Below are 72,089 nucleotides of genomic sequence, written 5' to 3'. Positions count from 1 at the left end.
TTCAACACCTGGCTAAAAAGTCCAACACTATCAGGGCTCATTCCTCTATATAACAAGAAGTCCCCAGGTTACAACATCCAGGGGCTCTTCATAGGCCAACTCTGTGTCAGAACTTTGGGTCTATGTCCACAAGATTTTTTTTTAATTATTTTTTATTAAGCTTCAAGTGAACATTTACCATTCCAATCAGTCTGTCACATGTAGGTTTACATACATCTTACTCCCTTCTCCCACTTGCTCTCCCCCTATTGAGTCAGCCCTTTCAGTCTCTCGTTTCGTGCCAATTTTGCCATCTTCCCTCTCTCTCTATCTTCCCATCCCCCCTCCAGTCAAGAGTTGCCAACACTCTCTCCAGTGTCCACCTGATTTAATTAGCTCACTCTTCATCAGCATCTCTCTCCCCCCCACTGACCAGTCCTTTTCATGCCTGATGATTTGTCTTCGGGGATGGTTCCTGTCCTGTGCCATCAGAAGTTCTGGGGAGCATTGTCTCTGGGATTCCTTTAGTCGCAGTCATACCATTAGGTATGGTCTTTTAGTGAGAATTTGGAGTCTGTATCCCATTGGTCTCCTGCTCCCTCAGGAGTTGTCTGTTGTGCTCCCTGACAGGGCAGACATCGATTGTGGCCGGGCACCAACTAGTTCTTCTGGTCTCAGGATAATGTAGGTCTCTGGTTCATGTGGCCCTTTCTGTCTCTTGGGTTCTTAGTTGTCGTGTGACCTTGGTGTTCTTCCTTTGCCTTTGCTCCAGGTGGGTTGAGACCAATAGATGTATCTTAGATGGCCGCTTGTTGGGATTTAGGACCCCAGGCGCCACAATTCAAAGTGGGATGCAGAATGTTTTCATAATAGAATTATTTTGCCCGTTGACTTAGAAGTCCCCTCAAACCAAGTTCCCCAGATCCCAGCCCCTGCTCCGCTGACATTTGAAGCTTTCATTTTATCCCGGAAACCTCTTTGCTTTTAGTCCAGTCCAATTAGGCTGACCTTCCTTGTTGAGTGTTGTCTTTCCCTTCACCCAAAGCAGTTCTTATCTACAGATTGATCAATAAAAAGCCCTCTCCCTCCCTCCCTCCCTCCCCCCTTTGTAACCACAAAAGTATGTGTTCTTCTCCGTTTTTTCTATTTCTCAAGATCTTATAATAGTGGTCTTATACAATATTCGTCCTTTTGCAACTGACTCATTTCGCTCAGCATAATGCCTTCCAGATTCCTCCATGTTATGAAATGTTTCACAGATTCGTCACTGTTCTTTATCGATGCGTAGTATTCCATTGTGTGAATATACCACAATTTATTTACCCATTCATCCGTTGACGGACATCTTGGTTGCTTCCAGCTTTTTGCTATTGTAAACAGAGCTGCAATAAACATGGGTGTGCATATATCTGTTTGTGTGAAGGCTCTTGTATCTCTAGGGTATATTCCGAGGAGTGGGATTTCTGGGTTGTATAGTAGTTCTATTTCTAACTGTTTAAGATAACCCCAGATGGATTTCCAAAGTGGTTGTACCATTTTACAATCCCACCAGCAGTGTATGAGAGTTCCAATCTCTCCGCAGCCTCTCCAACATTTATTATTTTGTGTTTTTTGAATTAATGCCAGTCTAGTTGGTGTGAGATGGAATCTCATCGTAGTTTTAATTTGCATTTCTCTAATGGCTAGTGATTGAGAGCATTTTCTCATGTATCTGTTGGCTGCCTGAATATCTTCTTTAGTGAAATGTGTGTTCATCTCCTTTGCCCACTTCTTGATTGGGTTGTTTGTCTTTTTGTGGTAGAGTTTTGACAGAATCATGTAGATTTTAGAGATCAGGCTCTGGTCTGAGATGTCATAGCTGAATATTCTTTCCCAGTCTGTAGGTGGTCTTTTTACTCTTTTGGTGAAGTCTTTAGATGAGCATAGGTGTTTGATTTTTAGGAGCTCCCAGTTATCTGGTTTCTCTTCATCATTTTTGGTAATGTTTTGTATTCTGTTTATGCCCTGTATTAGGGCTCCTAGGGTTGATCTTATTTCTTCTTCCATGATCTTTATCGTTTTAGTCTTTATGTTTAGGTCTTTGACCACTTGGAGTTAGTTTTTGTGCATGGTGTGAGGTATGGGTCCTGTTTCATTCTTTTGCAAATGGATATCCAGTTATGCCAGCACCACTTGTTAAAAAGACTATCTTTTCCCCAATTGACTGACACTGGTCCTTTGTCAAATATCAGCTGCTCATACGTGGATGGATTTATATCTGGGTTCTCAATTCTGTTCCATTGGTCTATGTGCCTGTTGTTGTACCAGTACCAGGCTGTTTTGACTACTGTAGCTGTATAATAGGTTCTGAAATCAGGTAGAGTGAGACCTCCCACTTTCTTCTTCTTTTTCAGTAATGCTTTGCTTATCCGGGGGTTCTTTCCCTTGCATATGAAATTAGTGATTTGTTTCTCTATCCCCTTAAAATATGACATTGGTATTTGGATTGGAAGTGCGTTATATGTATAGATGGCTTTTGGTAGAATAGACATTTTTACTATGTTAAGTCTTCCTATCCATGAGCAGGATATGTTTTTTCACTTAAGTATGTCCTTTTGAATTTCTTGTAGCAGAGTTTTATAGTTTTCTTTGTATAGGTCTTTTACATCCTTGGTAAGATTTATTCCTAAGTATTTTATCTTCTTGGGGGCTACTGTGAATGGTATTGATTTGGTTATTTCCTCTTCGGTGTTCTTTTTGTTGATGTAGAGGAATCCAAGTGATTTTTGTATGTTTATTTTATAACCTGAGACTCTTCCAAACTCTTCTATTAGTTTCAGTAGTTTTCTGGAGGATTCCTTAGGGTTTTCTACGTATACGATCATGTCATCTGCAAATAGTGATAGCTTTACTTCCTCCTTACCAATCTGGATACGCTTTATTTCCTTGTCTAGCCTAATTGCCCTGGCTAGGACTTCAAGTACGATGTTGAATAAGAGCGGTGATAAAGGGCATCCTTGTCTGGTTCCCGTTCTCAAGGGAAATGCTTTCAGGTTCTCTCCATTTAGAGTGATATTGGCCGTTGGCTTTGCATATATGCCCTTTATTATGTTGAGGAATTTTCCTTCAATTCCTATTTTGGTTAGAGTTTTTATCATAAATGGGTGTTGAACTTTGTCAAATGCCTTTTCTGCATCTATTGATAAGATCATGTGGTTTTTATCTTTTGTTTTATTTATGTGATGGATTACATTAATGGTTTTTCTGATATTAAACCAGCCTTGCATAAAAATGGTATAAATCCCACTTGATCAGGGTGAATTATTTTTTTGATGTGTTGTTGTATTCTATTGGCTAGAATTTTGTTGAGGATTTTTGCATCTATGTTCATGAGGGATATACGTCTAAAATTTTCTTTTTTTGTAATGTCTTTACCTGGTTTTGGTATCAGGGAGATGGTAGCTTCATAGAATGAGTTGGGTAGTATTCCGTCTTTTTCTATGCTTTGAAATACCTTCAATAGTAATGGTGTTAAGTCTTCTCTGAAGGTTTGGTAGAACTCTGCAGTGAAGCCGTGTGGGCCAGGACATTTTTTTGTTGGGAGTTTTTTGATTACCGTTTCAATCTCTTTTTTTGTTATGGGTCTATTTAGTTGTTCTACTTCTGAATGTGTTAGTTTAGGTAGGTAGTATTGTTCCAAGAATTTATCCATTTCTTCTAGGTTTTCAAATTTGTTAGAGTACAATTTTTCGTAGTAATCTGAAATGATTCTTTTAATTTCATTTGGCTCTGTTGTGATGTGGTCCTTCTCGTTTCTTATTCGGGTTATTTGTTTCCTTTCCTGTATTTCTTTAGTCAGTCTAGGCAATGGTTTATCAATTTTGTTAATTTTTTCAAAGAACCAGCTTTTGGCTTCGTTAATTTTTTGAATTGTTTTTCTGTTCTCTAATTCATTTAGTTCAGCTCTAATTTTTATTATTTGTTTTCTTCTGGTGCCTGATGGGTTCTTTTGTTGCTCACTTTCTATTTGTTCAAGTTGTCGGGACAGTTCTCTGATTTTGACTCTTTCTTCTTTTTGTATGCGTGCATTTATCGATATAAATTGGCCTCTGAGCACTGCTTTTGCTGTGTCCCAGAGGTTTTGATAGGAAGTATTTTCATTCTCGTTGCTTTCTAAGAATTTCCTTATTCCCTCCTTGATGTCTTCTATAACCCAGTCTTTTTTCAGGAGGGTATTGTTCATTTTCCAAGTATTTGATTTCTTTTCCCTAGTTTTTCTGTTATTGATTTCTACTTTTATTGCCTTGAGGTCTGAGAAGATGCTTTGTAATATTTCGATGTTTTGGATTCTGCAAAGGTTTGTTTTATGACCTAATATGTGGTCTATTCTAGAGAATGTTCCATGTGCGCTAGAAAAAAAAGTATACTTTGCAGCAGTTGGGTGGAGAGTTCTGTATAAGTCAATGAGATCAAGTTGGTTGATTGTTGTAAGTAGGTCTTCCGTGTCTCTATTGAGCTTCTTACTGGATGTTCTGTCCTTCTCCGAAAGTGGTGTGTTGAAGTCTCCTACTATAAATGTGGAGGTGTCTATCTCACTTTTCAATTCTGTTAAAATTTGATTTATGTATCTTGCAGCCCTGTCATTGGGTGCGTAAATATTTAGTATGGTTATGTCTTCCTGATCAATTGTCCCTTTCATCATTATATAGTGTCCTTCTTTATCCTTTGTGGTGGATTTAAGACTAAAGTCTATGTTGTCAGAAATTAATATTGCTACTCCTCTTCTTTTTTGCTTATTGTTTGCTTGATTTATTTTTTTCCATCCTTTGAGTTTTAGTTTGTTTGTGTCTCTAAGTCTAAGGTGTGTCTCTTGTAGGCAGCATATAGATGGATCGTGTTTCTTTATCCAGTCTGTGACTCTCTGTCTCTTTATTGGTGCATTTAGTCCATTTACATTCAGCTTAATTATAGATAAATAAGTTTTTAGTGCTGTCATTCTGATGCCTTTTCATGTGTGTTGTTGGCCCTTTCATTTTTCCACATGCTTTTTTGTGCTGAGATGTTTTTCTTAGTAGCTTGTGAGATCCTCATTTTCATGATGTTTAACTTTGTGTTTGTTGAGTCACGTTTTTCTTGAGTTATGGAATTGATATTCCTTTTTGTGGTTACCTTATTATTTACCCCTATTTTTCTAAGCAAAAGCCTAACTTGTATCCTTCTATATCGCCTTGTATCACTCTCCATCTGGCAGTTCAATGCCTCCTATATTTAGTCCCTCTTTTTCATTATTGTGATCGTTTATCTATTGATTTCCATGATTTCCTGTTATGTGTATTATTTTGTTTATTTATTTATTGTTAGAATTAGTCTTAATTTGTTTGTTTTTGTGCTTTCCCTATTTGAGTTGCGTTGATATCAGGGCGTTCTGTTTTGTGACCTTGTAGTGTGCTGGTACCTGATATTATTGGTCATCAGGCCAAACAATGTCCTTTAGCATTTCTTGCAGTCTTCGTTTAGTTTTTGCAAATTCTCTAAACTTGTGTTTATCTGTAAATATCTTAATTTCTCCTTCATATTTCAGAGAGAGTTTTGCTGGATATATGATCCTTGGTTGGCAGATTTTCTCCTTCAGTGCTCCGTATACGTCGTCCCATTCCCTTCTTGCCTGCATGGTTTCTGCTGAGTAGTCTGAACTTATTCTTACTGATTCTCCCTTGAAGGAAACCTTTCTTTTCTCCCTCGCTGCTTTTAAAATTTTCTGTTTATCTTTGGTTTTGGCAAGTTTGATGATAATATGTCTTGGTGTTTTTCTTTTTGGATCAATCTTAAATGGGGTTCGATGAGCATCTTGGATGGATATCCTTTCATTTTTCATGATGTCTAGGAAGTTTTGTGTCAGGAGTTCTTCAACTATTTTCTCTGTGTTTTCTGTCCCCCCTCCCTGTTCTGGGACTCCAATCACACGCAAGTTATCCTTCTTGATAGAGTCCCACATGATTCTTAGGGTTTCTTCATTTTTTTTTAATTCTTTTCTCTGATTTTTTTTCAGCTATGTTGGTGTTGATTCCCTGGTCCTCCTGAAGTCCCAGTCTACCTTCTAATTGCTCGAGTCTGCTCCTCTGACTTTCTATTGCATTGTCTAATTCTGTAATTTTATTGTTAATCTTTTGGATTTCTACATGCTGTCTCTCTATGGATTCTTGCAACTTATTAATTTTTCCACTATGTTCTTTAATAATCTTTTTGAGTTCTTCAACAGTTTTATCGGTGTGTTCCTTGGCTTTTTCTGCATTTATCCTAATTTCATTTGTGATATTTTTAAGCATTCTGTAAATTAGTTTTTTATATTCTGTATCTGATAATTCCAGGATTGTATCTTCATTTGGGAAAGATTTTGATTCTTTTGTTTGGGGGGTTGGAGAAGCTGTCATGGTCTGTTTCTTTATGTGGTTTGATATGGAGTGCTGTCTCCGAGCCATCACTGGGAAACTAGATTTTCCAGGTAATCAGCTAAAAAAAAATGCAGTCAAATTCCTATCTGAATTCTCCCTCTAGCTCCAGGTATTCGGATGTTAATGGAGCCTCCTGGGGAGGGTGGGGGATGGATCAGAGAGCTAGGAGAGTAGCACCACAGAATATAGAGCTGATCACCGCGTTCACGCTCTGCCCCTGTCCACCAAAATCTGGGCGGGGTGGCTCCCTGGTTGGGACGCTACTCTCCCCACTCCGAGACCTCTCACTTCCTCCCGGGGACTTCTCCCTCCGGTGCGGGGCACCGCTCGCGCGAACTGGGTGGGAGTCACCCGCACGACCAGGTGGGCCCGCCCCCAGGGTCAATTCAGAGGAATATAATTGGACCCCACGCTCACGCCCCGCCTGCTTCCCGCCAAACTCCCTGCGGGACGGCTCCCCGGCTAGGACGCTGCTCTCCTCACTCCAAGATCTGTCACTGCCTCCCGGGTGCTTCTCCCTCCGGCTGCACCGCTATGCCGCTCACGCCAACCAGCTAGACTCTCTCCCGGGATGGGTTCGGGGGGGTAGGGCTGGGCCCCTTGTCTGTTCCGTCTGCTCCGCTGGGCTCTGCCCCAGATCGGGCTTCGAAGGTCTCCTGCCTGGTACGCTGGCTCCTAGTTCTGAAAATGGTCGCTGTCTGCCTGTATTTGTTCGTTTTCCGTCTCTAAGTCTGTGCTTGTTGTTCAGAGTTCATACATTGTTATGTATGTGATCGATTCCCTTGTTTTTCCGAGTCTTTGTTGCAAGAGGGATCCGCGGTAGCGTCCACCTAGTCCGCCATCTTGGCCCCGCCTCTCCACAAGATTTTATAGTCCTTCCAGTCCTGCCTGCCAAGTGACTGCAGCAATGCCAGGTGATGTACTATATTTATAAGTTCCCTTTGGAGTGGAACACAGAAGAGACAATATTCTAATGGTGTGGTCAACAGGTGTTTGTGACTCACAAGATAAACAGGACAGGGATGAGCAGAACAGCAAACATCATCATCAGCCAAGGCTCCCACAGTTTCGGCCCCCATCCTAGAGCATGATGTTACAATTGCATCCAGGCATGCCTCTTTTTGTATCATGGGAGAAGAACACTGAAGCCCCTAACTTCCTGGGTTAATATGCTAATAAGCTACAATGACTACCTGCCCAAATACCATGTACAGAAAGAAAGTAGGGGAAAGAAGTGATAAAACAAAAAGGGTAATAATAAGGGAAGCCCCCCTAAAGGCCCTAGTTTGTCCTTCAGACCCTTGCTTGCATGTCACCCTATCAGATACCTCATAAGCATCCTAATTTCAAATAGCAACCCTTTGTTCCTTCACATTCTATTCTCCCACTCTGCATTTTTTTTCTTTGATGAACTTAACATTGCTTAAAAAGTTATTTTTTTTCATTTTTTTCCCCCAATAGTACTTAATTTCAAGTAACTGTTTGCCATCAAGTCAATGCCAACTCATGGTGGTCCCGTGTGTGTCAAAGTAGAACTGTGCTCTATACGGTTTTTGATGGCTGGTTTTTCACAAATAGATAGTCAGGACTTTCTTCTGAGGTATCGCCATGTAGAAGTGAACCACCCAGGGACTCCTAAGGGAATTATTTGCTGCTGAAATGGCACCTGACTACTAAGTGCTATTTAAGTTTTAAAACTCTTTAAGTTAGTGGCCCGAATGTTGGAGGTGAGATATGTGGGGAAGGTTAATGCTATAACTGCAAGGAAGTCAAAATAGATAGATAGGATAGATAGATAGATAGACAGACAGATAGATAGATGATAGATAGATAAAAATAGATAGACAATATTATTTATTTATTTGTTTAATCTCAGGCCTTTTATTTTCCAGTTGTGTTTCTCCTACATATTTTTCTTTTGAGATAAAAATAGAGCTACAGGAGTCCAGTTTAATTTTAATATAATGACAAAGATAGTGAATGAACGAGAAGAAATGATTGATGTTTTCTACTTCCAATGGCTGGAAGGCCAGCAAATGTTTAAACTTAATGTTTTAAAAAACTATTCCAAGATACGTCTCATGACAAAATAAGACAGCCACAAAAGATTTACTCATAGTTTGAGTCATTCCAATAACAACTTTGCTATTCCATTTTGCATTATATTGCAAATATAAAATAAATCTTTTAACAAATATTATTGTTATACTTCAACGTGATATTTATTTACAATTAGAGATCCTCTATGCTCTGTCAGATTACATTACTATCATCTACTGAAAAGACAACTTGCCTTTTATGTTGTCTTGATTAATAGAACCCAATAATAATGTTATACTGACAAAGAAGAAAATAAAAAATAAATAGCCTACTAACATTTATAATATGAAAGGAAACATGGTAAATAAAATGCTAGGAAACAGAATGGTACTTTTTTAAGACAATAATAGAACAGGATAGAGTGGCTTTGTTCCTTGAAAACAAAGATGGTTTGCAATGACAAGATTCATTAATATAATACATACGAAAATGGTAAAGGAAAAAATTATTAGCTTATGATCCCTGAAATAGGATTTGAAATAACTGAAATTTGTTTTTAATAAAACCTCATAGCAAAAAAAAAAAGGAAATTTAATTAACAGAATAAATGCAATATTTTAAAACAGCCACCATCATCATTCATAGCAGTGAAATCATCATAGGAGTTATATTTCAAATAATGTGAATGTCAGCTAAAAAAAAAACAATAGAATTACTACACCCACTTCCAACAACAGCAAGGAAAAGAGCAAGTGTTAAGAGGAGAGTATTTAAAACATTGATTTTGAGCATATGCACCATATGGTTCCAGGGAAGAGGCCAGGGAGGAAGTCACCTGGAGAAGTAGAAAGAATATTACGTGGGAAGCTTCTATTAGAGAAGTAGGCAAGGTAATGTTCTACCTTTCTACTTCAGAGGATGGTGGCAAGAAGAAGGTAGGTCAGTAGAGGGATGCAAGTGTTTAGATCTTGGGTTCTAATCTCCCTCCCGATGGTGCGATTGGTAGTGAGGAAGAAGGGGGAACCAATAATGTGAGGAGAAATCTGAAGGAAGAGGAAAGAATTTTGTCTCAGTTACCAAAAACCCATTGCCCTGGAGTTGATTTTGACTCATAGAGGCCCTGTAAGACAAAGTAGAACTGCTCTGTAGGGTTTCTAAGGAACGGCTGGTAGATTCGAACTGCCAACCTTTTAGTTAGCAGCCAAACACTTAACCACTGCAACACAAGGGCTCAATTGCCATTTGCAATTCTAGGAAAAGATAATTTCACTTAAAAATAAAAAATAAAAAGAAGAATTTTAGCTCGTCTTCAATATAACTTTAACTCTTTATTAGAAAAAATAAAAACAAAGCATCAAAATGTGTTCTGTATCAGTAGTTCTGAACAGCCACGGTGGGGAAATGAGGCCGCTTACATTTTAAGGAAATACAGCCCATCACATTCCAGTGGATTTGTGCTCTGGCAGTTTGAAAGCAATGGCAAAATTTATTTTGAGAAAAGTATATTTACTTTACCAGAAAGCAATTTTATTCTCTTTTGCTTATTGGGCTTTTTTTTTTTTCAATGCATCTTTATTGAGATATAAGGATTCCTTCACATCTTGCTTCCAGTCCTCCTACTTCTCCCACCTGCGAAACTGCACTGGAGCAAGGGAGGTGGGAACACTAGCGTTAGGTAGTTTGGCAATATGATTATTTAGAATGTTTCTCAGTTTTTTCCTACTATCATACCCCTTTAGAATGCATGACGAAGAGAGAGAGTCTGTGCATGGTGCACTCTCAGTGGAAATTCCTTTAACTATTATTTGGTGCAAAAAGAATCCAGAAGTTTGCATACATTCAACTAAGAAATGGGGAAAATGGTTAAGGAGTACATGGGGCAGGGTAGGGGGTGGCAGGTGCAAAGTGGAAGAGATTCAGCCAGGTACCCAAGAATTTCCTAGACTCCTTGGAAATCAAGTCAGACCTCATAACTCTAAGCTCCCCAGTGCTCATAAAAAGTAGTGGAACCAATCACCAAGAGTAATTGACTTTGGTCACATTAGTTTCCAATTGAGCTCTGATTAACCTATTCAACCATTTATCTACCACCACAAGATATAGGACATTTTCATGGCCTCAGAAAATCCCACTGATCGGGCAAAGGATATGAACAGATGGTTCACTAAAAAAAGACATTCAGGTAGCTAACAGATACATGAGGAAATGCTCACGATCATCAGCCATTAGAGAAATGGAAATCAAAACTACAACGAGATTCCATCTCACTCCAACAACAACAACAAAAAAAACCAGTGCGTCAACAACAAGGCTGGCATTAATCCAAAAAATACAAAATAATAAATGTTGAAGACGTTGTGGAAAGACTGGAATACTTACACACTGCTGGTCGGAATGTAAAATGGTACAACCACTTCGGAAATCAATTTGGCGCTTCCTGAGAAAACTAGAAATGGAACCATCATATGATCCAGCATTCCCACTCTTTGGAATATATTCTAGGGAAATAAGAGCCTTTACACGAACAGATATATGCACACCCATGTTCACTGCAGCACTGTTTACAATAGCGAAAAGATAGAAACAACCAAGGTGTCCATCAATGGATGAATAGATAAATAAATTATGGTATATTCACACAATGGAATATTATGCATCGATAAAGAACAATGATGAATCTGCAAAACATTTCATAACATGGAGGAATCTGGAAGGCATTACACTGAGTGAAATTAGTCAGTTGCAAAAGGACAAATATTGTGTAAGACCACTATTATAAGAACTCAAGAAGTAGTTTAAACAGAGAAGAGAGTATTCTTTGATGGTTAGGAGAGGGGGGAGGGAGGGAAGAAGGGAGTGGGTTTTTCACTAATTAGATAGCAGATAAGAACTATTTTAGGTAAGGGAAAGACAACACACAATACAAGAGAGGTCAGCACAACTGAACTAAACCAAAAGCAACAAGTTTCTTGAATAAACTGAACACTTTGAATGCCAGCGTAGCAGGGGCAGGGGTTTGGGGACCATGGTTTCAGGGGACATCTACGTCAATTGGCATAATAATATCTATTAAGAAAACATTCTGCATCCCACTTTGGAGAGTGGCTTCTGGGGTCTTAAATGCTAGCAAGTGGCCATCTAAGATGCATCAATGGGTCTCAAATGACTTGGAGCAAAGGAGAATGAAGAACACCAAAGACACAAGGTAATCATGAGCCCAAGAGACAAAGGGCCACATAAACTAGAGACTACATCAGCCTGAGACCAGATGATCTAGATGGTGCCTGGCTACAATTGATGACTCTCCTGACAGGGAACACAATGAAGAACCCCTGAGGGAGCAGGAGAGCAGTGAGATGCAGACCCCAAATTCTCGTAAAAAGACCAGACTTAATGGTCTGACTGAGACTAGAATGACCCTGGAGGTCATGGTCCCCATACCTTCATTCGCCCAAGACAGGTATTATTCCCAAAGCCAACTCTTCAGACAGGGATTGGACTGGGCTATGGGACAGACAATAATACTGGTGAAGAATGAGCTTCTTGGATCAAGTAGGTACATGAGACTATGTTGGCATCTCCTGTCTGAAGGGTAGATGAGAGTGTAGAGGGGGTCAGAAGCTGGCCGAATGGACACAAAGAGACTGGAGGGAAGGATTGTGCTGTGTCATTAGGGGGAGGGCAATTAGGAGTATATAAAAAAAAAACCCAGTGCGTCGAGTATATAGCAAGGTGTTTATAAATTTTTGTATGAGAGTCCGACTTGATTTGTAAACTTTCACTTAAAGCACAATAAAAATTTAAAAAAAGGAAAGAAAGGGCATCTGAATTGCTAAGGAAGAAGTAAAAGTGTCTCTATTTGCAGATGGCATGGTCTTGTACACCAAAAACCCCAAAGAATTCACAGGAAAATTACTGGAACTAATAGAAGAGTTCAGCAAAGTTTCAGAATAGAAGATAAACCTACAAAAATCATTTGGATTTCTCTCCACCAACAAAGAGAACGTCGAAGAGGAAATCACCAAATCAATACCATTTACGATAGCCCCCAAGAATTACAATACTTAGGAATAAATCTAACCAGAGACATGAAAGACTTATAAAAATAAAACTACAAGACACTACTGTAAGAAACCAAAATAGACCTATGTAAGTGGAAAAACATACCTTGCTCATGGATAGGAACACTTAACAGTATGAAAATGTCTATTCTACCCAAAATGATCCTTAGATACAATGCAATCCAGGTCCAAATTCCAATAGCATTTTTTAATGAGATGGAGAAACAAATCACCAACTTCATATGGAAAGGGATGAGGCCCCAGATAAGTAGAGCATTACTGAAGAAAAAGAAGAAAGTAGGAGGCCTCACACTACATGATTTTAGAAACTGTTATACCACCACAGTAGTCAAAACAGCTTGGTACTTGTACACAACAGATACATAGACCAATAGAATGGAATTGAGAATCCAGACATAAATTCATCCACCTATGAGCAGCTGATATTTGACAAAGGGCCAAAGTCCATTAAGTGGAGAAAAGAAAGTCTCTTTAACAAATGGTGCTGGCATAACTGGATATCCATCTGCAAAAAAATGAAACAAGACCCATACCTCACACCATGCACAAAAACTAACTCAAAATGGATCAAAGACCTAAATATAAAATCTAAAATGATAAAGATCATGAAAGAAAAAATAGGGACAATGTTAGGAGCCCTAATACATGGCATAAACAGTACATGAAACATTACTAAAAATGCACAAACACCAGAACAGAAACTAGATAACTGGGAGCCCCTAAAAATCAAACACATGCTCATTCAAAGACTTCACTGAAAGAGTAAAAAGATTACCTACGGACTGTGAAAAAATTTTTCACTAAGACAAGTCTGATCAGAGTCTGATCTCTAAAAGCTAGAAGATATTGCAAAACCTCAACAACAAAAAGACAACTCAATTAAAAAATGGGCAAGGATATGAACAGGCACTTCACCAAAGAAGGAATTCAGGTGGCTGACAGATACGTGAGAAAATGCCCACAATCATTAGCCATTAGAGAAATGCAAATTAAAGCTACAATGAGATTCTATCTCACCCTAACAAGGCTGGCATTAGTCCAAAAAACATAAAATAATAAACATTGGAGAGGTTGTGGAGAGACTGGAACACTTATGCACTGCTGCTGATAGGAACGTCAAATGGTACAACCACTTTGGAAATTTATTTGGCACTTCCTTAAAAAGCTAGAAATAGAACTACCATATGATCCAGCAATCCCACTCCTTGGAATATATGCTAGAGAAATAAGAGCCCTCACACAGACATATGCACACTCATGTTCATTGCAGCATTGTTTACAATAGCAAAAAGATGGAAGCAACCAAGGTGCCCATCAACAGAAGAATGGATAAAGAAATGGTATATTCACACAATGGAATACTATGCAATGATAAGGGACAAAGATGAATCTGTGAAACATCTCATAACATGGAGGAATCTAGAAGGCATTATGCTGAGTGACATTAGTCAGTCAAAAGAGGACAAATATTGTATAAGACCACTATTATAAGAACTCAGGAAAATATTTCAACACAGAAGAAAACATTTTGATGGTTTTGAGGGCAGGGAGGGAGGGAGGAGGAATTCACTAATTAGACAGTAGACAAGAATTATTCTAGGTGAAGAGAAGGACAACACACAATACAGGGGAAGTCAGCACAAGTGGACTAAACCAAAAGCTAAGAAGCTTCCTGAATACAACCAAACATTTCGTGGGACAGAATAGCAGGGCCAGGGTGTGGGGACCATGGTTTCAGGGGACATCTCAGTCAATTTGAACAACAAATTGTATTAAGAAAATGTTCTGCATCCCACTTAGGTGAGTGGTGACTGGGGTCTTAAATATTAGCAAGTGGCCATCTAAGATGTATCAATCAGTCTCAACCCACCTGGAGCAAAGGAGAATGAAGATCACCAAAGACACACAGAAAATATGAGCCCAACAGACAGAAAGGGCCACATAAGCCAGAGACTCCGTCAGCCTGAGACCAGAAGAACTAGATGGTGCCCAGCTACCACCAATGACTGCCCTGACAGGGAACACAACAGAGAATCCTCGATGGAGCAGAAGAGTAGAGAGATGCAGTCCTGAAATTATAGTAAAAAGACCAGACTTAATGGTCTGACTGAGACTGGAGGGACCCCAGAGGTCATGGCCTACAGACTCTCTGTTAGCCCAGAACTGAGACCATTCCTGAAGCAACTCTTCAGTCAAAGATTAGACTGGGCTAGAAAACATAAAATGATACTGGTGAAGAGTGTGCTTCTTAGCTCAAGTAGACGCATCAGACTATGTGGGCAGCTGCTATCTGGAGGTGAAATGACAGGGCAGAGGGGGATAGGAGCTGGTTTAATGAACACGGGAAATACAGGTTGGAGAGAGAGGGTATGCTGTCACACTGTTGTGAGAGCAGCTGGAGTCATGTATCAGTGTGTGTATAAGTTTTTGTACGAGAAGCTGACTTGATTTGTAAACTTACACTTAAAACACAATAAAAAATATTCTGAGCATCTTAAATATACATTTTCATCTAGATAGACAACCTGTTCAATAGCCTAATTTCTCATATCCTTGCCTTGTCATGTCCAGTACTACTCACTTATACTGTATTTTAATAACCCACACAGATGGTTGGTTTGTTTGCATTTGTTTCCCATCCTCCCACACTGGCATGTAAGCTCCAGAGGGACAGGTGTGTCTATGTATCTTGTTCACTGGTCTACTGACAGGGTTTAAGGAATACCTAGCATGCAGTCTTTTTTATCAATAAAAATTTGTTGAAAAAATACTTTCCTGAAAATGAAATGGGTAGGATATAATTAAGTAACATTACAGTTAAGCTTTAGGATACACGTTGAAGATAGTAGAAATGGTAAGTCACTAAGACTTTACAAAATAATTGTAGAAAGACATGTAGAGAAAAGCTAATGTTTGAAAGTGGATGCTTGTGATGATATTAATCAACCTTATTTCAGAATGCTGTTTTACAGAACCAGGAAAACTTAGTACAATAGGGAATACAAAGCACTTTTTTATTCCTCTAGATTGTAGCAGAAAAAGGATAGAACTGGAAGAGATTTTAGGGTTGTGATAGCTGACTTAGGTAATAATTCTTAGAGACCAGCATCTGGTTAAATCAAAATATATATATATATATATACACACAAAGGGACTCATAAGTGTCAAGGTCACAAAAAAAAAAGAAATATTTAGGAACTGTCCCACATTAGAGGAGACAACAGAGCTACGGCAACAAAAAGCAATGTGTGACACTGAATCAGTCCTGCAATAAAAAAGCACATTAATAGAGCAAGTGATGAAATCTGAATGTGTATAGATTAGAAAATTGTACTGTATAAAAATGTATTTCCTGATTCTACTAATTGTAGTGTGGTTATGTAAGTTGTTATCATTTTGGGAATCTTAGTAAAGAGTATATGGAAAATCAGTTTTATTTTTGCTGAATTTAGTAAGAAATGATCCTAAGCCTAAACTAAAGAACAAGATGCTTAAATTTCATTGCTTTCATAAATCTTAAATTTTTTATATCAATGTCTTTGAAATCAGTAAATAAAAGTCACCAGAAGAAATTGTGTTTTCACCTTAAAATAGGCCATTTTATTCATTGATTATCACCATCAGTGATTCTCATTCTCATGGAAAGGCCATTCCTTTTAACGAATTTAGAAATCTACTTGAAATCTGGGATTCCTCTTTCATTTGCCAGAAGTTTCACTTTGATTTGAATTGCAACAGAAGAGATAGCTTGATTTTGTTCCCTCTGAGATATAATCCACTCTTTCAAGTCGTTCTCCAACTCTGGCCATTTCGCTTTGGGGCCACGGCATCCACGTTTTTGTGGATTCATTTCTCCAGCTCCTTTTTTTCCTTTCTCAATTTGTGAATGGATGACTGACTCTCCAACCTTGAACTGTCTCGCTGCCGCTCTGTTTCTTGTTTCTTCTGCCTCCCAACGAATTTCAGTTTGAAGTCAGTGGTGTAGGACTTGCATTTAGGATCTGCCATTTTATGATCCTAAAGGATTATAAGATTTATATTTGTAAACTAAAAAATGTGCACAATATAATCAATAACTGCCTCGTTCTAGTAAAGAGATTACAGAATTCAAATGTAAGATGTCCAAGAAGCAAGGGTCTTTTCATATGCTTCCAAGCATATGACTAAGGTAACTTACGATCATGGGTCAAAGACATTGGTGCTAATAAGACATAATTAGACTATGAAATAAGCAGATGTAAATAGCTTAATGGTTTAGTTTAAAATAATTTGATACAATAAAGTTTTCACATTGAACTGCTGAGCCAAGAGCAACTGTGTATCAGTTTTGCTTTGTTTACTCCTCCAATTAGAAGCCAGAGTAGGAAGAAGACTATGATAATTTACTTTTTTTAATATTGAATTGAGATTCCTATCAACAGCTGCTCTATGTCATTTATGCCAGTATAGTATTCACTTTGTTTATGCTTCCAATTGATAATGTGATTTATGAACAAGTTTTCAGTAGGTTCCAAGTTCCAGCTGATGACTCAAAAGTGACAGGGATATAAATATCAACTTAATAGAAACAAACACAGAAGTTTCAGTTGTTTATTTTCTGATTACCAAGGTACTTCCAAACTAGATTCATGACTTCTTGACTATGGCTCATACCTTCATTATACAAGTATGATCGAAAGTAACATTTTTGGACTATTAAATGAGGGTAAATCAGGCTGAAATTCACTTTTGGAAATGTCATGAGACATGTGCGTTACATGCATGGGTGCACTATGCCAGAACCGTTTTTCATTATTTAGTTGTTTCCACACGTTATATGTGTGTGAGTGTTATTTACACGGGCACACTCTTTGCAAAAAAATACAGTAGTCATATACACATGAAGCAAAAATTCCTCAGTTGTGTTACTCTGAGAATGGTAAGAAAGGCTGATCTCACTTCCAACTCTGAATGTCAAAAGCCATGGTATTCTAAGTATTACAAACACTGTACAGTATTAAGCTGTTGGTTCTGTGCACAGAGCACACCCTGCTCCCAAAAGCCAAGCTAACACCTTAGCTGAGTATTTAGTAGGCCATTCCATCATTCTATTAAGCTGGCCAATTCCCAAACCTGATTCCAACTCACATCAACTCTATAGGACAGAGTAGAACAGCCCCATACAGTTTCCAAGGAGCGGCTGGTAGATTAGAACTGCCGACATTTGGTTAGTAGCCTAAGCTCTTAACCACTGCGCCACCAGGGCCTCCATATTCCAAGAAAGGCTATTTATGAGAGAAACAATGAGCCCCTTGGTTAAATGCCCATTGTAATAATTCCACCGTAAAAAGGTCCCTTGGTTTGAGGTAATCTTATTCAAGGTCCCAAGTTGGTAAATCAAGCATTTTGCAAACCATAAGATGGTAGTGTTGGCAGAGGTATTTCAAACATGGAAGGCAAGCTCATTTCTAGAGTAGATGTCAATTTCAGTAACGACAAATTGCTACCCCTTTAAAAATAGAAGAGATCCAATATAACCAATGTTACATCAAGTAGCTAGTTGGTCTTCTAGAGGAACTGTGCTGTATCGAGGGCTCATATGGTAGGCTGGATACCCAAAATAGCATTAGGTAGGTTGGATTTACAACAGCACTGGGTTTTTTCTGGGAGGTTGGATTTAGTTAGAGGGAGTCTGTACTTTTAAGCCAGTGATAGGCTCCACCTGCCATCCTGAAGACCCTACCCACACTACAAATCATCCTGTCTGATTGTTGAGGGCTTCATCTCCACATTCATCTGACACATCTGTGAACAAGTCAGATTTTGCTGCTTTGTACAGTTATGCTGGTAAATGACTTCCAGTTTCTTTGGTGAAAGATTGGGGTAATATTTATTTTATACACATAAAGTAAGACTTTAAGATTCCCTTCCCAAATAATTCGAGCCTTTCTCTTTTTTGAAATTCTCAGGTTAGAACGTCACCGAATATTTGGAAACTGTGTGAATAATTACATTTTTTCATTTTGATGGTTAAATGTTATTTTTTTCTGGTTAAGTCAAGTAACACCCTATTTCTTCCCTTTTTATCACTTGTTAGAGGTTCGTTGGGTGGTGCAAATGGTTAATGTGCTTGGTTGATAACGGAAATGGTGGATGTTGGAGTCCACTCAGAGGCACCTCAGGAGAAAGGCCTGGCAATCTACTTTCAAAAAATCAGCCATCGAATACCATATGGAGCACAGTTCTACTCTGATACACATAGGGTCACCATGAATTGGAGTTGACATGAAGGCAACTGGTTTATCACTTGTTATAGTATTAGATTCATTTTACGTTTGTTATTTAGGTGCTATCGCCTACCCTATGCTGTTGTTGTTAGGTGCTGTTGAGTCGATGTCAACTCATAGTGACCCTATGTGACAGAGAAGAACTTCCCCATAGGGCTTCTAGGCTATACCTTTATGGAAACACATTACCAGGTCTTTCTCCCATGGATCCACTAGGTGGTTTCAAACTGCCAGCTTTTCATTTAGCAGCCAAGCACTTAATTGCTGGATCACCAAGGCTCCTTTACCCTCTGCTAGGTGGGATATTATCAACTCCCAAATATTGCTTATGGAGACGTGTTAAAGAAGGGTATTCTCTTTCCTTGTAGCTTGATTCTCCTGAATATTAAATTTTGGTCTTGATTTTTAGCACATCTAAATTGTAGCTGAAGAGGTGAGTCTCTTTCCATACTTTTACGGAAGACCTTTGATTTTACCAGGGTGAGCTGAGTTGGTAGTTAATTGAAGCATGCTATTTCCCTCTTAAAGGATTTTTAAATGTTTTACAAAGTCTGCTAATTATAATTGCTACCATACCATTCATGTGCCACATCAACGATTAAACTAATAGTTGATCTTTCATTTTGTCTTCAACATAATCAACGATGGATCAGGTTTTAGTCATTGTAATGCTTTGGAATGTGAGGGATTATCATTACTCCAATTTTACCTGCAATAGGATCTGATATTTTTTCTGAGCAGTAAGAGATGCTGTTCCAGAATCCCATCTGAGGAACTTCTTCCAAAGTTACCAATATTCTTATCTTGGGTTTTCTCAAAAAGCAGAGAATGAGAAAAAGGACTGTGGGCAAGTAGTTAATTGTGGGAAGATAACACAGGCACATAACTGAGAACAATGAAACGGAACATGTAAAGATGGAAATCTAATCCAAGAGTGCATAATGAGCTAATTATTCTTGTGGGCAATTGGCGTTCAATTTAGCCTGGCATTTCTGCAAAGCAGTGTAGAATACATCTTAAAACTGCCTGCATGAGGACTTCCAGCCAACATGGCGCCATAGGCAGAAGCACCATGCAGTCCCTCCACAGTAAAGACCCAAAAAACTAAGTAAAACAGAGACAAACGTCATTCCTAGAACCACAAGTGTCAAACGAAGAGATAAAGAGCTCAGCCAAACACCAAATGGAATAAGAAACTGACAGAGGACTGAGAGCCAGGAGACATACTTCCTTATCAGCTAACACAGCAAAGATTCGCCATCTTGGACTCCTATTGGAGATTGGCTGACAGGGAGCACGGGAAAGCAGCTTCACGGAGCTCCCAGCAGGAGATAGAGCACCAGGTAACCAGCGATACACGCTTTCCCACCCCCCATTCCCTCCCCGCTGCTCTACCTCCCAGCTTCCTGGGTGGCTGCGGTGACTCAGCCAGCCAGGAAGTGCAGCATCCGTGCTATTTGGACACACCCCATCCACGTTGGAGATGAGCGGACAGGGAGTATGGAAAGCAGCTTCATGAAGTTCCCAGCAGAAGACAGGACTCGGTAATGACCGATGTATGCTTTCTTAACCCCTATCTTTTTTCCCCTCTGCCTTAGGCCTCCTCTGCTTGCTCCGTGTCACAGTTTCTTGGCCAGGAGGCAACTGCTTCCGCCCCAGGCCGCTTGGATTTGCCGCTTCCACACCGCTCCTGGCGGTCCCTGAGCTGGTGTAGCTTCTCTCCATCTCTTTTGGTTTCTTCTGTGCCTCCCACCACCTCTGCCTCCTTTTTCTTGAACACCTGGCTCTGTGTGCCATCTTTGCTTCTTCTGTGAAACCCTGCTTGACTGGAAATCCACTCCCCTGGCCCACAACACCAGCTGGTGGGATCCCTGGGGCTTTTTTTTTTTTTTTTTTTTGCTTATTTTGGTTTTGTTTTGCTTTGTTTTGTTTGTTTCTTTGTTTTCTTTCTCTTACCCCACTTGGGAGCCCCTTCTAGCTGGGGTGCCCTGCACGGTCTAGGAGCCATGCCTCCAATCTGCGCAGCTGCATAGGCGGGATCCCTGGGGGCATTTCTTTTCTTTTTTCCTTCTCTCTTTTTCACTTCCAGTCTTTATTGTTTCTCAGTTCTTGTCTGTCCATACTTACCTTCTTTTTCAGTCTCCTGAATACCTGTGACATCTGTACGCCCTATACCAGGGTATACTGTACAACCTGGGGGACTTCCTGGGTCTTTGAGGCCGCATTGGTGGGACTCCTGGGGGCTTTTCTTTTCTACCTTTTCAAATTTTTATTTAATCATTTTTTTTCCTTTATTTTTCCTTTTTGCTTCTCTCCATTTCCGGGGTTCTCATCTCTCCACTCCAACAGCAAGCTCCCTTTGCACTCTTTTTTTTTTAGTATGAAGTGTTTGTAAGTAGATTTTTTTTTCACTCAATGCTGTATTTGTGAGATTTGTCCATGTTTTTCTGTATACCGGTAGTTCATTCTCGTTGTTATTTAGTATAAATTGATGTGATTATAGTACAATTTCATATGTTACTTCTGGAGGGTATGTGAGTTATTTCCAGTCAATGGCTTTTAGGAATAGTGCTATAAAAAGCACTTTCGTGTCTTTTGGTGCATAGTTGTATGACTCGGAATCGACTCGACGGCACTGGGTTTACTGGGTTTGTATGCATTTGTGCTGTGTCTGTATCTAGGAGTGGAATGAGCAGAAAAATTATAGGATATACATACATTTTCTTTAGTATATACTCCAAGCAGTTTTCAATAGTGTATGAGTACTCCACATCTTTGTCAAGTCAGAAATTTTAATCTTCACTCTATCCACCAGGTGCTCCTTGGAAACCCTATGGAGCAGTTCTACTCTGTCCTATAGGGTCGCTATGAGTCAGAATTGACTCGATGGCAACGAGTTTGGTTTTTTGGGGGCTCTATAAGGTCTCTGGTAGAATGAATCTGAGATTCAAATTTGTAATTCCCAGATGGCTAATAGAGTTGAACACAGTTTTGTGCTTATTGACATTTTGGAAATCTCTGTGAAGTGCCTGTTCTAGTTTTTGCCCTTTTGCAGTTATTTATTTCATTGAATTATAAATATTGTTCTTGTAGGTTATTTGCCTCCACCGATTTTGATATTGTTTACCTATAGGTGTCTTTCAGTTATTTCTTTTTCTCACTATTTACTGTTTTGAGTGATTGCTGGGAATTTTATATGAAAAATTGAAGAGATAATGAATAATATTCTCTCCCTTCATAGGGGATTTATCCTATATTCTGCCAGTTTTTGCGGGGAAAGGAAAGGCAGGTAACCTCAGGTCTATTAGGGATGAACTGATTTCATGGCTGGATTATGTCATTGTAACACCCAATCTTCCTTTGGTTCACCCACACTCCTATGGCAGCATACCTCCAAGGAGACAGCTGACTGTCAAGGTGTTTCTAGAGCCCTCACCTTTTTTTTTTTTTTCGAGTCTTATATTAAAGATTTTTTTTCTCCCAACACTACAATACTGCCAACAATTCCACTCTGCTTTGCAGCCCCATTTTGCCTTGCTGCTTATCTTCCTTCACTATACAGATTGCTTGGCAAATGGCTCAGTGGGATCACTGATGCTAATGTTGATTTCACTTCTCTGCACCACTCTGAGATCTCAACCCCTTGTATCCTGGATGCCTTAGGCTACTATCTCTATTTTTTCTGCCCCCTACTCCATGAGATTTTCCAATATTTTTTGTTGTCTCTCTACCACTTAACAATTGGTCCTCTCCCTGGCTTCTTAGCCTTTCCCCTAACCCAAAAATCTACAAATGCCTGAGGGGAAAAATGGCTTACATTAACTTAAGCTCTCCCTGTATAAGCTTCCTTTTTCTTCAGGCTCTGACTTCTTAAATCCTGGATACTGTGGAAGCTCTCCAATTCCCCCAATTTTTTAAGTTTTATTTTATTTACCTTTTCAAATTGTCCTCAGTGGGAGTGTCGATCTGTTTCAAGCTCCTCTATCAGAACCAAGAGTTTAAGTTTCCAAAATATACTCTTGTTTTTACTACATCCTCCAAGAATTTTCTCTAGTAAAGTTTCTCTCTTTTTCCTCTCACCTCTATTTTTAACCTCTTTCTCTTTGCTAGAATTTGTACCTCTAGCTATAAACATTCTTACTTTTCTGTCAACAAAATATGTCTGTGTAGGGGGGAGGGTCTTGACCTTGCTTTACTCTTGAAAATAGCACTTTTTCTTTGCTAAGTTTAGTTTCTAAAAAAATGGGTATATATTCATGGTTTCCATTTTCTTATATCCCATTTCCTACTGAAACTTTTATCTCTGCAATGTAATTTTCAATTGCACTACTCTGCTAACAATGCTGTAGATTCCAGGGGTGTTTCCATTCAATTCAAAAGACTATTTTGTTGTTGGTTTGTTTTCTTTTACCTCACTGAAACTGTTACATTTGACAACACCTCACACACCTTTGTGAAGCTGGCCACCTTATGGCTTTTAGCACTACCCTACCTAATGGCAGGTATTTATTATACCTTTCTCTCCTTTGGAATCAACTCTACAGCAATGGGTTTGTCTTTTTTTTTTTTTTTTTAGGATTTAATGGACATGTTTTCCAGGTTCAGCCCATTGCTCTTAAATTCCTTGATTTCTGGGGGTAGTTTCATCTTTTTTTTATGGTTTCAGCTACTATCAAAATATTAATGACATGTTGACATGAATTCTTATCTCAAACCCTGACTATTGTCCTAATACCACAGTGGTTAAGACTAAGGATTCTAAAGCTACCATGCTTGAATATGACCTTCGTACTTGTTATTTGAGTAAATGGGCAAATAAATTGACCTCAATAAAGTATATATAATAATAAAGTATTTCCTAAGATAGTTATGGAAATTGTTTTACTTAATCATATAAGACCACCAGGGACAGAGCTGTAACCCAACGCAGTCAAGTTTATTGACTCATCACAATGAGGGCTGTAGTGCGACAAGAGAATCCGTAGAGCATTACATCAACTAAAGAGAAAAATTAGTTTGTTATAGGGGAATGGTAGAGTTTAGACCACATTTAAATAAATCCGTGTGCATGTGATAAAAAGGTACAAAGTAGAAAATACCAAAAACAACCCCATTGTCATCAAGTCGATTCTGACTCATAGTGACCCTATAGGGCAGAGTAGAACTGCCCCATAGAGTTTCCAAGGAGCGCCTGGTGGGTTCGAACTGCAGACCTTTTGCGTAGCAGCTGTAGCACTGAATCATTGCACCACCAGGGTTACCTAGTAGAACATAGAAGTTAAAAATTTAGCTTGAAACCGTTCTCCCTGGATTCAGTCCTAACTCTACCACTTACATGTTACGTGACCTTGAGAAGTTAGTTATTTTCTGCTCAGTTTCCTCCTTTAAATGGCATTGATAGTATTTCATAGGATTATTTTGATGGTTAAATAAGCAATTTCATGTAAAACATTTTGTACCATTCATGCATTTATTGAGCTGTTTGCTATTAATTTTGTTCTTGTTGTTGTTATTAGGATTATGATTTCATTATGATTATTATTATTTGATAGGTACAAATAAGTTGCAGGAAAGACTGAAGAAACACCTGATATATAATTTAAAAGATTTATCAGTCTCATATAACCTAATTATTAATAGCACAGAAATTGTCATTTTAAACAAAGATTTGCTATACATATTATTATAAAATATGTGTCTATAGAATTGTATTCTTAGCTGGAGTTTTAGCAATTTTGTTAGGCTTAAGTACTAAAAAGTTTTTAGGAGGAATTTTTTTAGCTGAACTTTTAATAATTTGGGAGCAAAAAAAGCAGTCCAAAGCATAAGAAATCTGTGTCTTTAATAATAGCTATTATTTTGTCTGCCTTGAGCACCATGCTCTTTAAGATCTATTTGGAATCAAATTGGTGGCAATAACTCAAAAGAATAGATAGGAACCTTAGCAGGCAGTGGGTTTATGTAAATAGGGGAGGCACTACTCAGAAAAGAAAGATGAAAACGGTTGCACAACTTGAAGAATGTAATTCATGTCACTGAATTGTACATGCCAAATCTGTTGAATTTGTGTATGTTTCGTTTTGTATATTCTCAACAACAAATAAATTATAAAAAATGTCTTTCTTACAAATATTTTTAAACTTTTAAATATGTTGTTAGGTGTGGTCAAGTTGGTTCTGACTCAGCAACAGAACAAAACACTGCCTGGTCCTGCACCATCCTCACAATTGTTGCCGTGCATGAGCCCATCATCGAAGCCAGTATGTCAGTCCATCTATCTCACTGAGGGTCTTCCTCTCTTTCTTTGACCATCTACTTTATCAAGCATGATGCCCTTCTCCAGGGACTGGTCCCCCCTGATAACACATCCAAAGTACGTGAGACAAAGTCTCGCCGTCCTCACTTCTAAGGAGCATTGTGGCTGTGCTTCTTCCAAAACAGATGTTCATTCTTCTGGCAGTCCACGGTATAGTCAGTATTCTTCACCAACACCATAATTCCAAAGCATTAATTCCTCTTCAGTCTTCCTTATTCGTTGTCCAGCTTTATATGCTTGTATAAAAAAGAGGGAGAGATTTAAATGGTTGGAAAAAATATAAGCCTTACCAATACTTCTAAAATCAAAGTTGATTTTTTCATAAAAATATGTTTTTATTCAAGACCTTTAGAATCTTATTTTTTTAAAAACCATAAAATGTATACTCATAACTCATAATCTCATTACACGAAGCTAATTGTTTCAATATGTTGATACATTTAGTTTGTATATATATATATTTTTTGTTTGTTTTAACTTTTATTGAGCTTCAAGTGAACGTTTACAAATCAAGTCAGACTGTCACATATAAGTTTATATACACCTTACTCCGTACTCCCACTTGCTCTCCCCCTAATGAGTCAGCCCTTCCAGTCTCTCCTTTCGTGACAATTTTGCCAGCTTCCAACTCTCTCTATCCTCCCATCCCCCCTCCAGACAGGAGATGCCAACACAGTCTCAAGTGTCCACCTGATGCAAATAGCTCACTCTTCATCAGCATCTCTCTCCTACCCACTGTCCAGTCCCTTTCATGTCTGATGCGTTGTCCTCGGGAATGGTTCCTGTCCTGGGCCAACAGAAGGTTTGGGGACCATGACCACCGGGATTCCTCTAGTCTCAGTCAGACCATTAAGTATGGTCTTTTTGTGAGAATTTGGGGTCTGCATCCCACTGATCTCCTGCTCCCTCAGGGGTTCTCTGTTGTGCTCCCTGTCATGGCAGTCATCGGTTGTGGCCGGGCACCAACTAGTTCTTCTGGTCTCAGGATGATGTAGGTCTCTGGTTCATGTGGCCCTTTCTGTCTCTTGGGCTCTTAGTTATCGTGTGACCTTGGTGTTCTTCATTCTCCTTTGATCCAGGTGGGTTGAGACCAATTGATGCATCTTAGATGGCTGCTTGTTAGCATTTAAGACCCCAGAGGCCACATTTCAAAGTGGGATGCAGAATGTTTTCATAGTAGAATTATTTTGCCAATTGACTTAGAAATCCCCTTAAACCATGGTCCCCAAACCCCCGCCCTTGTTCCGCTGACCTTTGAAGCATTCAGTTTATCCCGGAAACTTCTTTGCTTTTGGTCCAGTCCAGTTGAGCTGACCTTCCATGGATTGAGTATTGTCCTTCCCTTCACCTAAAGCAGTTCTTAACTACTAACTAATCAGTAAAAAACCCTCTTCCACCCTCCCTCCCTCTCCCGCTCGTAACCACAAAAGTATGTGTTCTTCTCAGTTTATACAATTTCTCAAGATCTTATAATAGTGGTCTTATACAATATTTGTCCTTTTGCCTCTGACTAATTTCGCTCAGCATAATGCCTTCCAGGTTCCTCCATGTTATGAAATGTTTCACAGATTCGTCACTGTTCTTTATCGATGCTTAGTATTCCCTTGTGTGAATATACCACAATTTATTTAACCATTCATCCATTGACGGACATCTTGGTTGCTTCCAGCTTTTTGCTATTGTAAACAGAGCTGCAATTAACATGGGTGTGCATATATCTGTTTGTGTGAAGGCTCTTGTATCTCTAGGGTATATTCCGAGGAGTGGGATTTCTGGGTTGTATAGTAGTTCTATTTCTAACTGTTTAAGATAACGCCATATGGATTTCCAAAGTGGTTGTACCATTTGACATTCCCACCAGCAGTGTATAAGAGTTCCAGTCTCTCCGCAGCCTCTCCAACATTTATTATTTTGTGTTTTTTGGATTAATGCCAGCCTTGTTGGAGTGAGATGGAATCTCATCGTAGTTTTAATTTGCATTTCTCTAATGGCTAATGATCGAGAGCATTTTCTCATGTATCTGTTAGCTGCCTGAATATCTTCTTTAGTGAAATGCGTGTTCATCTCCTTTGCCCACTTCTTGATTGGGTTGTTTGTCTTTTTGTGGTTGAGTTTTGACAGAATCATATAGATTTTAGAAATCAGGCGCTGGTCGGAGATGTCATAGCTGAAAATCCTTTCCCAGTCTGTAGGTGATCTTTTTACTCTTTTGGTGAAGTCTTTAGATGAGCATAGGTGTTTGATTTTTAGGAGCTCCCAGTTATCTGGTTTCTCTTCATCATTTTTGGTAATGTTTTGTATTCTGTTTATGCCTTGTATTAGGGCTTCTAGGGTTGATCCTATTTTTTCTTCCATGATCTTTATCGTTTTAGTCTTTATGTTTAGGTCCTTGATCCACTTGGAGTTAGTTTTTGTGCTTGGTGTGAGGTATGGGTCCTGTTTCATTCTTTTGCAAATGGATATCCAGTTATGCCAGCACCATTTGTTAAAAAGACTATCTTTTCCCCAATTAACTGACACTGGTCCTTTGTCAAATATCAGCTGCTCATATGTGGCTGGATTTATATCTGGGTTCTCAATTCTGTTCCATTGGTCTATGTGTCTGTTGTTGTACCAGTACCAGGCTGTTTTGACTACTGTGGCTGTATAATAGGTTCTGAAATCAGGTAGAGTGAGGCCTCCCACTTTCTTCTTCTTTTTCAGTAATGCTTTACTTATCCGAGGCTTCTTTCCCTTCCATATGAAGTTGGTGATTTGTTTCTCCATCACATTAAAAAATGACATTGGAATTTGGATCGGAGGTGCATTGTGTGTATAGATGGGTTTTGGTAGAATAGACCTTTTTACTATGTTAAGTCTTTCTGTCCATGAGCAAGGTATGTTTTTCCACTTAAGTAGGTCCTTTTTAGTTTCTTGTAGTAGTACTTTGTAGTTTTCTTTGTATAGGTCTTTTACATCTTTGGTAAGATTTATTCCTAAGTATTTTATCTTCTTAGTGGCTACTGTGAATGGTGTTGATTTGGTTATTTCCTCTTCGATGTTCTTTTTGTTGCTGTAGAGGAATCCAAGTGATTTTTGTATGTTTACCTTATAACCTGAGACTCTGCCGAACTCTTCTATTAGTTTCAGTAGTTTTCTGGAGGATTCCTTAGGGTTTTCTGTGAATAAGATCATGTCATCTGCAAATAGAGATAATTTTACTTCCTCCTTGCCAATCCGGATGCCCTTTATTTCTTTGTCTAGCCTAATTGCTCTGGCTAGGACCTCTAGCACAATGTTGAATAAGAGCGGTGATAAAGGGCATCCTTGTCTGGTTCCCGTTCTCAAGGGAAATGCTTTCAGGCTCTCTCCATTTAGAGTAATGTTGGCTGTTGGCTTTGTATAAAAAAAAATTTTTTTTTTTTTTTTAGATGCCCTTTATTATGTTGAGGAATTTTCCTTCAATTCCTATTTTGGTGAGAGTTTTTATCATAAATCGGTGTTGGACTTTGTCAAATACCTTTTCTGCATCAATTGATAAGATCGTTTGGTTTTTGTCTTTTGTTTTATTTATATGGTGGATTACATTAATGGTTTTTCTAATATTAAACCAGCCTTGCATACCTGGTATAAATCCCACTTGGTCATGGTGGATTATTTTTTTGATATGTTGTTGAATTCTACTGGCTAGAATTTTGTTGAGGATTTTTGCATCTATGTTCATGAGAGATATAGGTCTGTAATTTTCTTTTTTTGTGATGTCTTAACCTGGTTTTGGTATCAGGGAAATGGTGGCTTCATAGAATGAGTTAGGAAGTATTCCATCATTTTCTATGCTTTGAAATACCTTTAGTAGTAGTGGTGTTAACTCTTCTATGAAAGTTCGGTAGAACTCTGCAGTAAAGCCATCCGGGCCAGGGCTTTTTTTTGTTGGGAGTTTTTTGATTACCGTTTCAATCTCTTTTTTTGTTATGGGTCTATTTAGTTGTTCTACTTCTGATTGTGTTAGTTTAGGTAGGTAGTGTTTTTCCAGGAATTCATCCATTTCTTCTAGGTTTTCAAATTTGTTAGAGTACAATTTTTCATAATAATCTGTTATGATTCTTTTAATTTCATTTGGTTCTGTTGTGATGTGGTCCTTCTCGTTTCTTATTCGGGTTATTTGTTTCCTTTGCTGTATTTCTTTAGTCAGTCTAGCCAATGGTTTATCAATTTTGTTAATTTTTTCAAAGAACCAGCTTTTGGCTTTGTTAATTCTTTCAATTGTTTTTCTGTTCTCTAATTCATTTAGTTCAGCTCTAATTTTTATTCTTTGTTTTCTTCTGGAGCCTGATGGATTCTTTTGTTGCTCACTTTCTATTTGTTCAAGTTGTAGGGACAGTTCTCTGATTTTGGCTCTTTTCTTCTTTTTGTATGTGTGCACTTATCGAAATAAATTGGCCTCTGAGCACTGCTTTTGCTGTGTCGCAGAGGTTTTGATAGTAAGTATTTTGATTCTCATTGCATTCTATGAATTTCCTTATTCCCTCCTTAATGTCTTCTATAACCCAGTCTTTTTTCAGGAGGGTATTTTTCAGTTTCCAAGTATTTGATTTCTCTTCCCTAATTTTTCTGTTATTGATTTCCGCTTTTATGGCCTTGTGGTCTGAGAAGATGCTTTGTAGTATTTCGATGTTTCGGATTCTGGAAAGGTTTGTTTTATGACCTAATATGTGGTCTATTCTAGAGAATGTTCCATGTGCGCTAGAAAAAAAAGTATACTTTGGAGCCATTGGGTGGAGAGTTCTGTATAAGTCAATGAGGTCAAGTTGGTTGATTGTAGTAATTAGGTCTTCCGTGTCTCTATTGAGCTTCTTACTGGATGTCCTGACCTTCTCCGAAAGTGGTGTGTTGACGTCTCCTACTATAATTGTGGAGGTGTCTATCTCACTTTTCAATTCTGTTAAAATTTGATTTATGTATCTTGCAGCCCTGTCATTGGGTGCATAAATATTTAATATGGTTATATCTTCCAGGTCAATTGTCCCTTGTCTCATTATGTAGTGTCCTTCTTTATCCTTTGTGGTGGATTTAACTTTAAAGTCTATTTTGTCAGAAATTAATATTGCTACTCCTCTTCTTTTTTGCTTATTGTTTGCTTGATATATTTTTTTCCATCCTTTGAGTTTTAGTTTGTTTGTGTCTCTAAGTCTAAAGTGTTTTTCTTGTAGACAGCATATGGACGGATCGTGTTTCTTTATCCAGTCTGAGACTCTCTGTCTCTTTATTGGTGCATTTAGTCCATTTACATTCAGCCTAATTATAGATAAGTATATGTTTTTTTATGTGTTTAGTGTTGTCATTTTGATGCCTTTTTATGTGTGTAGTTGACAATTTCATTTTTCCACTTACTTTTGTGCTGAGACATTTTTCTTTGTAAATTGTGTGTTCCTCATTTTCCCAGTATTTGACTTTATGTTTGCTGAGTCGTTACGTTTTTCTTGGTTTTTATTTTGAGTTATGGAGTTGTTATACCTCTTTCTGGTTACCTTAATATTTACCCCTATTTTTCTAAGTAAAAACCTAACTTGTATTGTGCTATATCACCTTGTATCCCTCTCCATATGGCAGTTCTGTGCCACCTGTATTTAGTCCCTCTTTTCGATTATTGTGATCTTTTACGTATTGACTTCAATGATTCCCTGTTTTGAGCATTTTTTTTCAATTAATCTTGATTTGTTTTTGTGATTTTCCTATTTGAGTTGCTATCAGGATGTTCTGTTCTGTGACCTTATGTTCTGCTGGTATCTGGTATTATTGGTTTTCTGACCAAATGATTTCCTTTAGTATTTCTTGTAGCTTTGGTTTGGTTTTTGCAAATTCTCTAAGTTTGTGTTTATCTGTAAGTATCTTAATTTCACCTTCATATTTCAGAGAGAGTTTTGCTGGATATATGATCCTTTGCTGGCAGTTTTTCTCCTTCAGTGCTCTGTATATGTCATCCCATTGCCTTCTTGCCTGCATGGTTTCTGCTGAGTAGTCTGAACTTATTGATTCTCCCTTGAAGGAGACCTTTCTTTTCTCCCTGACTGCTTTTAAAATTTTCTGTTTATCTTTGGTTTTGGCAAGTTTGATGATAATATGTCTTGGTGTTTTTCTTTTTGGATCAATCTTAAATGGGGATCGATGAGCATCTTGGATAGATATCCTTTCGTCTTTCATGATGTCAGGGAAGTTTTCTGTCAGCAGATCTTCAACTATTCTCTCTGTATTTTCTGTCATCCCTCCCTGTTCTGGGACTCCAATCACCCGCAAATTATCCTTCTTGATAGAGTCCCACATGATTCTTAGGGTTTCTTCATTTTTATAAATTCTTTTATCTGATTTTTTTTCAGCTATATTGGTGTTAATTCCCTGGTCTTCTAGATTTCCCAGTCTGCATTCTAATTGCTCGAGTCTGCTGCTCTGACTTTCTATTGCGTTTTCTAATTCTGTAATTTTGTTGTTAATCTTTTGGATTTCTACATGCTGTCTCTCTATGGATTCTTGCAACTTGTTAATTTTTCCACTGTGTTCTTGAATAATCATTTTGAGTTCTTCAACCGTTTTATCAGTGTGTTCCTTGGCTTTTTCTGCAGATTGCCTTGTTTCATTTCTGAGGTCATCCCTGATGTCTTGAAGCATTCCGTAAATTAGTTTTTTATAGTCTGTATCTGATGATTCCAGGATTGTATCTTCATTTGGGAAAGATTTTCATTCTTTTGTTTGGGGAGTTGTAGAAGCTGTCATGGTCTGCTTCTTTATGTGGTTTGATATTGACTGCTGTCTCTGAGCCATCACTAAGATATTGTAGTGATTTATTGTATATTTGCTCACTGAGTCTTATCTTGTTTTTTTTTTCTTTCAATGTATGTGGATGGGCTACTAGATTGTGCTGTCTTGATTGTTGTAGCCCTTGACTTACTTATGACCTATTACCAGCTGGTTTGGGCTGTTACCAGATATATATGCTTGAGTCCATTCACTGTTCTTGAGTAGAATCTGATTTTGGGTCATCAAGTGTGTGATGCACCCTATCACCTATCCACCTTGAGAAGTAGTGGTGATAGTTTTGTGCACCAGATTCTAATAGCAGCTGGGGCTCACACTCCAGGGGGGGCAGGATGCTGACAGGCTTCTCCCAAGTGTCAGTGACGTAGGTGTGTCCGTATTCCTAAAGTACCTTGGTGGGTGGGCTTTGCAGCTGTACCTTCCACCCCCAATGCAAGTACCTCTACATATTGGTAGGTGTCACCCTCCTTAGACCCCTAAGACAGGAGGCTAGGTGGTCTGGGGGAGCTTCAGCCCTCAGTTCCCTGTTTTGGGTCAGTGAGAGCTCTGTGGAATTAGCAGAGATATCAGACCTGGGAAACTTGTCTTTCCAGTGAATCGGCTAAAAAAATGCAGTCAGATCCCTATCAGAAATGCCTTTGCATTATAATAGCCACCTTTTTCCCTGTAGGGATGAAAGCCCAAGACTGTGGAACACATATGCTTGGCTGGAGCTGGTTCTGTGTTTTTAGTCCAATTAGGGAAGGATTTTTGGTCCCTGGGTTTTTTGTGGTTGCTTCTCTCAAGCTAGAAGAATGGGTTAGGAAAAGACCAAAAAAAAAAAAGGAAAAGAAAAACCGCGGAGCAGCTCTTCCTCTGGCTCAGGAAATTCCAATGTTAATGAAGCCACCTAGGAAGGCAGGGGAGGGTTCAGAAAATCAGGAGAGAGTAGCACCCCGGAATATAGACAAAGTTACTCATCTTGCTTGGGATGACTATTTTATCTGAGATTCCCGAGGGGCGCGTCACCTGTGTGCGCTGGCTGGGTAGAGATTGCTCCTGAGGGTCAGGCCCATGTCCTGTGCTTGCGCTGTCTGAGAGGCCGTGGTCAGTTCCTATGCTGCCAATCCAAAGCCAAGCGTCAAGGTTCCCCGGCTGGGACGCTGCACTCCAGGCTCCAAAACCAGTTGCTGCCTCCCGGTGACTTCTCCTCCCGCCAGCCGCGTCACCGCGCCCAGTTTGTATATTTTTAATAGACATTATTTTGCTGTTTAAATGTGCTTATCTACATGTTATTTTATTTTGTTGGACTTCTAAATATAATACTAAATAGCATTTGAGAAAGCGACGTTTTTTGGTTTTAAGGAAAAATATGCTAGCATGAAGTTACAGACTATTTTTATAATGAGGGAGATAATTTATATGAAATTATTTCCTCTGATCTTCTATATATTATTTTGAAAAGAGATATCCATCCTTACATTCATTATAGTGGCCATTTCTTTCACGTGTGATTGGCTGAGGCCTGGAGTTAATGTAAATGGCGCTGTACTTTTAATACCATTTTTAATTTCTCATTGCAGCTATGTAGGAATGCTTTTGTATATTAACCTTGTATCCTGCAACTTTGCTATAATTGCTTATTTGTTCCAAGGGTTTTGTTTGTTTCTTTTGGTTTGATTGTTGTTTATTCTTTGGGATTTTCTACATAGAGAATCCTGTTATCTATGAACAATGAAAATTTTATTTCTCACTTTCCAGTCTGTATAATTTTTTATTTCCTTGTCTAAGGAGCCCTGATAGCACAGTAGTTAAGCAGTTGGGTGCTAACCAAAAGGTCAGTGGTTCGAACCCACCAGCCACTCCATGAGACAAAGGTATGGCAATCTGCTTCTGTAAACATTTACAGCCTTGGAAACCCTGTGGGGCAGTTCAGCTCTGTCCTGTAGGGTCTCTATGAGTCAGAATTGAAATTTTTTTTTTTTGGTTGTGTCTAATTGCATTGGCTAGGTCTTCTAGCTTGATGCTGTATAGTAGTAGTGAGAGGGGACACCCTTGTCATGCTCTCAAACTTAGGCAGAGAGCATCTAGTTTCTCACCATTAAATATGATATCACTGTAGGATTTTTGTAGATGTTCTTTATCAAGTTGAGAAAATTCCCCTGTATTCCTGGTGTGATGAGAGTTTTTTGTCATGAATGGATGTTCAATTTTGTCAAATGCTTTTTTCTGCATTCATGAGTATGATTGTATGATTTTTCTTCCTCAGTATCTTGATATGGTAAATTGCATTAATTGATTTTAAAATGTTGAACCAGCCTTGCATATCTGGGATAAATCCCACTTGGATGTAGTACATAACTCTTTTTATACCATGTTAAATTTGATTTGATACTATTTCATTGAAGATTTTTACATCTATGTTTATGAGAGATATTGGTCTGTAATTTTCCTTCCTAGTAATATCTTTGTCTGGCTTCAGTATTAGGTAATGCTGACCTCATAGAATAAGTTAGGAAATGTTTCTTCCTCTTCTTTTTTTTGGAAGAGTTTGAGAATGATTAGTATTTTTTTTTTTAAATGTTTGATAGAATTCACTAGTGAAAGCATCTGGATCTGGTGATTTCTGTTTTGAAAAGTTATTAATCGTTGATTTAATAGATATTATTGGCCTATTCAGATTATTTTTGTCCTTGCATGAGTTTTGGTAGATGTGTCTTGCAAGAGATTGATCCATTTCATTTATGCTGTCAATTTTTTTAACTCTAGATATGGAGTTGCTCATAGTATTCCTTTATAATCCTTTTAATGACCACGGGATCAGTTGTGATGGTTCCTCTTTCATTTCTAATATTAGTAACCTGCGCTGTTTCTTGGTTAGCCTGGCTAGAGGTTTATCAATTTCATTGATTTTTTCAGTGAACAAGTGTTTGGTTTCGTTGATTTTCTCTATCAACTTCCTGTTTTCAATTCCATTGATTTGTGCTACTTTTATCTCCTTTTTCTAGCTTCCTAAGGTGGAAATTCATACTATTGATTTTAGAAACTTTCAATGCTATAAATTTCCCACTAAGAACTGTTTTTGTTGCATCACACAAGTTTTCACGAGTTTTTCTTTCATTTTTATTTACTTCAAAAAATTTTAAAATATTCCCAGAGACTTCTTCTTTGACCCATGTATTATTTATAAATGTGTTGTTGTTGTTGTTTCTGTAGCTATTAGCTGCCAGTGATTCACTGTCCAGCTCATGGCAAACCCATGCATACCAAGTTCAGACTGCTGTGATCCTTAGGGTTTTCACTGGCTAATTTTCAAAAGTAGATTGCCAGACCTTTCCTTCTAATTTATCTTAGTCTGGAAGCTCTGCTGAAACCTTTTCAGCATCATAGCAATACATAAGCCTCCACTGATAGACAAGTGGTGGCTGAAACTGAAGTGCACTGTCCACGTATTGAACCTAGGTCCACTTTATGGAAGGTGAAAATTCTACCACTGAACCACCATTGCCCTCAAGTGTACTGTTTAGTCCCCAAATATTTTCAGATTTTCTAGCTTGCTTTCTGTTACTGATTTCTAGCTTAATTTCATTGTGACCTGAGAGCGGACTTTGCATGACTTATTTATTTATTTGTTTGTTTATATATTTATATTTATTTGTTTGTTTATTTGTTTATTTATTTATATTACTTAAACTGTGCTTTATGGCCCATGATGTGGTCTATCATGGTGAATGTTCCATGTGAGCTTGAGAAGAATGTGCATCCTGATGTCATTAGATGAGGTATTATATAAATGGCGATTAGATCAAGTTGATTGATGGTGCTGTTCATCTCAACTCTATCCGTACTGACTTTTTACTTACTGCATCTGTCAGTTGTAAAGAGGGAGGTAAGAAGTCTCCAGCTGTAATAGTGGACTTGCCTATTTCTATTTGCAGTTCTATCACTTTTTGTCTCATGTATTTTGACATTGTGTTACTAGATGCATACACATTAAGGATTGTTATATCTTTTTGGAGATTTGACTTTGTTATCATTAGTTAGTGTTCCTCTTTATGCCTAATAATTTTCTTTGCTCTGGAATATACTTTGCCTGAAATCAATATAGCTACAGTCCTGCTCAAGTTTTTAAATTGTGGTAAATACCCACTGCCGTGGTAAATATATATGTAAAAAAAACATTGGCCATTTCAACATTCTTCATGTGTCCAGTTTTCTTTGATTAATATTATCATGGTATGTCTTTCTCCAATCCTTTATTTTTAATGTATCTTTGTCTTTATATTTAAAGTGAGTTTCTTGTAGACAGCCCATTTTTTGTCTTATTTGCATATCTGCTCTGATGGTGTTTGTCTTTTTATTGGTGTATTTAGCTCATTCACATCTAACTTGATTTTTGGTATAGTGGAATTAGTATCTACTGTGTTTGTAATCATTTTCTATCCTTTATCCTTGTTATTTGATTTTTTTTTCTTTGTCTTCTACGGCTTTTTGCACTAAACCTTCTCCAGTTTTAATTGTGTGTTTTATTTTTTGTGTATGAAAGCATTTTCTCTCCTCTCAGCATACCATTTACGTTTCTTTTTTATCCCTGTTTCCATAATGTTGTTGCTGGCTGCCATCGACTCAGCTCCTGACTCATGGAGATCCCATACACAATGGAACCAAACACATCTTGCCCTGTCTTGTGCCATCCCTGTGATGGACTATTGGGATCCATATGGTTTTCATTAAATAATTATTGGAAGTAGATCATCAGGCCTTACTCCCTAGTCCATCTTAGTTTAGAAGTGCTGCTGAAACTTGTTCAGCATCATACCAACACAGTGTTTTTTTATTGTCTGGCCTCTTTCAAGAGTTTCTCTTTGTTTTGTTTTTTTGTTTGTTTTGTTTTGTATTTTAATTTTCTTCAGGTTTAAAATGATATGCCTTGGTGTAGATTTTTTGGTATTTATCCTGATTGGTGTTCTCTGAGCTTTCTGAATCGGTGGTTTGTTGTCTGTCAACAATTTTGGAATATCTCAGCCATTATTACTTCAACAGTTTTTTTTTTTCTTTTTCTACTCTTCCTAGGGATCCAATTATGCATCTATTACAATTTTTGTGATTGTCCCACAGTTCTTGGATATTCCTGTTTTTTTTTTTCTAGTCTTTTTTTTCTCTCTGTTTTTCAGTTCGGGAAGATTCTACTAACATATCTTCAAGCTTACTGATTTTTTCTTGGCTGTGTCCAGCCTACAGATAATCCCATAAAAGTATTCTTTATTTCTGAAGTACTGTCTTTTATTTTATTTTTTATTTCTATCATTTTTCTTTTAATTCTTTGTTAGAATTTCCATCTCTCTGCTTACATTACCCATCTGTTCTTACATGTTATTTTCTCTACAAGAGCCCTTAGAGTATTATTCAGTTACTGAGTTATTTTAAATTCCCAGACTAATTATTTGAAAGTCTCTGCCATACCTGAGATTTGTTCAGATGCTTGCTATGTCTCTATAGACCAAGTTTTTTTTGTCTTTTAGCATTTCTTTTAATTTGTTTTCTTATAATATTTTATTGTGTTTATGCAGCAAATTAGGTTCCCATTTAACAATTTCTGTACATACTTTTCAGTGACATCATTTATATTTTTCACAACATGTCAACATTCTCATTATTTCCATTCTGGTTGTTCTGTTTCCATTATTCTACCTTACCTGTTCCCCTTATCTTCTCATCTTTGTTTTAGGGTAAATGTTGACTCTTTGGCTTCCTATAGATGACCTTTTAGAAGAGCTCAGTCCTCACTGGTGATATTGTTTATTTTATGATCCAATGTGTTATTTAGCAGAAAGGCAACCTCTGGGAGCAGTTTCAATTCCAAGTTTGAAGGTTTTCTCAGTGTGATGTTTCAGGGATTCCTCTAGTCTCTACCAGTAAGTCTGGCCTTTTTTAAAAATGATTTAAGTTTGTTCTACATTTTTCTCCCGTTCTATTTGGGACTGTCTATTATGTCCCTGGTCAGAGTGGTTGGTAGTAGCAGCTGGTTGGGCACCCTCTGCTTATTTTGGTCTCAGGATAGATGAGGATATGGTTCATTTAGGCTATTAGTCCTGTAGTGTAGTTTCCTTTTTGAGTCTTTGTTTTCATTTTTTGCTCCAGAAGAGTAGAGACCAATCATGGTGTCTTAGATGGCTGATCACAGGTTTTTAAAGCTCCAGATTCTACTCACCAAACTAGGATATAGAACATAAATTTTGTAAACAATATTATGCCTATTGAATGAGTTGTCCCATGAGACTATAGTTCTGAGCCTTCAGATCCAGTAAATCAATCCTGTGAATTGTTTGGTTATGTCTAGGAAGTATCTGTAACTATGCCACCTATGTGCTTTATTACATCTATGAGTATATATGCAGTGGGGCTCTGGTAGCACAGTGGTTAAGAGCTACAGCTGCTAACCAAGAGGTTGGCAGTTTGATTCCATCAGTTGCTCCTTGGAAACCCTATGGGGCAGTCCTTCCTGCCCTATAGGGTCCCTATGAGTAGGAATCAACTTGATGGAAACAGGTTTGGCTTGGTTTCGGTTTTTTATATATGCAGAATATGCATTTATATGTTTGTGTGTGGTGTGAGGTGTGGATCCTCTTTTATTTCTCTGCAAATGGATATCCTGTTTTGCCAACACCATTTGTTAAAGAGACTGTTTCTCGCCTATTAAATGGACTTTAACCCATTGTTGAAAATCAGCTGCACATGAATGGATGGATTTACTTTAGGTTCTCAATTTTATTCCATTGGGCTGTGTGTCTGTCATTGAACCAGTACTAGGATGTTTTGATTAGTGTGGCTGTATAGTAGGTTTTATGATTGAGAAGGGTGAAGCCTCCTACTTTGTTCTTTTCTTCTTCAGTGTTGCTTTGGCTATTTAGGCATCTTTCCTTTCCATGTAAAGTTGGTGATTAGTTTTTCCATTTCAGTGAAGAATGATGTTGGAATTTAGATTGGGATTGCATTATATCTATAAATCACTTCGGGTAATATTGAAATTTTTACAATGTTAAGTCTTCCAATCCATGAGAATGGAATGTTCTTATATTTATAAAGATCTCTTGCAGCAGTATTTTATAATTTTCATTGTATAAAATTCATTGTAAAAGTTTCCTAAGCCCCAAGATAGGTTTATTCCTAGGTATTTTATTCTTTTGGGGGCTATTGTAAATGGTATTGTTTTCTTGATTGCATTTTTGGAGTTCTCCTTGTCAGTGTAAAAGAGCCCAAATGACTTTGTGTGTTGATCCTGCCACTTTGCTGAATCGTTCTATTAGATTCAGTTGCTTACTTGTGGGATCTCTGAGATTAGATTTTCATGTTGTCTGTGAATAGATAGTTTTACTTCTTCCTTTCCCATTTGGATACCCTTTATTTTTCATTCTTTCCTTATTGCTCTGGACAGGATTTTGGTACAATATTAAGGGTAGTCATAGTGGGCATCCTTATCTCATTCCTTTAATCAATGGGAATGCTTTCAATCTTTATTCATTGAGAGTAATGTTGGCGGTTGGTTAAGTATATTTGCTTTCAATTATGTTGAGGAATTTTTCTTCAATTCCTATTGTGTGTGCGTGTATGTAAACATTTTTGTGAGTTTTTATAGTAGTGGTGTCATACAATATTTGTATTTTTGTGATTTTGGTTTGAGGTGCAACCCTAATCCTGTACAGAGCCAAGGGAAGGGCCTTAGCCCATGTTAATTAGGTCTTATGGCAAAGTTTGGGCTGATGGGCTTCAATAGTCCAGTTCATTCTTTCTACTTTTCCACTGGACTGGGGGTCTCCAGGCACTGTGAAGATGTTACTTAATTCTTAGTTGTCGGGCCACAAGCTGTGTGACCTGAGAAGACTAAGGAGGGACTCAAACCCTTGACAAAGCAGGTCACAGTGGGACTCAAACCCTCTGATAGTGTTCACTCCTGATAGTCTGGGGAAGCCCAAACCTGGGGATGATGTCTTCCAGTAGTCTTTTTGCAATTTCTGTGGCCTTCTCAATCCTGCAGGGAAATTCTTTGACCCAATTGGAAAAGGTGTCTACAAACACTGGCAGATACCTGTAATTACCTGGATCCCAGGGCATCTTGGTGAAGTCTATCTGCCAGTCTTCTTCCAGAACATATCCTTGGTACTGGGTCTCCTCTGGCACTACTGAGAAGGTCTCAGTTGTTTTTTTTGACTGGTAACATATTGTCCAGCAATACCTCTGAAAATAGCCTGCAAATTTCTGCCTGACAAGGTGTCTCTTTACCGAATCATACATCATTTCCTGCCCATATTGAATGGGCTTGTATAGGTGCTTTAGGATGCCTCCCATCCCTAGTACAGAGTCCCTTATCCTTTTTCTAGAGCTGCCACTAATGGGCCACATAAAGGTCTTTGTCACTGTAAGCAAGGTCTTCTGTGGCTCGTGGCAAAGCTAGGGTGTGGAAAAAGAGTAGCCACTGCTATTGGGGTCATTGTTCTTGCCACCTGCTTGGCTTCTAAGTTGGTCCTCTGGTTCCCCTGGGCCACTGCTGTAACTTCCTGCTGATGTCCCTTGCAGTAGACCATGGCCAGAGTGGTGGGGAGTAACACCGCCTCAAAGAATTGTAAAATCTGTCGGTGATGTTTGATTTCTTTACCAAATTCAAAAGCCTCCTCTGCTTCTGCAAAGCTCTGTGTGCATGTAAAATCGACAACATGTACTTCAAATCTGTATGAATGGTCACCCACTTTGACTGGATAACCATAATCAGCTTGGGTTTTTGAGCCGAGGTTCCATTTGGGAGAGCGTTTGCTTCGAGGACTTCAGTGCAACTGGCAACTGTGTAGCCAGCCCTTTGCTGGCTGTCCACTACGGAGTTACCACAGAGGGACTCAAACCCTCAACAGGGTGACTGTGGAGGGACTCGAACCATCGTATCACTGACAGAGAGGTCTGGGCAGCTGGCATAGGCCAGGTTCACCGTTTGGACGCAGTCATAGTGGGTACGGTCACCCAGGGGCAAAGTGAGAGAGGAGTGGCCAAAAAATTAAGTAGGCTTTCCTTCCACATTCATCATAACCAGAGGCTCAGGTGGAGGGCCTGCCCCCAGTCCACCCTAGTCACAGTCTTCCTCCAGAGTGAGGGTGAACATTTGAGTTACTCATTGCCTGCTCTTTTTCTTGGGACGTTCTCTTTTCCAGTGGCTTTCCTTCTTACAGTACACACATTGGTGGGGATCAGGGTTGGGCCCCTTGCCTGCATGGTTTCTGTCAAGAAATCAGAGCTTAGTCTTATTTTTTCCCCCTTTTATGTGACTTCTTGTTTTTCTTAACCTGCTTTCTGGATTCTTTCTTTGTCCTTGGTTTTATTAGTGTGATTATGGTATGTCGTGGTGTTTTTCTTTTGGGGTGTATTCTATATGGTGTTTGTTGCTCTACTTGGATAGTCGGCTTTTCTTCTTTCATGATAATAGGGAAGTTTTCTCTCAGCAAATCTTCAGTGATCCTCTCTGTGTTTTTTGTTTTTGAAGTTCCTGTTCTGGAACTCCAATCAGAGGCAACTTTTTGCTTTTGATTGTATCCCACGTTGTTCTCAGTGTTTCTTCATTTTTCTTCATTCTTTTCTCTGATTTTTCCTCAAAGAAAGTCGTATTCAAGGATTTTCTTCAAGTTCACTGATCCTCATCCATTGTTTGACATTTGCTCCTAAAACTTGCTATTGCAGTATCCATTTCTGGAAACTTTTTATCTTTTGGATTTCTAATTGCTGTTTTTGTATGATTTCTAGTTGTTTATTTAGTTTGACATTTTGTTCCTGTATTACTTTCTTGATTTCTTCTATTGTTTTGCCCTTGTTTTCCAAAGTTTTTTTTTCTGTATTTTCTGTGATCGTGTCTATTTTTTCCTTATTTTTGTCTGCATTTTCATTTAACTATTGGAAAACCCTGAATATTAGAGTTCTGAATTTCCTATCAGGTAATTCCCGTGCCTTTTCTTCTAGTAGAAGGTCATCTGGTGTTTTATTTTGGTCGCTTTCTAGAGCCATTGTCTCCTGTTTTTGACATGTTTTGGTATTGTCTGCTGTCTCTGGGACATTCGGGAATTATTTTCTTCATTTATTGATTGTAGATTTTATTGTTTCATCTACTTTTTGTTTCTGGGCAGGTGGGCTGGGTGTGTTTTGTTGCTTGCTCACCTGTGGGCATGATACTTCTTCAAATGTGGGAGAAAGGAAAGGAAGGAACAGAAAGAGAAGCAACAAAAAAATCCAAAACAAACAAAAATACAACCATCCCCCTCAAAAAATAAAAAAAAAAATGGCTCTGAAGGGGCTGGCTGGTGGGAGTGGGGTGGACCCAGGTGACAGTGAGCTAATGTCTCTCCATGGCTCCTTGGTAAGCAGCAAAGGCCGTGTAAAGGGAAGAAGGATGGGGGATGGGAAAGCATGTATTCCTGGTTACCAAGTACTCTGTCTGCTGCTGGGATCTCCATGAGTTTGCCTCCCCATATTCTCTGTCCAGAGTTCTTTAGTGGCTACAGCCCAAGATGGCAAATACAGCCACGTTAGCTGGTATGCACCTCCACTCTGTAGCTCTTCTCATTCTCTGCCAGTTTCTTATTCCATTCAGTGCTTGATCGAGTTCTTTATTCATTCACTTGGTACTTAGGGCCCAGGATTCATGTTTGTATCTGTTTTACTGAGTTTTTCAGGTCTTTGCTACAGAGGGACAGCATGGTGGCTCTATCTCTCTTCTATTCTTATTTTGCTGAGAGTTTTTATCAGGAAAGGGTGTTGGATTTTATCAAATGCCTTTTCTGCACCAATTTTGGTGATCATGTAATTTTTTCCTTTGTTTTGTTTATTTGGTGAATTACTTTGATTGATTTTCTGATGTTGAACTACCTTTGCATTCTTGGTATGAATCACACCTGATCATTATGTATTATATTTTTTGAGAATTTTTGTGCTTGTATTCATGAGGGATAGTGGTCTGTAGTTTTCTTTTTTGTGGTGTCTTTACCTGGCTTTGGTGTCAGAGTGATGCTGGCTTCATAGAATGAGTTAGGGAGTGTGGCTTTCTCTTCTGTTTTGCAAGATTTTGAGTAAAATTGATGGATACTCTTCTCTGAATGTTTGGTAAATTCCACAGTGAAGTCAGCTGCGCCCTTTTTTGGGGGGGGTATTACATCTTAAATCTTTTCTTTTTTTATGGGTCTGTTTTGGTTTTCCACCTCTGTTTGTGTTAGTTTATGTAGGTAATGTGATTCTAGAAATTTGTCCATTTTTTCTAGGTTTTTGAATTTGTTGGAGTAGAATTTTTCTTAGTAATCAGTTATAGTCCTCTTTATCTCAGCTGGATCTGTTATAACATCTCCGGTGTCATTTCTTATTTTGGTTATTTGCATCATCTCATTTTCTTTTGTCAAATTGGCAGTGTTTTATCAATTTTATTTATCCTTTCAAAGAACCAACTTTAGTCCTGTTGATTCTTTCTATTGTTTTTCTGTTTTCTAGGTCACTATGAGTCGGAATCGACTCAACAGCACTGGGTTTGGTTTTTTTGGTCTACTTCATTTAATTCTGCTCTGGTCTTTACTAATTAATTTCTACTGGCAGTTTTTCTATCTGTTGAAGTTTTTGTGTTAAGTTACTGATTTTGGACCTTTTTTCCTTTTTAATGTATCCATTTATTGCTATATGTTTCTTTCTAACACTGCTTTTGTTGAGTCTCAAAAGTATTGATATGTTGTGTTTTCATTCTCATTTGATTGTATGTATTTTTTTAATTTTTTTTGATTTCACCTATCACTGAATCATTTTTTTTAATAATGCATTATATGGTTTCTATGTATTTCATTTATTTTCCTTGTTCTTCCTGTTACTGATTTCTAATTTTATGCTGTGCTACTCATCTGTCAGTTTAACGTACTGTGGTGGCTTTCATGTTGCTGTGATGCTGGAAGCCATGCAACTGGTATTTCAAATACTAGCATGGTCATCCATGGTGGACAGGTTTCAGTGGAGCTTACAGAGTAAGACAGACTAGGACGATGGACCTGGTGATCTAATTTAAAAAGATTGGTCTGTTAAGTATAGCACAGGAACATCGTTTGGTATATGCCAGAAGATAAGCCCTTTAGGAAGACGCACAAAAGATGACTGGGGAAGAGCTGTCATCTCAAAATAGAGTCAACCTTAATAACATGGATGGAGTATAACTTTCAGGATGTTTATTTGCTAATGTGGCATGACTCAAAATGAGAAGAAAATTAGAAGTTGTGAAAAATTAAATGGAACCCTTGAAGATAGATATCCTAGGCATTAATGAGCTGAAATGGGCTGATATTGGCCATATTGAATTGGGTAATCTTTGGTCTTCCATGCTGGGAATGACAAACTGAACAGGAACAAGGTAGCATTCATTATCAAAAAGAACATTTCAATATCTACCCTGAAGTACAATGCTGTCAGAGATAGGATAATATTCATATGTCTATGGGGAAGACCAGTTAATACAACTATTATTCAAATTTACATACCAACCACTAATGCCAAAGATGAAGAAATTGAAGATTTTTACTAACTTTTACAGTCTAAAATTGATCAAACATGCAACCAAGATGCATTGATAATTACTGGTGACTGGAATTCAAAAGTTGGTAACAAAGAAGAAGGGACAGTAGCAGGGAAATATGGCCTTGAAGATAGAACCAATGCCGGAAAAATCATCTGGTAGAATTTTGCCAGACCAGTGATTTATTCATTGGAAATACTTTAAAAAAAAACAACATAAAAGGTGACTATACACATGGACCACATCAGAGCACAGGAATCAAATAAAATAATCTACAGAAATAGATGGTGGCGAGGCTCAGTATCGTCAGTCAGAATGAGGCCAGGATCTGGCTGAGGAACAGACCATCAATTGCTCCTATGCAGGTTCAAGTTGAAGCTGAATAAAATTAAACAAGTCCACAAGAGCCAAAGTACAACCTTGAGCATATCCTACCTGAATTAGAGCCCATTTCAAGACTAGATTTTGATGCATTATACACTAGTAACCAAAGATCAAACAAGTTGTGGCATGACATCAAGAACCTTGTACATGAATAAAACAAAAAGACTAAACCAAAACCAAACCTTTTGTCATCTAGTAGATTCTGACTCATAGCAACCCTAGGACAGGGTAGAACTTCCCCATAGGGTTTCCAAGGAGCAGATGGTGGACTTGAACCACCAACCTTTCAATTAGCAGCCAAGCTCTTAACCACTGCACTACCAGGGCTCTGAATAAAGCAAAATGTCATTAAAAAGACAGGAAAGAAAGAGGAGGCCAAAGTAGATGTCAGAAGAGACTCTGAAACCTAGAGTAGCTCTTGAACCTAAAGTAGCTAAAGTGAATGGAAGAAATGAAGTAAAAGACCAGAACAGAAGATTTCAAAGGGTGCCTTGAGAAGTCAAAGTATTATAATGAAATGTGCAAAGACCTGGAGATAGAAAACCAAAACAGAAGAACACGTTCTGCATTTCTCAAACTGAAAGAAGTGAAGAAAAAATCTCAAGGCTTGAGATGTAATATTGAAGGATTCTGTGGGCAAAATATTGAATGACACAGGAAGCATCAAAAGAGGATGAAAGGAATAAAGAATCACTGTACTAAAAACAATTGATCAACATTCAAACAATTCAGGAGGTTGCCTATGATAAAAACTGATAGTATTGAAGGAAGAAGTCCAAGCTGCACTGAAGGCATTGGTAAAAACCAAGGCTCCAGGAATTGATGGAATACCAGTTTACACGATGTCAAATAGACACACCACTCCAAGCCTTCACTCATCTATGCCAAGAAATTTGGAAGAGAGCTACATGGCTAACCAACTGGAAGAAATTCATATATATGCCCATTCCAAATGAAGGTGATTCAACTGAATGCCAAAATTATTGAATAATATCATTAATATTACACACAAGTAAAATTCTACTGAAGATCAATTCAGAAATGATTATAGCAGTACATTAACAGGGAACTGCCAGAAATTCAAGCTAGATTGAGGAGAGGATGCCAAACAAGGGATATCATTGCTAATGCCAAATGCATCTTGGCTGAAAGCAGAGAATACCAGAAAAATTACTTGTGTATCAATGACTGTGCACATGTATTGGGCTATGTGGGTCATAACAAATGATGAATAACATTTCAAAAAAATGGGAATTCAAGAACACTTACTTGTGCTCACAGGGAACCTGTAAGTAGATCAAGAGGCAGTCATTCGAACAGAATAAGGGGATTCTGTGTGGTTTAAAGTCAGGAAAGGTGTGCATCAGGGTTGTGTCCTTTCACCACACTTGATTGGTATGCTGAGTAAATAATCTGAGAAGCTGGACTTTATGAAGACAAACATGGCATCAGGATTGGAGACTCATTAACAACCTGCAATATGCAAATGACACTATCTTGCTTGCTGGAAGTGGAGTTGAAGCACTTACTGATGAAGATCAAGGGCTACAGCCTTCAATATATGAATTCAATCCCAACATAAAGAAAACAAAATCTTCACAAATAGACCAATAAGCAACATCACAATAAATGAAGAAAAGATTGATGTTGTCAAGGATTTCATTTTACTTCAATCCATAATCAACGCTCATGGATGAAACAGTCAAGAAATCAAAGGATGCATTACACTGGGCAAATTTGCTGCAAAAGATCTTTTTAAAGTGTTAAAAAGAAAAGATATCACTTTAAGGACTAAGGTGTGACTAACTCAAGCTATGGTGTTTTCAGTAGCCTCATATCCATGTGAAAGCTGGATAATGAATAAGGAAGCCCGAAGAAGAACTGACACCTTTGAGTTGTGGTGTTGGCAAAGAATATTGATTATACCACCCAGAAAGACTGCCAAAAACAGACCTGTCTTGGGAAAAGTACAGCCAGAATGTTCATTAGAAGCAAGATGGTGAGACTTTGTCTTATGTGCTTTGGACAAGTTATCAGGAGCGATCAGTCCCTAGAGAAGAACGGCATGCTTGGTAAAGTCAGCAAAAAAAGAGGAAGACCCTCAGTGAGTTGGATTGACACAGTAGCTGCAACAGTGGCTTCAAGCACAACAAGGATTGTGAGGATGGTGTAGGACCAGGCAGTGTTTTCTTCTGTCCTACTTAATGTTGCTATGATTTTGACCCAACTCCAGGGCACCTAACAACAACATTGAGTTTGGCATTTCGTTCTTGTACTGTTTTCTTGAATTCTTACAGTTTTTTTTTTTCTTTCTGTGTTTTCCTTGATCTCTGTGAAAATCCTAAATATTAGTCTTTTGAATTCCTTGCCAGGTAGTTCTGTTATCAGTTCTTCCTCAGACAGGTTTTCCATCTCTTTAGTTTATTCATTCGCTTGAGCCATCATATCCTGTTTTTTCAAGTTTATAATTGACTACTGTCTTAGAGGCATTAAGGTTCTATTTTATTTGTATATATATCTCTTCATTGATTGCATGTTTGCTTTTTTTTGTACTGTTTTGCTTGTTTTTAGTTTTTATTATACTTTAGATGAAGGTTCACAGAACAAACTAGTCTCTCATTGAACAGTTAGTACACATAGTGTTTTATGACATTGGTTAACAATGCCACGACATGTCAACACTCTCCCTTCTCTACCTTGGTTTCTGTATTACTAGCTTTCTTGTCCCCTCCTGCCTTCTAGTCCTTGCCCATGGGCTGTTGTGCCCTTTTAGTCTCATTTTGTTTTATGGCCCTATCTGATATTTGGCTTAAGTGTGTCCTCATGAGTGACTTCATTACTGAGCTGAAAGGGGGTCCAGGGCATACTCTCAGACTTTCTTCACTCTCTGTCAGGCCAGCAAGTCTGATCTTTCTTTTTCAGTTAGAATTTTGTTCTACATTTTTCTCCAGCTCTGTTCAGGACCCTCTATTGTGATCCCTGTCAGAGCAGTCAGTGGTGGTAGCCAGGCACCATCTAGTTGGACTGGATTCAGTCTGGTGGAGGCCATGGTAGATGTGATCCATTAGTCCTTTGAACTAATCTTTCCCTTGTATCTTTGGTTTTCTTTCTTCTTCCTTGCTCCTGAATGGGTGAGACCAGTGGACTACCCTAGACGGCTGCTCACAGGCTTTTAAGGCCCCAGATGCTACTCACCAAAGGAGAATGTAGAACATTTTCTTTATAAGCTATGCTATGCCAATAAAGGTAGGTGCTCCCTGAACCCATGGTGCCTACAGCCCTCAGCCCAGCAATTGAATCCCTTGGGGAGTTTAAATGTATCTATGGAGCTACCATGACCTTGCCTTGTACAGGTTGTGCTGGCTTCCCCAGTATTGTGTACTGTCTTCACCAAAGTTACCCCTTAATCTATTGTCTATGTAGTGTTTTTCCATCCCCACCACTCCCTTCCCTTGTAATCATCAAAGATTGTTTCTTTTTGTGTATAAAACTTTTCATGAGTTTTTTACAGTAGTGGTCTCATACAATAGTTGTCCTTTTGTGATTGACTTATTTCACTCAGCGTAGTGACCTCCACATTCATCCATGTTATGAGATGCTTCACAGATTCATCATTATTCCTTATTGTTGCATAACGCTCCGTTGTGTGTATGTATCACAGTTTATCTATTCATCTGTTGATGGGCATCTAGGCTGTTCCCATCTTTTTCGCTATTGTGAACAATGCTGCAATGAACATGGGTGTGCATATGTCTATTCATGGGACAATTTTTATTTCTCTAGGATATATTCCTAGGAGTGGGATTGCTGGATCACATGGTATTTCTATTTCTAGCTTTCTAAGGAAGCACCATATTGTTGCCCAAAATGGTTGTATCATTTTACATTCCCATCAGCAGTGCATAAGAGTTCTGATCTCTCTGCAGCCTCCCCAACATTTGTAACTTCCTATTTTTTCATTTGTAACAGTAATGCCAGGGTGAGAGGGTATCTCATTGTGGTTTTGATTTGCATTTCTCTAATGGCTAGTGATTGCAAGCATTTCCTCATGTGTCTGTCGGCCGCTTGGATGACTTCTTTGGTAAAGTATCTGTTCTTTTCCTTTGCCCATTTTTTAATTAGATTATTTGTCTTTTTGTTGTAGAGGTGTTGGATTTTCTTGTAGATTTTAGAGATTAAACCATCGTCTGATTCGTAAGAGCCAAAACTTTTTCCCAGTGTGTAGGTTCTCTTTTTACTCTTTTGGTGAAATCTTTTGATAAGCATAAGTGTTTAATTTTTAGAAGATCCCAGTTATCTAGCTTATCTTCTGGAGTTTGTGTGTTGTTGGTTGTGGTTTGTATCCTGTTAATGCCATGTTTTAGGGCCTCTAGCTTTGATCCTATTTTTTCTTCTATGAACGTCATAGTTTTGGGCTTTATATTTAAGTCTCTGATCCATTTTTAATTAGTTTTTGTATGTGGTGTGAGGTATGGGTCCTGTTTCATTGTTTTTTACAGATGGACATCCAGTTTTATCAGCACTATTTGTTAAAAAGACTCTTTTCCCCATTTGATGAGCTTTGGACCCTTGTCCAAGGTTAGTGACCATAGGTGGATGGATTTACATCTGGGTTCTCAATTCTGTTCCATTGGTCAGTGTATCTGTCATTGTACCAGTACCAGGCTGTTTTGACTACCATGGCTGATTAATAGGTTCTGAGGTCAGGTAGTGCGAGTCCTCCTACTTTATTCTTCTTCAATAGTGCTTTACTTATCCAGGGCTTCTTCCCTTTCCATATAAAGTTAATGATAAGTTTTTCCATTTCTTTAAAGAATGTTGTTGGTATTTGGATCAGGATTGCATTGTATTTGTAAATCGCTTTGGGTAGAATTGTCATCTTCACAATGTTGAGTCTACCTATCCATGAGCATGGTTTGTTTTTCCATTTATGTAGATCTCTTTTGGTTTCCTGCAGTAGTGTTTTGTAGCTTTCTTTGTATAGGTCCTTTACATACCTGGTTAGAGTTATTCCCAAGTATTTTATATTTTTAGGGGTTATTATATATGGTATTGTCTTCATAATTTCCTTTTCATTGTTCTTTTCATTGGTGTATAGAAATCCAACTGATTTTTGTATGTTTATCTTGTATCCTGCTATTCTGCTGAATCTATTAGTTCCAGTAGTTTTCTCATGGAGTCTTTCGGATTTTCTATGTGTAGTATCGTATCATTCGCAAATAGGGAGAGTTTAACTTCTTCATTACCAATTTGGATGCCTTTTGTTTCTTTTTCTTGCCTTATTGCTTTAGCTAGGACTTCCGGCACAATGTTAAATAAGAGTGGTGATAAAGGGCATTCTTGTCACGTTTCTGTTCTCAAGAGGAGTGTTTTCAGCCTCTCTCCATTAAGAATGATGTTGGCCATTGGTTTTGCATAGATGCCCTTTATCATGTTCAGAAATTTCCCTCCGATACCTGTTTTATTGAGAGTTTTTATCAGGAATGGGTGTTGGACTTTGGTGAAAGCCTTTTCTGTGTCGTTTTGCTTTTGTTTTGATATATCTGGGGCTTAAGTTTTTCCCTTTCTCTTTATATTATCTACCTTCCTTTGTATTATTTTAATTATGCTGCTTTGTAGTATTGGTTTTTGTATGACTGTGTTGCTCGGTTGGTAGTAATATTCTCTCACTAGTGGGTATGATGAGTCTCATACACATGAGAATCCTCTATCACTGGGAACCTATGTCTTCTCTTGTAGGATTTCGTGGTGTGCAAGCAGAACACTTCCCCATTTTGGGGCTTCAGGTGTCGTGTGGTCAAGATCCTTTCACAACTATTTTGGCACTGGGTGGTCCTTCCACCCTGGTGTATGCTGTTAGTATTTTCTCTGGAGCAAGATAGGTCATCTTCAAAGATCTGTGGAAACAGTACAGTTGAAGTTGGTGAGGCAGCCATTGTCCTTAGTTATGGGTGGGTGTGCTAGTGACTGGGGAGAGCTGGAGTCACTGCTTATGCTCTGGCATTCCAAGGTAATAGGTAGGACATGTAAGGGGCATGCTGTGGGCAGGTTACTGGTAATGCCCCTCCTGCTGGCAGTGTGGACAGTGGGCTCTGTTGGGGCAGGGTGAGCAGTGAGTGGGAAGAGCTACCTGGGTGTCTTGCAGCACATGCTAGGTGGGGTATGAGATTGGCCCAGGTTGGCAAGTGGAGGAGTGGGTGGTTCTCTGGCGTTTTTATCCACCACAGCCAGGTGGGAGAGGCTTTGGACATGTCTCCCAGGCTTCTCACTGCACAAGGCCAAGGCAGAAGGGGCTGTGGGTGTTTCTCTGTGGCCTCTCCCTACTGGAGCTGGGCAGGAAAGGCTGTGGACTTTTCTCAAAGGCTTCTTGCCGTGCAGGTCTCAAGTGGGAGGAGCACTGGGCATGTTGAATGTTGAGCAGATCACTGAGGGAAGCTCTTCGTGTGGGTGTGGGCACTTGGGCCACTCAAACGTGAGGGAAAGGGTGATTAGCAGTAGGCTAATGAAGGGAGAAACTTCTGATTATTGCTCTGCTGTTTCACTATTCAGTGTGTGTCCCACCCAATTGGTCATGCACTACCACTGATAGTAAGCCCTGTTCCTAGTTTCTAGTTCCATACTTTTTCTCCATTCACCAGGGACTCTGAAGCTCTCATCCACCATCCTGCACTCACCCTTGTTCCTGTTTAGAAGTTCACTCCCTGTCTTATCAGTCTCTTGTCCTGAGACTCCATCAATTTGGTCTGCCCCTCTTTGTTCCAGTGGCACTTCTCTGTGTTTTTCTAATTTCAAAGCTATGGAACTTCTTCCTGTCTCATTCTCGGGATAGCCTGGACCTGGCACATGACCAACCTACCTCCTTTCTTTCCAGATTCTTTTACTCAGTATCTCTGTCTCCAGCTGTGTTTTCTGTGAAGTTGCATCTCTGTGCTCCTTGCCCAAATATGTGGCCTGCTGACATCTGAAAATGGCCATGCTGTGCTGGGCCAGCTGACTGGATGTGGTGTCTCTGAGAGTTTCCACCTGCCTGCTGATTTCATTCGAACTCTCTTTCCAGTCTGTGCTCTGTCCAAGTGTTTAACCTTCCCTTTGATGTTCAGGGATTTGAGGTTGTTGTTTGTATCTGTTTCACTTGGTTTCTGGAGTCTCTGTTGTAGGGGATCGTTCTGGTGCATCTAGCCAAGCTGCCATCTTAACTGGATCTCTCCTTGGAATTTTTTGTTGAAAGCAAACATAATGTATCAAGTAAAAAGGAAGTTTTGTTTGCTTTCAATTCGATACCTGTAAAACCTAGTCAATGTGATAATAAGATGTGTGGTAATGGGAAACATTCTATTATCGCATGATTAGGTCTACATTAACGTTAAAAAAAGAAGAAGAAAGAAACTGTGCTTTATTCATAATTGCCAAAGATTGGAAGTAACAAAGATGTCCTCCAATAGGTGACAAACTGTGCTACATCCACACAATGAAGTATTATTCCGTGATAAAAATAAATGAACTCTCAAGCTACAAAAAAGATATAAAGGAACCTTAAATGCATATTCTTAGAGGAAGCCAGTGTGAAATGGATACGTACTTTATGACGCTATATGAAATTCTGGAAAAGGCAAAACTATAAAAACAGTAAAATAAAACACCACCAAGAGCAACACAAAACAGTGGTGGCCAGGGGTTCAAGGGAAGGGGGGAATCTGTGGAGCACAGGGCATTTTTATGACAGTGAAACTATTCTGGATGGTACTGCAGTGGTGTACAGATGACATTATTCATTTGTCAAAACTCATAGGAGTATAGGACACAAAGAGTGAACTCTCATGTAAACTACTGACTTCAGTTAATAATATATCTATATTGGTTTATCAATTGTAACAAATGTGCCACATAAATGCAATATGTTAACAATAAGATAAAGAATGTGAAAGAGGGAGAGGAGTGATATGGGATCTCTGTAATTTCTGCACTTTTTTTTGGTAATCTTAAAACTGTTCTAAAAGTCCATTTAAAAATTTTTTTTTATTAACTTTTATTGAGCTTCAAGTGAACGTTTACAAATCAAGTCAAACTGTCACATATAAGTTTATATACACCTTACTCCATACTCCCACTTGCTCTCCCCCTCATGAGTCAGCCCTTCCAGTCTCTCCTTTCGTGACAATTTTGCCAGCTTCCAACTCTCTCTATCCTCCCATCCCCCCTCCAGACAGGAGATGCCAACACAGTCTCAAGTGTCCACCTGATACAAATAGCTCACTCTTCATCAGCATCTCTCACCTACCCACTGTCCAGTCCCTTTCATGTCTGATGAGTTGTCTTCGGGAATGGTTCCTGTCCTGGGCCAACAGAAGGTTTGGGGACCATGACCACCGGGATTCCTCTAGTCTCAGTCAGACCATTAAGTATGGTCTTTTTGTGAGAATTTGGGGTCTGCATCCCACTGATCTCCTGCTCCCTCAGGGGTTCTCTGTTGTGCTCCCTGTCATGGCAGTCATCGATTGTGGCCGGGCACCAACTAGTTCTTCTGGTCTCAGGATGATGTAGGTCTCTGGTTCATGTGGCCCTTTCTGTCTCTTGGGCTCTTAGTTATCCTGTGACCTTGGTGTTCTTCATTCTCCTTTGATCCAGGTGGGTTGAGACCAATTGATGCATCTTAGATGGCCGCTTGTTAGCATTTAAGACCCCAGAGGCCACATTTCAAAGTGGGATGCAGAGTGTTTTCATAATAGAATTATTTTGCCAATTGTAAAAGTCCATTTTTTAAGAAAATAAGAAAAGATGTAAATAATTGTAGGTATGCACTGATTAACAAACTTCCCTAGGTTTAAGATCATTAGACCTATGCTAAGGATTGTGTTTTGATTTCTGTAAGCTTTGTCTTCTTTTTTTTTGGTGGGGGGGCTGATGATATGGACTTTATTAAATGTGTTCATTGATTAAGAACCAAAACTTAAAAGATGTAGCCTATGGGAGAGAGTTGACCCATTGCTCTAAATAATGTTACTTTTGGCATCTGTATCATTCTTCATAATGAGATGGAAATGGAAATGGCCCTTCCATAGACAGAAAATTCCCCAGTATTATAGGAGAGATAATTTCACATATGACACTTTGCTAGCTTTCTTTAATTAGATGAATGAAGTGGATACATATAAAGTACACACATGAAAAGTAAACAAAGTAAAAGACTCATTTTTAAAGAAGCTTCTATTAGTACAAAATCTGTAACATTGCCAAGATATTTAGTGGAATTTTAATGCACCATTAATGAACTTTTCAAAATGTACAATGCTTATGGTGTTAATAAAGGATTTTTTAGGGTGAAAACAAGTGAGCAAGAGCTTGAAATAACTATACAATCTCTTTTAAAAAAAATTGTAATTACTGTTTAACTTTCTGGAAAACAAATAGAGAAAAATTATGATATGCATAATCCAAAAGAAAACATAACCCCAAAATAATTTATTTTCTCCTTTGAACAGATTTGTATCACTGCTTCTATTTTTCATAGTATTATTAATTACTATTACTACTTTTAGTTATATCTTTATAGAGAGATATTTCACCTACCATAAAATTCACCAATTTTAAAGTGTAAAATTAAATGGATTTTAGTATATTCATAGAGTTTAGTATATTTATCCATCAGCAAAATCTAATTTTAGAGCATGTTCATCACTCCCCAAAGAAACCTGATTTAGAGTCAGTTCAGTTCTCATTCTACACCCAACTCCTATACCTAGGAAACAATTAATCTACCTTTTGTTTCTATAGATTAGCCTAATATCTTTTTCTGGCATTTTACCTACAGTCTATTTTTGTCTTTGAATCTAAAGTGTGTCTCATAGGTAACATACAGTTGGAAATTTCTTAAAAATCCATTCTGACAGTACATGCTGTTTCAATGCTGCTTTGCCATTGATCAATGGGCCAGAATAGAGAACGCTGAAATACACTTATACAAATATAGTTCACTGATTTTTGAAAAAGCTCCCTTTCTCCAAGGAAAATCCAATGGAGAAAGTTTTTTTTTTTTTCAACAAACGGCGTTTGACATCCATATCCAAAAAATGAACCTAGACACCAACCAACCAACCCAATGCCATCAAGTTAATTCTGATTCAGAGTGACTGTATAGGACAGAGTGGAACTGACCCATAGGGTTTCCAAGGCTGTAAATCTTTACAGAAGCAGACTACCACATCTTTCTTCTGAGGAGCAGCTGGTGGGTTTGAACCACTAAACTTTCAATTAGCAGCCAAGCACTTTAATCACTGTTTCACCTTGGAAGACCTTAATATTTTCACAGAAGTTAACAAAAATGAATCATAGGGAGGCGGAGCCAAGATGGCGGACTAGGCAGACGCTACCTCGGATCCCTCTTACAACAAAGACACGGAAAAACAAGTGAATCGATCACATACATAACAATCTACGAACCCTGAACAACAAACACAGATTTAGAGACGGAGAACGAACTAATACGGGGAAGCAGCGATTGTTTCCAGAGCCTGGAGCCAGCGTACCAGTCAGGTACGGCACAAGCACAGAGAGCTGCTCCACCCCCCGAACTAACCCCGGGAGGGGGACCAGCTGGTTCCGTGGGCAGCGTGGGACGCAGGAGGTAGGAGAAGTCCCCGGGAGGCAGTGACTGGTCTTGGAGCAGGAAGAGCAGCGTCCCAGCCGGAGAACCGTCCCGCCGGGATTTGGACTGGACGCAGCGGATTTTCTGGAAAAACTAGTTTTCCAGTGATGGCTCGGAGACAACAATCCATATCAAACCACTTAAAGAAGCAGACCATGACAGCTTCTCCAACCCTCCAAACAAAAGAATCAAAATCTTTCCCAAATGAAGATACAATCCTGGAATTATCAGATACAGAATATAAAAAACTAATTTACAGAATGCTTAAAGATATCACAAATGAAATTAGGATAACTGCAGAAAAAGCCAAGGAACACACCGATAAAACTGTTGAAGAACTCAAAAAAATTATTCAAGAACATAGTGGAAAAATTAATAAGTTGCAAGAATCCATAGAGAGACAACATGTAGAAATCCAAAAGATTAACAATAAAATTACAGAATTAGACAACGCAATAGGAAGTCAGAGGAGCAGACTCGAGCAATTAGAATGCAGACTGGGACATCTGGAGGACCAGGGAAGCGACACCAACATAGCTGAAAAAAAATCAGAGAAAAGAATTAAAAAAAATGAAGAAACCCTAAGAATTATGTGGGACTCTATCAAGAAGGATAACCTGCGGGTGATTGGAGTCCCAGAACAGGGAGGGGAGACAGAAAACACAGAGAAAATAGTTGAAGAACTCCTGACAGAAAACTTCCCTGACATCATGAAAAACGAAAGGATATCTATCCAAGATGCTCATCGAACCCCATTTAAGATTGATCCAAAAAGAAAAACACCAAGACATATTATCATCAAACTCACCAAAACCAAAGATAAACAGAAAATTTTAAAAGCAGCCAGGGAGAAAAGAAAGGTTTCCTTCAAGGGAGAATCAATAAGAATAAGTTAAGACTACTCAGCAGAAACCATGCAGGCAAGAAGGGAATGGGACGACATATACAGAACACTGAAGGAGAAAAACTGCCAGCCAAGGATCATATATTGAGCAAAACTCTCTCTGAAATATGAAGGCGAAATTAAGATATTTACAGACAAACACAAGTTTAGAGAATTTACAAAAACCAAACCAAAGCTACAAGAAATACTAAAGGATATTGTTTGGTCAGAGAACCAATAATATCAGATATCAGCACAACACAAGGTCACAAAACAGAACGTCCTGATATCAACTCAAATAGGGAAATCACAAAAACAAACAAATTAAGATTAATTAAAAAAAACACACATAACAGGGAATCATGGAAGTCAATAGGTAAAAGATCACAATAATCAAAAAGAGGGACTAAATACAGGAGGCATTGAACTGCCATATGGAGAGTGATACAAGGCAATATAGAACAATACAAGTTAGGTTTTTACTTAGAAAAATAGGGGTAAATAATAAGGTAACCACAAAAAGGTATAACAACTCCATAACTCAAGATAAAAGCCAAGAAAAACATAACGACTCAACTAACATAAAGACAAACACTATGAAAATGAGGATCTCACAATTTACTAAGAAAAACGCCTCAGCACAAAAAAGTATGTGGAAAAATGAAATTGTCAACAACACACATAAAAAGGCATCAAAATGACAGCACTAAAAACTTATTTATCTATAATTATGCTGAATGTAAATGGACTAAAGGCACCAATAAAGAGACAGAGAGTCACAGACTGGATAAAGAAACACGATCCATCTATATGCTGCCTATAAGAGACACACCTTAGACTTAGAGACACAAACAAACTAAAACTCAAAGGATGGAAAAAAATATATCAAGCAAACAATAAGCAAAAAAGAAGAGGAGTAGCAATATTAATTTCTGACAAAATAGACTTTAGACTTAAATCCACCACAAAGGATAAAGAAGGACACTACATAATGATAAAAGGGACAATTGATCAGGAAGACATAACCATATTAAATATATATGCACCCAATGACAGGGCTGCAAGATACATAAATCAAAATTTAACAGAATTGAGAAGTGAGATAGATACCTCCACAATTATAGTAGGAGACTTCAACACACCACTTTCGGAGAAGGACAGGACATCCAGTAAGAAGCTCAATAGAGACACGGAAGATCTAATTACAACAATCAACCAACTTGACCTCATTGACTTATACAGAACTCTCCACCCAACTGCTGCAAAATATACTTTTTTTTCTAGCGCACATGGAACATTCTCTAGAATAGACCACATATTAGGTCATAAAAGAAACCTTTGCAGAGTCCAAAACATCGAAATATTACAAAGCATCTTCTCAGACCACAAGGCAATAAAAGTAGAAATCAATAACAGAAAAACTAGGGAAAAGAAATCAAATACTTGGAAACTGAACAATACCCTCCTGAAAAAAGACTGGGTTATAGAAGACATCAAGGAGGGAATAAGGAAATTCTTAGAAAGCAACGAGAATGAAAATACTTCCTATCAAAACCTCTGGAACACAGCAAAAGCAGTGCTCAGAGGCCAATTTATATCGATAAATGCACACATACAAAAAGAAGAAAGAGCCAAAAGCAGAGAACTGTCCCTACAACTTGAACAAATAGAAAGTGAGCAACAAAAGAATCCATCAGGCACCAGAAGAAAACAAATAATAAAAATTAGAGCTGAACTAAATGAATTAGAGAACAGAAAAACAATTGAAAGAATTAACAAAGCCAAAAGCTGGTTCTTTGAAAAAATTAACAAAATTGATAAACTGTTGGCCAGACTGACTAAAGAAATACAGGAAAGGAAACAAATAACCTGAATAAGAAACGAGAAGGACCACATCACAACAGAACCAAAAATTATGAAAAATTGTACTCTAACAAATTTGAAAACCTAGGAGAAATGGATGAATTCCTGGAAAAACACTACCTACCTAAACTAACACATTCAGAAGTAGAACAACTAAATAGACCCATAACAAAAAAAGAGATTGAAACGGTAATCAAAAAACTCCCAACAAAAAAAAGCCCTGGCCCACACGGCTTCACTGCAGATTTCTACCAAACTTTCAGAGAAGAGTTAACACCACTACTTCTGAAGGTATTCCAAAGCATAGAAAAGGACGGAATACTACCCAACTCATTCTATGAAGCCACCATGTCCCTGATACCAAAACCAGGTAAAGACATTACAAAAAAAGAAAATTATAGACCTATATCCCTCATGAACATAGATGCAAAAATCCTCAACAAAATTCTAGCCAATAGAATCGAACAACACATAAAAAAAATAATTCACCCTGATCAAGTGGGATTTATACCAGGTATGCAAGGCTGGTTTAATATCAGAAAAACCATTAATGTAATCCATCACATAAATAAAACAAAAGACAAAAACCACATGATCTTATCAATAGATGCAGAAAAGGCATTTGACAAAGTCCAACACCCATTTATGATAAAAACTCTTACCAAAATAGGAATTGAAGGAAAATTCCTCAACATAATAAAGGGCATCTATGCAAAGCCAACAGCCAATATCACTCTAAATGGAGAGAACCTGAAAGCATTTCCCTTGAGAACGGGAACCAGACAAGGATGCCCTTTATCACCGCTCTTATTCAACATCGTGCTGGAAGTCCTAGCCAGGGCAATTAGGCTAGACAAAGAAATAAAAGGTATCCGGATTGGCAAGGAAGAAGTAAAGTTATCACTATTTGCAGATGACATGATTATATACACAGAAAACCCTAAGGAATCCTCCAGAAAACTACTGAAACTAATAGAAGAGTTTGATAGAGTCTCAGGTTATAAAATAAACATACAAAAATCACTTGGATTCCTCTACATCAACAAAAAGAACACCGAAGAGGAAATAACCAAATCAATACCATTCACAGTAGCCCCCAAGAAGATAAGATACTTAGGAATAAATCTTACCAAGGATGTAAAAGACCTATACAAAGAAAACTATAAAACTCTGCTACAAGAAATTCAAAAGGACATACTTAAGTGGAAAAACATACCCTGCTCATGGATAGGAAGACTTAACATAGTAAAAATGTCTATTCTACCAAAAGCCATCTATACATTTAATGCACTTCTGATCCAAATTCCAGTGTCATATTTTAAGGGGATAGAGAAACAAATCACCAATTTCATATGGAAGGGAAAGAAACCCCGGATAAGCAAAGCACTACTGAAAAAGAAGAAGAAAGTGGGAGGCCTCACTTTACCTGACTTCAGAACCTATTATACAGCCACAGTAGTCAAAACAGCCTGGTACTGGTACGACAACAGGCACATAGACCAATGGAACAGAATTGAGAACCCAGACATAGATCCATCCACGTATGAGCAGCTGATATTTGACAAAGGACCAGTGTCAATTAATTGGGGAAAAGAAAGCCTTTTTAACAAATGGTGCTGGCATAACTGGATATCCATTTGCAAAAAAATGAAACAGGACCCATACCTCATACCATGCACAGAAACTAACTCCAAGTGGATCAAAGACCTAAACATAAAGACTAAAACGATAAAGATCATGGAAGAAAAAATTGGGACAACCCTAGGAGCCCTAATACAAGGTATAAACAGAATACAAAACATTACCAAAAATGATGAAGAGAAACCTGATAACTGGGAGCTCCTAAAAATCAAACACCTATGCTCATCTAAAGACTTCTACAAAAGAGTAAAAAGACCACCTACAGATTGGGAAAGAATTTTCAGCTATGACATCTCCGACCAGCGCCTGATCTCTAAAATCTACATGATTCTGTCAAAACTCTACCACAAAAAGACAAACAACCGAATCAAGAAGTGGGCAAAGGATATGAACACACATTTCACTAAAGGAGATATTCAGGCAGCCAACAGATACATGAGAAAATGCTCTCGATCATTAGCCATTAGAGAAATGCAAATTAAAACTACGATGAGATTTCATCTCACACCAGCAAGGCTGGCATTAATCCAAAAAACACAAAATTATAAATATTGGAGAGGCTGCGGAGAGATTGGAACTCTTATACAGTGCTGATGGGAATGTAAAATGGTACAACCACTTTGGAAATCTATCTGGCGTTATCTTAAACAGTTAGAAATAGAACTACCGTACAACCCAGAAATCCCACTCCTCAGAATATACCCTAGAGATACAAGAGCCTTCATACAAACAGATATATGCACACCCATGTTTATTGCAGCTCTGTTTACAATAGCAAAAAGTTGGAAGCAACCAAGGTGTCCATTAACGGATGAATGGGTAAATAAATTGTGGTATATTCACACAATGGAATACTACGCATCGATAAAGAACAGTGACGAATCTGTGAAACATTTCATAACATGGAGGAACCTGGAAGGCATTATGCTGAGTGAAATTAGTCAGAGGCCAAAGGACAAATATTGTATAAGACCACTATTATAAAATCTTGAGAAATAGTAAACCTGAGAAGAACACATACTTTTGTGGTTACGAGGGGGGGAGGGAGGGAGGGTGGGAGAGGGTTTTTTATTGATTAATCAGTAGATAAGAACTGCTTTAGGTGAAGGGAAAGACAACACTCAATACATGGAAGGTCAGCTCAACTGGACTGGACCAAAAGCAAAGAAGTTTCCGGGATAAAATGAATGCTTCAAAGGTCAGCGGAGCAAGGGCGGGGGTCTGGGAACATGGTTTGCGGGGACTTCTAAGTCAATTGGCAAAATAATTCTATTATGAAATCATTCTGCATCCCACTTTGAAATGTGGCGTCTGGGGTCTTAAATGCTAACAAGCGGCCATCTAAGATGCATCAATTGGTCTCAACCTACCTGGAGCAAAGGAAAATGAAGAACACCAAGGCCACACGACAACTAAGAGCCCAAGAGACAGAAAGGGCCACATGAACCACAGACCTACATCATCCTGAGACTAGAAGAACTAGTTGGTGCCCGGCCACAATCAATGACTGCCCTGACAGGGAGCACAGCAGAGGACCCCTGAGGGAGCAGGAGATCAGTGGGATGCAGACCCCAAATTCTCATAAAAAGACCAAACTTAATGGTCTGACTGAGACTAGAGGAATCCCGGCGGCCATGCTCCCCAGACCTTCTGTTGGCACAGGACAGGAACCATCCCCGAAGACAACTCATCAGACATGAAAGGGACTGGTCAGCGGGTGGGAGAGGGACGCTGATGAAGAGTGAGCTAATTATATCAGGTGGACACTTGAGATTGTGTTGGCAGCTCTTGTCTGGAGGGGGGATGGGAGGATAGAGAGAGGCAAGCCGGCAAAATTGTCAAGAAAGGAGAGACTGAAAGGGCTGACTCAAGAGGGGGAGAGCAAGTGGGAGTAGGGAGTGAGATGTATGTAAACTAATATGTGACAGACTGGATTTGTAAACGTTCACTTGAAGCTTAATAAAAGTTATAAAAAAAAAAATGAATCATAGACCTAAATGTAAAATCCAAATCTATAACAAATATGGAAGAAAACATAGGAGGAAATGTATATGAACTAAGGTTTGGTGATGAGTTTTTAAGTACAATGCCAAAAGCATCTTCCATGGAATAAAATTTATATAAACTGTATTGCATTAAAATTATTAACAAAATTCTGCTTTGTTAAAGACAAGGAAGTAAAAATACAAGCCACAGGCTGGCTGAAAAGATTTCCAAAATGAATAACTGATAAAGGATTTTTATTCAAAATATGCAAAGAATTGTTAAAATTCAACAATAAGAAAAACAAGCAGTCAAGTGAAAGATGGGTAAAAGATATGAAAAGAAGCATCTGTTAGAATGGCTAAAATCCAAAAAATACTGACATTACCAGTTGGAGGAATGGAGCAACAGAGACTCATATTCTGGAATTTCCTTACAAATGGGCTATTGCCTTTCCATATGATCTAGAAAATATCTTGGATATTTACCCAAGTGTTTCAGAAACTTATGTCTGAGCACCACCCTGCACATGGATGTTTATAGATGCTTTATTAATAATCACCAACATTTGAAAACAATTGAGACATCTTTCAATAGGCGAATGAATAAACAAAGTGTGGTATGTCCATAAAATGGATTATTAGTTAGCAATAAAATAAATGAGGTATCAAGCCACAAATATACACAGATTTAATCTTAAACTAAATCCATATTGCTAATTGAAAGAAACCAGCTGAAAAGGCTGCATACGGTTTGATTCCAATTACTTGACATTCTTTGAAAGGCAAAACTAATAAAGAAAGTAAAAAGATCAGTTGTTTCCAGGGGCTCAGAGATAGGGGAGAAGGCTGAATAGGTAAAACCATCTATATGATACTAATCATACTGTAATAGCTGGTACATGACACTAAGCATTTGTCAGCACCCATGGAACTTTACAGCACAAAAAGTGAAACTCAATGTATGCACATTTAAAAATATTTATGAGATTGGGGGAAATAACTAGGAAGGGATACAGCATGTGACAAAACAATCTAACTGTATTACAAATAAAACAAACTAAAAAAAGGGTAAAGGGTATTGAACTAAGTAACTTCGGAAATGAGTGCATCCTGTGATTCTAAAGGCAAAAGAAGCTATACATAAGCACCATACTATAGTTGATAAAGTAATTATGAGTGCATGGGTTAATGATTCTGATATCTCTATACATGTGTACTGTAATTCAATCATTCATGAAATGAATGGTGGAAGGAGGGAGCCAGATTTCTCACTACTGAAGTTGGAAGTTATTGATAAGAGATGAGGCTAGACTGATTTATGTGATGAGTTAGATCAAATAAAAATTATATTTAGCCTAGTATAAAAAAAGATGTAGATATTTACACATAGAAATTTTTATAAATACTGATATGGTGAGATTAATAGCTACCATTTTTATAACTGGTTTTCTATGTGTTACATTTGTTTTTTTTTTTATCTCCTTCTGCTATTTTCTGCCCTTTCCAGTTTAATTCTGCATGCTATATGATTTAATTTTCTCCTTTATATTATAAATTATACTTCTTTTTGAGAGTTTCCCTTAGAGTTTCTAAAGCATATTTCTCATTAATCTAAGTTCACATTCAGATAACACTTTACTGCTTCATATATACTACAGCTATCTTATAACTTAGTACCTTTCTTCCATCCTGATGGCATTGTGTTTTTCATATTACTATTACTACTGTAAGCAGTTATCTTTTAGATCAAGGCAGGCATTCTTTACTAATTAATCTTAAAATATTGTTTGGCATGGAAACCCTGGTGGAATCGTGGTTAAGTGCTACAGCTGTTAACCAAAAGGTCAGCAGTTCGAATCTGCCAGGTGCTCTTTGGAAACTCTACGGGGCAGTTCTACTCTGTCCTGTAGGGTCGCTATGAGTCAGAATCGACTCGACGGCAGAGGGTTTTTTTGGTTTTGGTATTGTTTGGCATAAAAAAGGAGTGACAGAGGAAGAAATTCAGGAATAGGAGGAGGAAATGAAATATCTAGTTAATTGCCTCTTTGAACCCAACTACCCTCTGCCATGAGACCACGAACTGGGTGGTGTCCAGTTACCATTGCTGAACGTTTTGATCAAAGATTCTATAGAAGAATTCTGATCAAAAGGAGGGTAAATGCAGAATAGAATTTCAAATTGTAATGGAATCCAAACTTTGTAGAGCCACAGAGACTGGACGAACCCCCCAAACTATTTGTCTGAAGTAATCTTTAAACCATAAGCCAAGTATATCTCCTGGAGTATCTCCTTCACTTTTGAAGGCTAATGTCACCGTCACGGATTGAATTGTGTCCCCCCAAAATATCTGTCCACTTGGCTGGGCCATGATTCCCAGTATCATGTAATTGTCCACCATTATGTCATCTGATGTGATTTTCCTAAGTGTTGTATGAGATGTTCCTATGATGTTGTTGAGATGAGATTAGCAGCAGTTATATTAATGAGGCAGGATTCAGTCTATAAGGTTGGATTTTGCCTTGAGCCAATCTTTTATGAGATGTAAAGAAAGAAGTGAGCAGAGAGTCATGGGAACCTCATACCATGAAGAAGCAAGAGCCAGGAGAATAGCGCTTCTGTTGGACCTGGGGTCCCTGTGCTGAGAAGCTCTTAGTCCAGGGGAAGATTGATGACAAGAACCTTTCTCCAGAGCCAACAGAGAGGGAAAGACTTTCCTGGAGCTGACAACCTGAATATGGACTTCTAGCCTGCTAGACTGTGAGGTAATAAACTTCTTTTTGTTAAAGCTATCCACTGGTGGTCTTTCTGTTATAGCAGCACTAGATAACTAAGACAATCACTATATATGAACTTTGAACTGTTACATTTTTTCATTCAACAGTTCAAAAATTTTTACTTTGCTCTTTTCTTGCTTACACAGTTTTTGACGAGCAGTCCTCTGTAATTATTATCCTTGTTCCTCTGTTAGATGTGTTTTTCCTTTCTTTTTACGATTTTCTCTTTGGTTTTCTGCTGTTTGATTATGGTATGCCTAGATATAGATTTTTTTTTTTGGTATCTCTAATTTTTGGGGAGCCCTGGTGGTTAAGAGCTCAGCTGCTAACCAAAAGTTTGGCAGTTTGAACCCACCGGCTTCTCATTGAAAACCCTACGGGGCAGCTCTACTCTATGAGTCAGAATCGACTACTGCAACAGTTTTTTGTTCATTTGTTTGTTTTTATTCTTTTTTGATGCTCTCTGTACTTACTTTCTAGATCTCTAGTTTGGTGTGTGGCTGTCATTAATTTCTTCTTCATTCTCTATTCTTCTTCTAGTATTCTGATTATGTCTATGTTATAGCTTTTATAGTTGTCCCACAATTCTTGGATGTTCTATTTTTGTTTTTCATTCTTTCTTTGTACTAGAGTTTCAGTTTGGGAAATTTCTATTGACCTGTCTTCAACCTGACTAATTCTTTCATCAGCCATGTCCAATGTACTATCAACAGCATTCTGCATTGCTGTTATGATGTTTTTGATATGTAGCATTTTTTTTCCCTTAGGGTTCCTGTCTTTATGCTTATATTTTATTCACCTCTCTTGCACAGTATCTACTTCATCCATTAATGTACTTACCACATTAATCATAGTAATTTTAAATTGCCTGTGTGATAATTCCAACATCGGTATCATATCCGAGCATGTGTCTGATGCTTTTTCTCCTCAGATTTTACCTTTTTTTTTTTTTTTTTGCCTTTTAGCATGGCTTGTATGTTTTGTCAAAAGTAGGGCATGTTACATGGAATAATATGAGGTAAAAAAGGCTGACAGTGTGAGGATTTATGCTAATCTGGCTGTAGGGTCACTATGAGTTGGAATTGACGTCATGGCAACAGGTTTGTTTTTTTTTTGTTTGTTTGGCTAGGATTTTCGTTATGTTTGTTGTAGCCATAGGTTGCTTTGGCTTTAAATTCTTCTATTGTCCTTTTTTTTGTCACTCCTCTTGACTTTGAGTTTCCCTAATACCCCTACTCAGAAAATCTTTGTCTTCCAGCTCGTTCATCTATAAACCAGTTATTATATTGGGTCCCTGCTGGTATTGGTGTAAGGTTTAGGAGAGGAATAAATTTCTATAATCTTATGATTAAGTATCATTTTGTTAGTGAACCTGTGACTCTGGGCTGTGGCCTTCACTAGTGTTTCTCCACTGGTATAAATTTATTTTTCCCTTCTTATGTGAGACAGGCTAGACTGAGCTTGAGTTTGAGGAATGTTTTTCTCTCAGGTGGAAAAAGGCTCTGGTAAAATATTTCCCCTGGAGTGTAGGCATTTTTTTTTTTTAATAGAAAACACTCTGGGCATATTTCACAATGATTCCTCTTCCCCTCCTTCTGCCAGAGTCACAAGGGAACATTTCTTGGGTCTTCGCTTTGAGAACCTGGTAGAATTCTTGGAAGTAAAACACAAGAAATGAAAGCCAGGGCGGGGCGGTGGGGGGGGGGGGCGGTGGATGGGGGCGGCAGGGAGCTTCATAAGACTACAGTCACCAGGAGTTTCTTTTTCTCCCAGTAGTTCACATTCAGCCTTCAGAGAGTCATCAAAATTACCATTAGTGTCCCTACCAGTTTTTGTCTTCAGTGTCTCTGCCCTAGGAAAGCAGATCATGGTTTCTGTGTATCTCCGGATGTTTCTGTTCCTTCAGATTTCAGGGTATTGTTTCTAATTCCAACCTCAGTTCCCTGATTGGTCACAGAAACATCATTAAATTTCACTTTTTTTTCTTATTGAAATAACGTAACACCTTTAAAGCTCTTTACATGCCAAAGATGAAACTAGAAGCCCCTTAGCATACAATTTTAATTCCTTTTCTTACGCAGATAACATGTACTTTCTATGTTTGCCAACTGCATCTCCCCTCATGAGATTTTTTTGTAAGTGTACTATGTAAATTTTTGTTACAGCAATATGTAAAAAATGGCATATCGTCTCTAACAAAAATACCTCATTGGGGGAAGGCGTGGTTGGCAAAAAAGGCACATGTTATTTGTGTAAAAATACAGTATTTTTGTATTGGCTGCCCTGAGGATTATACTTCATATTTTAAGTTAAATTATACTTAAAAAAAATATTCTATAAATATTTATTAAATGAAATCAAAATCTTGCTGCCTCAAAATTGAGGAAGACACTGTGAAGATGATTAACTTAATGATTAAAAAAATGATTAGTTTATATTAAATTTTTATATAATAATAAAAAAGATATTTGAAGCTTGTTAATATTATGTTCCCTCCAATATCATCAATTTAATCATTACATGTCATAATCAAAATGCAGCCAAACATAGTCACAAATGCACAGTCAAGCACTGAAGTTTTGTTGTTTTTTAATAAGAGCCACCTACTTTTTTTTTTTTTTTACCCTTAAAATGTTTCCGTTCTTTTTTTCCTTCTCTAATTTGGACACTAAGCTTTGTATTTTTGGAGTAGCTAAGCTCAAAAATTTACTATATAAATTTAAATTTTTAAAGAGTTTTATGTTAACTAGTGGCTTTGCTTTCTTTAGAATAATACAAGACATTTTTATGCTCACTTGCTCCAAATTCTTTCTTTCAACCCATATGATGTTGTTTTCTAGTAATCTATTTTGCTTCAAAATAGAATATAACTAGTCTGTTCTAGTTATTTTATTTTGTATTTTTGGTATTATTTTGTAAGACTTGATTTTTTCCTTTAAATATAAGCTCTCCGTCACATGATGTTAGTTGCCATCATGTCAATTCCAACTCATGGCAACGCCATGTTTGCAGAGTATAATTGATCCATAGGGTTTTCAAGGCTGTAACCTTTTGGAAGCAGATCACCAGGCTATCTTCCTAGGTGCCTCTGGGTGTGTCGGAACCATCCACCTTTCAGCCAATAGTCAGGTGCTTGACCATTTGTGTTACCCAGGGACTCCTTTGTCATATATAACCCACTGCCGTTGAGTCAATTCTGACTCATGGAGACTGCATAGGACAAAGCAGAACTGCCCCGTAGGTTTTCCAAGGAGTGCCTGGTGGATTCGAACTGCCAACCTTTTGATTAGCAGCCATAGATAGCACTTAACCACTATGCCACCAGAGTTTCCTTGCCATATATATATGTATATATACAATAAATATTTTTTCCCAAACTGTGGCCTGCCTGTTATTTCTTAATGGTGTCTTTTGGTGAACAGAATATATTATTTGAATGAGGTCTAATTTATCGTTTGATTTTTTTAAAAATTTTGTTGAAAGTATATACAAAGAGCCCCCAAAAATACTGCCCTGAGATTATCTTGAGACTTTAAACCTTAAACCAGAACTATTCCCTGAAGTCTTCTTTGAACAAAAAATAGCTTATTTTAATTAGTAAAATACATCTGCTTTGAGCATTATGCTCTTTTACAGAATTTTCTATGTGAGATCATTTATTTGATTTTATGGTTATGATGTTTGTGTTCCACTTAAGAAATCTTTACCTACCACAAGGTAACAAAGTTTTAACTTCTGTGTTTGAAAGCAGTCATGTTAAATCAGTGCTGCAGGTTCCAAATATATCACTTCCTAAACCCACACTGGGTAAACCCACTAGTGGAACATATCCTTATTGGAGATCAAATTGTCACTGGACTTTGTGCTCACAAAATTAATTAGTAAATCATCTAATAAACCAATAAGACTAAAGTTTGGATATTTTTCACTTACTTTGATTGGAGATTTTTGGATTGAGCTGCAAACCAACAAGAAGTGTTTGCTAACTGCAGATTTTCAAACTCAGTGTCAATTTAAAAAAGAAGTTATCTGAAGACATTTGTATCTTCCCAGTGCCACAGAATTTACCACTAGAGGGAAGAACATTCAGAAAAGCTAGAGCAGATTTCTTTAATAGCTCATCCTACTAAAAAAACTATTATGCACATGTAAGTACCTGGGAGGCTATGAGTTGGCTGTGTCCTGAAAACCAAATTGATAGAAAAGCAGTATTCCCATCTAGCAAATTGATAAGGAAAGGACATTGTTATTATTTAATTTGATACCATAAACCATCTGCTGACCTGTTTAGGGTTTAAACATTTAAGAGCAGATCCTTTGAAAGTAGGGATCTTGGTTCTTCACTTGCACCTAGCCTCAACATTCAAAGTGCTAGATATGGCATCATGTGCCAGGTACATTTGATACTTTTTCCGTTACGGCTTTTCACTGTTGCCATTACATTCTGTCATATAAGTTTCCATTTTTACACAAGAAACATAGTAAAAAATACTTTTTTTCTCTCGATTATTTTTTTTTTCCTGTTTTCCTCCTCAAGTGACATATTAGAAATACTGCCTCAAGACTAATTGTCAAGAAGGATGTTTAATCCAAAACTCAAGGTATAATTCAAAATTGTTACTTCCCAGAAAAGGGAGAAATGTGACCATGAATGCAAGGCTTCCTTTAAAATTATGAGCAATATTTCATGCATTCACGTTCAACCTAATATGTACGTGGCACTTGTATTAAAAAAAAAAATCACCTTACTAAAAATATTATCTTCTGATGAGTTTATTTGCATAGGAGAAAGCCATAAAATGCAGAGCTCTCCTGTTGATTCAACTACGCTTAATATGGCCTCCTGCTGAATTTTTGTAAATTTTGCAAATCTTTCAGAGGGTTCTGAGGAAAATTATATTCTCAAGTGTATTCACTGTTTAGGTAGAAGTAGTTGGCAGAAAGGTCAGGTTAACTCTTCATTTTTTCTATGAATTAAAAAAAAAATATTCAGTGTTTGCTCCCATGTTGGCACAGGTGGAATATCATTAGTTGATTAAAGACTGCATAATCTATTATTAGATCACATTTCTATTCTGAAAAATTTCATCATGAGGAAGTACTTTAATAAATAATATTCACTTTAGACTACTCCACAGGGATAATAACCGAGGGTCCTAGACAGAGCTGGAGTAAAATGTAGAACAAATCCTAACTCACAAAAGAAGACCAGGCTTATTGGTCTGACAGGGACTGAAGAAACCTTGAGGGCATGGACCCCAGACACTCTTTTAGCTCAGTAATGAAGTCACTCCTGAGGTTCACTCTTCTGCCAAAGATTAAACAGGCATATAAAACAAAATGAGACTAAAAGGGCACACCAGCCCAGGGACAAGGACAAGAAAGCAGGAGGGAACAGGAAAGCTGGTAATAGGGAACCCAAGGTCAAGAAAGGGAGAGTGTTGACACATTGTGGGGCTGGCAACGAATGTCATAAAACAATATGTGTATTGCTTAATGAGAAGCTAATTAATTTGCTCTATAAAACTTCATCTAAAGCACAATTTAAAAAAATTTTTTTAAAAGTCTATTATCAATAGACTGAAAAAAAAAATAACAGAGCATCAGTGAGCTGTGTGAAAATGTCAAGCAGCCTTACATTTTTTTAACTTGAGTTCCAGAAGGAAAGGATAGGGATGGAGGGCAGAAAAAGTTTAAAGACATAACGCCAATTTTTTTTTTCAACTTAGAGGAAAACCATAGTACCCAAAAACAAAAGCCAAAAACAAACAAAAAACCTCATTGGATGTAGCTAGGACACAACCTCTTGTCTTGAAAACTAAATGTGAAAATTTAAACTTTTACTCTGAATTTTCTCATAAAGTTGACACATCAAAGACATGGAAGTAGAACAGTAAAAAGGTCATGGGACTGATCTAGGTTAAGAAGGACTTAAGAAACATAGTAATCAAAAACGTGTGTATTTTTCTTGGATAAACAAACAAACAAAAAAAACCCAGTGCCATCGAGTCGATTCCGACTCCTAGCGACACTATAGGACAGAGTAGAACTGCCCCATAGAGTTTCCAAGCAGCACCTGGCAGATTCGAACTGCCGACCTTTTGGTTAGCAGCCGTAGCACTTAGCACTTAACCACGACGGCCCCAGGGTTTCCTTTTCTTGGTTACTAATACAAATAGAAAAAAAAAGCTTTTGGAAGACAATCAGGGACATTTGAATATGGACTGTGTATTAGTTGGCATTAAGGAATCGTGTAAATTTGGTTAAGTGTTATTACAATATTACGGTTATGTCAGAACAATCCTTATCTTTAAAATTACATATAGAAGTATTTGGGGAGGCAGTGACAAGATGTCAGGAATTTGCTGCAAAATATTACAGTGGGGCAAAAAAGGAATAGATAAAAAAAGGGTGATAAAATGTTGGTGATTTTTTATTTTTAACTGCATCCCCGAGCAAAGCCCACATTTATTTAAAGAAATGCAAAGAGAAAAAAAAATCTAATGACCAAAATGTAAAATTTGTAATGAGTTTTTGATGGCCCATTCTTCCCATTTTTGTATATCTTGCAAAACCTTCACAATAAAGTTAAGTGTATCTTAAACATTAATGATAATATTCACTTTATAAAACTTCTATTTTCATTATGTAAAAACTTGAGAGTGCAAGCACAACACACAGCAAGATGTACCAAAGAGCAAAGTACAATACGTTAACATTGTTATAAAAGCCTGTTGCCTTCAGGTCAACTTTGGCTCCTGGTGACCCCATGTGTGTCAGTAGAACTGTGCTCCACAGGGTTTTCAACGGCTGATTTTTCAGAAGTAGATCACCAGGCCTTTCCTCCAAGGAGCCTCTGGGTGGACTCTAGCCTCCAACCTTTTGATTAGCAGCCAATCACTATCAGTAGCAGTCTTCTTGCTGGGAGACTGAGGGGGAGGACAATATACCTGGGGGGACAGAGTCACAAGTAAGGAAACTAGTGAACCTGGAACTCTGCCACACTATTCTGGAGCAGTCCTGTTTCCAGACTTCTTGTTCAGATGATAAATGTCCTTATTGTTTAAGCTAACATGAGTCGGCAGTTTCTTTTCCTTATGCTCAAAGTCATCCCACTTGGTGTGTTGGTTAAATATTTTATTGCATATGTCATTGTGACTTTTTTTAAAATTATTTGAAAAATTTTAAATGGTTTTGCTATAGAATTATGCTAAGAAATGAGAAATTTATTTCTCAGTATATAAAATAAAAGAGCTGAAAAAATCAGATAGAGCCATGCTTTCAACTTCAACTCTGCTTTGTACACGGGACTTGTACTCTAAAAAAAAAAAAAAATCTAAGAAGCCTATTTGCATAGGAGAAAGCCATAAAATGCAGAGCATCCTGCTGATTGAAACACACTCTCATTCAGAGGGCTTTGTGAAAATTATAGTTTCAGCTGTGTTTCAGTTTGAGGAAGCTTAG

This window comes from Elephas maximus, chromosome 15 (genome assembly GCF_024166365.1).
Source record: "Elephas maximus indicus isolate mEleMax1 chromosome 15, mEleMax1 primary haplotype, whole genome shotgun sequence".
In the NCBI taxonomy this organism is placed as follows: Eukaryota; Metazoa; Chordata; class Mammalia; order Proboscidea; family Elephantidae; genus Elephas; species Elephas maximus.
Note: the sequence above shows the minus strand (reverse complement) of the source record.